General features: G+C 43.8%; 1 long non-coding RNA gene across 1 annotated transcript; it reads left to right on the top strand.

Moving 5' to 3' along the window:
• The first annotated feature begins 51,602 nt into the window (after window positions 1-51,602).
• Window positions 51,603-56,111, top strand: LOC128351086 (uncharacterized). Its single transcript, XR_008319581.1, has 3 exons — window positions 51,603-51,778; window positions 55,837-55,922; window positions 56,024-56,111. It is a non-coding gene; the product is annotated as an uncharacterized LOC128351086 (long non-coding RNA).
• Window positions 56,112-72,089: the final 15,978 nt, after the last annotated feature.

The raw sequence follows: 72,089 nt of genomic DNA, 5'->3' as shown, positions 1-72,089 counted from the left end.
TCTGATGAAAAGTATTTCATGCCACTGACATCATTCGTTGCATCCAAGTAAGTGTCCTAAAGAGGTTTACAATGCAACTAACCTACCTCAGAGGGTTGTTGTGAGGAGAAGCATGACTATGTACCCCGCTCTGGGCTCCTTGGAGGAAGAGCGGACTATAAATGTGAAAATAATAATTAATAATTAATTAATTAACTGAAATTTAACTGGGCTGAATTCCTGATTGACAGTAGAGTCACACATTCACAGTACTTAGGTCATCTTGGTTTCTGTAAGATGTAAGTGTATTTTGCTCTTTAATTTTCTCTCATAAGGAACTAGGTCTTTTCTAAAACTAACACCCCACAGGGCCTGCTACAATAGTTCCCAAGCTGTGTGCTAAGGGGCACTTCAGTGTGCCATGAGAGAAACTGCTACTGGATCATGAGGAATACATGAACGGAAGCCTCATGCAGGTCCAGAGTACTGACCTGCAAAGGAATCTCCTCACTGTGTCTCTGAATAGCACACTGTTCTAGCCTCACCTCCACTCTTCAGCCTTTGCTTGACATAGACATTTCTGCTGTATTTCTGCATTGGTTTGGATTAGATCATTCACTCCTGTAGAGATGCAACAACATTAATTTGCCCTTAGGAGAGGCTTCCCATTGTATCTCTTGATGAGTCTGTGCAGGGGTGTAGCAAGGTTGGAGTGTGCCCAGAGACAAGATTCTAAAATGCCCCCCCCCCCCGCTCACTGAAGCTCAGTTCATGAAGTAAAGAAATCTTAAATGAGGGCTAAATATTGGTAACAAAAAGCATATGTGCCACAATAAAACATCATCCTAAATTATTTGTTTAAAAGGTTTTGTAAATTGTGGACGATGCAAGTCATTTAATGGTACTAGAGAAAGACATGCTGTTCTGGTAGCTCCAGGTCTTAACACTCACATCAATTTCAGAGGATGAATACAACTGAAGGAAGCCTGGGCGGGTGCATGGCTGGGGGAGTCAGTCATGTGACTTACCTCTGGGGGGGGGCAAGGCAGTGGGCCCCCAGACAACTGTCTCCCCTTGCCCTATTATAGTTACGCCCCTGAGTCTGTGATCTGGGTTTCCCTTTTTCTAATCAGGAGGCACACCTTAAGCAGAAACAGAAAGAAATAGGCCCCTCCAGGTGGAATCATTCTTACAATGGGAAGAGTTACAATGGGGAGCCTCTCCTAAAGACAAATTAATGTTGTTGAATCTCTGCATGGGGAGTGAGTGGACGATCTAATCCCAACCAATGCAGAGATGCAGCAGAAATGCCCATGTCTAGCAGAGGCTGAAGAAAGGGGGGAAGGCTAAAAAGGTACATTATTCCGATTCCTTTGCAGGTCACACTCTCAAAGTAAATCTGTTGAAGAGTGTGCTTCCAATTTTAATTCCGAAAAAAGTGTCCCTCGGGGATCAGAATACTGGGGAACACTAGGGACTAGTAACTATTGCTATAAAGCAGAGAAGATGAAACTACTGCTTGTTGTTACTAAATCCTTATTGATGTAAGTAATCATATTGGCAATATTTTCTGTTTACAGGGATCCTTGTGCATTATACTTGGTTTAATTCAGCTTAACCCCTTCTCCCTTTGGCCCCCTCCCTCTGAGACAGTATACTATATGACACCTCTTGAAATCCTACCATAATTGTAGCACCTTTGATTTGACATGTAAATAAAAACAGCTCCATTTGCTACCAACGGGAGCCTTTGAAAGATAAATTAGAATTCCTTGTCCTAATTTTCCGTTGACAAGTCTTAAAGGCAAAGTTAAGACAAAATTCTTGAGCCAGCAAACTTGCTTCTACAAGTACAAAGGAATTTAAACAGTGGCCTGAGGAAGAAATGGATTTAACTGTCAGTCACATGAAAAGAATTTGGGAAAGGAATACTGATGCATTGTCAAATGGTGGGATTCAAATGTAGTGACATGTCATTGACCCTGGTGCCAAGCACCTCAAGATGAATAGGGAAGATGCTTACAGCCGGCACATCTGCTAAAAGGTGTTCACAGCACTGGTTTTAATTACATGTATTTATACAGTTAAAAAGTCCTAAGTGCATTATAGCCTGTAGTGCGCAACAATTTTGAGCATTTATGAGATTCAGGCAATTAAGAGTCTAAACTTTCAGATGTTTCCAGATGGCACACTGATTAACAATTGTATGAATTTAATATTTGTTTAAATGCACTGTGCTGTAAAAAAATATTTCTTAATAGTAGCTGAACGTATTCGCTGCAAATCTTCACAGACAGTAACTTGTCTCATTGCCTGGAGAGGTGGAAATCTCATTAGCTGATTATACAGATCAAAAGCAGTGGAGGAGCAGAGTAAAAAGATTTCTTAAAATGTCTCCTTTTTCTTCACAAATTATTCTGTCTTTTTATTGGCCTATGCCCTATCCCAATTTCAGGCTCACTGGTGCTGTTTCTATCTCTTCCTAGTAACCTCTAGTTTTACACAACTTGTCACATGATGCTATTGCATTGCACATTTCACCTCCCCTCAACACACCAGCCAATGGTCTGAGATGGGGCCAGCAGAATGACTTTGTATGCCACTTTGGCATAAAACTAGACATGACTAGGATTAAAGGGAAAGAGAGCTTGAAAGAGGGTGGCACTGGCTACCTTTTCCATCCTTCTTTTTTTAATTCCATGAAAGCACTTTATGAAAAGTTACTATTTTCCTGAATAGCATGCCTATAATAAGAATTCCAATATGGAATTAAAAGTATCAGTTCCTCTAAGTGCTTTGAGACAAATATGCCATTTCTTTTGACAATTGTTAGTCAAGATGATCTTGGCAATTGCTGTTAACTTTCATTAACAGTTGGATCAGAGGCTAACTCCCAATTACATGCCCAAATGCTTCTGAATGCAACCTGAAGGTTCTGCATTAAATTCACCATTACTTAAATCTTGGCTTCCAAAAGATTTGAAAACAAGGTTTTCACACACTACATTTTAAACAGCATGAGATGGCCTCATAGGAACATTGGAAACTGCCATATACTGAGTCAGACCATTGGTCTATCTACTTCAGTACTGTCTTCACAGACTGGCAGCGACTTCTCCAAAGTTGCAGGCAGGAATCTCTCTCAGCCCTATCTTGGAGAAGCTAGGGAGGGAACTTGGAACCTTCTGCTCTTCCCAGAGCGGCTCCATCCTCTAAGGGGAATATCTTACAGTGCTCACACTTCTAGTCTCCCATTCATATGCAACCAGGTGGATCCTGCTTAGCTATGGGAAAAAGTCATGCTTACTACCACAAGACCAGCTCTCCTCTCTTCACTGCAGGCAGTGAAGGGAGAAGTCCAGCTATGCAGCTCTGGGAGAAGGAACCAATCATGTGAACACTCTCCAATCCACAGATGCAACAGTTGTATAGGAAGCTCCCCCAGATAATTCTGGAAATGAATTGGATCCATTAGTTTCGAGTGGGTAGGCCATTTAAAGAGGCCCAGCATCCCTGGAGAGGCTCAGTGGAACCACAATCTGCATTTTTGAGATAATGATCTGTCTATGACAATAAGGCACTAGAATAGATACACCCTTTACATGCAGACTACAGAATCTTAGCAGATCCAATATGACAAGGCTGTAGCGTGACCTGCACATGCATGGGATCGATTAAACATTTGAAAAACCCATCATGGTCATGTATTTTGAAGCCCTGCTGAGGTATTGCTTTCAAAAACAGGGACAATAAGTTCTACAATGTCATTAGCCTAGAGGATATCTTCACCAGCTCTGAGACCATGTCAGTGAGCTCAGCTAGGAAGCCCATTAGGCAGAGGGGTGGATGGAACATAAACAGAATCCATTTTCTACCAAGCTTCTAAAATTGGGAACACATCCTCAGATTTTGAACACTTCTGCTGTGGGTGTTCAAAGGAGATGGTATGTTTACAGATAATGACAACCCGGCTTCCATATCCCTCATCCCTAGGATGATATTTGATGGATGATAACATCAAATATTTGGCTGCAATCCAGTGTACCAAAATTGCCATAATCATGTCATGCCTCATCAGCTTCATTCTGAATCAAATCATGGATGACAGAAGGTTTATTGTTTACCAACCTGACATTAATTAATAGAAAATGAAATGGATTAAGGCCACTGACTGTACATTGAACATTCCCTGAGCTGTGGGAAGGACCAAGGAAGACAAGCAATGGTATACAGATCTGTAGTGTTACTGCAATTTCTTGTTTCTTCAAGAGTCCATGCTCTGAATCAAGAAAAACTATGCACATTTAAAATAGTAATATTTATAAACCAATTAAACTCATTATTAATATATAGAGGAAAGAGAAAACAGAAGCAGAAACCACAGACCGTTCCAAAATAATCCCCCAAGTTCCACTAAGGGGAAAAGAGACACACATACATCACACTATCACCCTTCACAATACTTGTCCCACCCCCACTGCTGAATCTCTGTCTCACCAATGATACTTAAATACTATACTTTATGTAATCTATAAAATTACAACAATGAAACCCTTTAGAATGGTCAAAGGAACCTTGAGCAGGATGAAATATTAAAATTGATGCCAAGAAAAATCACAACTTTGTCACATCTAAACTCAGCTTTGAAAGAGTAACAACTGTACTTGTACAGCAGGAATGTGGAGGTCTCAAGAAACCTAGCTGATATTTGAATATTTCCTTTGTTATTTCCTAACCATTTCCTTTTCTTTCAGCTTGTTAGAGTTTTGCTTTTGGGGTAGTCAGCACAGAAGGGTGAGCTTGTTAGTTTTATTACCTTTCACTTAGGAAATAGCATAAAGATAGAATGATAGATCAGGGCCTCTTTTCCTGCAGTGTCAATTATTTATACAGAATAAAATCTACCTAGTAAAATGAAATTGCTTCATTCCTAAAGGGCACAAGATAAAGTTTTTCTTTTGTGGGGGAGGGGGGAAAGGGTGCCTTATGAAAAATGTCATAAATATTTAAATGTAAATAATAAAATCTTTTACATGCATTAAATAAACATGAGTTGGATATTACATGCACTACAGCCAGGGTGGTAGACCTGGCAGAGATGGTTTCAAAGATCAGTTCAGTTGCAGATTTAGTTTGGTTTAATTGGTCCCAGGGCTTTTCAGGGCTCAGCATCTATTTGCAGTACTGGTATTAGGGTTTTGAATATATGATGCAATAATTAAAAATAAGTTCCAAATATGTGCAGAGTGCATTTTTGGAAGTGATTCACTGATGCTGGAAAATGTGTAGTGTTACTGATCCTCCCTCCAAGACCCCAAGTGAGAAGTCGGTAAGGAGCACCTGGAGTTAACAATAACTATTGTTCAGGGCCAAACTAAACATTATACTTATTGCATGATTGGGACCTATGCGCCTAATTTTTCTAACATGTAAATAGTATGCATGGGATAGCAATCTGGATTGGGACTACGGCAGGGGAAAGTGTTTTAACCAGGGATGTAAAACACTTTGGAGTTCAGGCCAAATTGGGCAAATCCAGTTCAGGCTAAATTGGGCAAAATTTTGAGTTAGTAAGGGCTACTGAAGCTTTGCTTTGGCCCATCTCACCCCCAACCTGTAGTGGAGTGTAACAGAGAAGGAACGGAGGCTTGTTATGTTTATTGAACAAAGTTACTAAGGTTTATTACTTGCCTATTACCAAATGATAAACAACAGGCCTACTATGAGTGAAGGATCATCCGAACAGAAAAAACAGTCTCAAGCATCCAGTAAGATATACAAACTCGAGATGTGCAAGTTGATTCAAGTTGAATTGATTCAATCTCAAATTGGACTGAAATTGAATCAAATAGCCGAATTCAAGTTTGAATCAATCAATCGCTATTCAAGTTTGAATCAAATCACACCTGATTCAAGCTCGAATAGATTTTGGAGGGCTGCTTTCCCCTTGCTGTTTGGTTTACTGGTTTACTTCCAATAGGCTTGAAATCTCCATGCTTCTTGGTTGGCTTGTTATCATTCAAGTAAAATGTTGTCATGGGCAACTGTCATGGGTAGGCAGGTAGGATGGAAGGAAGGAAGGGTTTTCAATATGCTTGCTGTGCTATTACTTGCCATTAACTGTCTGGTTTTGCTATATCTCAGATTGACAAAGGCAGAACTTGAGTGCCTGACTGCTGTTCTTGAGTGGTGGTTTGGTCTGTTTGTGAAATGGTGTTGTGGCGAGAAATGAACAGTTGCAGCTCAACTCTCTCTCTCTCTCAGAATACCATGTGTGGCCTTGAGACTAGCTTGTGCTTCCCATCTACTGCTTTGGTCTGCTCTTCAATCTGCATTCTGCATTGCCAGGTGTACTCAGTCAAATGTGGTTGAAGACATTGCTCTGTTTGAGCTTATGGCTATGCTTGCTGGCTGCTAAGGGTGTTGCTGTGACAGCTGTTGTAAGGAATCAAAATTGTGTGTGAGAAAGCAATTCATGCCAATTCAGGCACTCTGACTGGCAGTTGATTTTGGGTCAGTGTTTTTTTGTTTGTTTGTTTTTTGCCATTTATGGACTGTGTTTTTGGCAACATATGGAAGCTATTCTGATGATCAGTGGAAAATGGGCTAAGAGTGCTTAGCCCGCTTCCCACCGATTCTGATACTCGCCGGGCTTGCAGCCACTTAAGTAGCCCTCCCCTAAGCCCGGGTTAGTGGAGTGAGTGCTCCGCTAACCTGGGATTTCTGATCGTGAGTTGCCGTGGCACGGCTCTACACTGCAGAAACTTATGAGTAGACCCCCAACCGGGAGACTGAAAAGCAGCCTCCCAGCTCTGGGGTCTCTCCAGTATCTCCTGCGCTCATGCCGGGCATGCTGGAGCTTCCGGGGCCCACGCAGCCCCCGATCATCCCAGCCCCTGCTGGCTCCGTAATGGAGCTGGCAGTCGTGTGGGCAGCCAGTTTGGCCGCCCAGAGCAGACTGCTCAGTTGTCTGCCGGGAGAGCGGGCTAAGCCCTCTCTCCCCGCTAACCCTCCTCAGGCTCTTCTCACTAATCATGAGAAGAGCCTCATGGTGTGTTTTGGGAGGGACTCTGCACTTCTCTCCTACAGTGGTTTTCAAGGCAGGGTTGCAAAATCTGTGCACTCTGCTTGTTTTGGCCATAGGGAAGAAGGGTAACTTGAATCACCCCATTGTTCCCATGGGTAGGTTCTAGGGACACCAAAGTGGGTTAGGTAGTAAGGCATGATGGGTGCTACCCACCATCAAACCCACAAAAGAAATAGACAAGTGGGTGATATTTCTAAAATTTCTAACCTTTTCCTATGTGGGGTTTGGGGAAAGGTTAAACAAATTAAACTTGCCACTTGCCCCTTTCTTTTTTGGGTTGGAGGTAGGTTGCACACATCATGCCTTACCATTCAATCTACTTTAGTGTCCCTAGGACCTACCCATGGAGAACAATTGGGTGATTCAAGTTCCCCATTGTTCCCTATGGCTGAATCACTCAAATTGATTTGAGTTTATTCATGCAAACATCTGGCAATGGCCACTGTTTCAACAAATTGATTCAAGTGTTTTGCAATTTGATTCAGGCTCAAATCAAATTGGAAAATATGATTCATGCACATATGATTTGTAGGGGTGTGCAAGCCGGCTTGAAATCGAGCCGGCTCGAGCTCAAACTGGATCAACTTGAAGGCCTGACCTCGAGCTAGGCCCAGTTTGGTATGACGTAGAGCCAAACTGGCTGAGCTGGTGCGGGAGCAATAAAATTGAGTGGTAAAAGTGATGACTTACTCCAGCAGTCTAGGGGGGTCTCCCCTGATGCCCCCCAGTTTCCCTGGGCCAGATTGGCCCATTTTCTCCATCTGTGTGCACACAGCAGCCATTTTTGGGCTGCTGCGCATGTGCACTGACTGCTTACATGACCTAGGTCTTGCAACTAGCCAGTGTGCATACACGGCAGCCCAAAAGTCAGCCATCACGTGCTTGCAGGGGCCTCAACCATCCCAGGGTGATTTGGGAGGGAGGCCAGCAGAGGACCCCCCCCCCCGCCATTGCCAACGCAGCATCCCACCCCCCGGCTGCCACAGCCATCAGCAGTTTATTACAAAGTTTATATTACTTTTTAAAACTCAATTTTAAAGTTACCCACTACCCTCAAACCAGGCCCAAACCAGCTCAAATTTGAACTGAACCTGGCCCAGCTCGAGGGGGGTACCAAAACTGAAATGCCCAATCCAGTTCAAATCTGGTTTGGATTCTAACAGTTTTGTGTACATCCCTAATGATTTGTGTACATTTCTACTACAAACTGACCAATCAGTCTATTGAACTGATGATTGACACAAACATTCTAAATTCTACCACAAGCCTATGGAAAGATATACATACATCAGTGGCAAAAACAAAGACAGTGTATATATACATAAATTCCAACATGCCCCTTCTCATAGTCGTGCTCCTTAATTTATAATCCCAATTGCCATCTGCAGATTTTGAAACTGTTCTCTGGCTAATGGGTCTGTCAGTATTTCTGCAACCATTTCTTCTGAAGCAGGATATTTTTCTTTTGTAATTCTCTTACAAAATATTTCACATCAATATGTTTACTTCTCTGTGTAACTTTCTGACTTTGTGACAGCAAACACACCTTTTATAGTAGGCTTCAACGCAATTACTCCCTAACTCACTTAGCATCTCTACAGCTGGATGCATCTTTGTAGACCCGAAAGTAGCCATTTCTTGTTCATGAACGTCTTGTTGCCTATTTTATTATTTCCAGCACTCTAGGCCCATAACCCATAACAGTTCTACTCTGAGAGAAAGATCATCCTAATAGGAAAATAATGGTCTCCAGTGTCCAGTAAGAAATGCAAACCGACCAGTCATTCTACAGAACTGATGACTGACATGAACATTGTAAACTGTACCACAAGCCTATACATACACCAGTGACAAGAACAAATACAATGATGACATAAATCCCACCACCACCCACCACACCCCTGAACTTTGAAGGTAATTACTGGATTGGCAGGGAGCAGGAGACAGGCTGAAGATAGTTTGTCTTGCTGCTGGCAGGGAAGGATGAGAAGTGGCAGCAGAGCTTAAAAATAACTTCCAGCTGGGTTTCCTCTGTGACCTTGGAATGGTGCAGGTGCTTCTGTGTGGGTGCTTCTGGGATCTAGACTCTGCCTCAGGGCTGCATAAACATGGCTTCAAATTGGGCCAGGGGTCATCCCATGAAATTGATTGCCAGGAAATCTAGGACCAACAAAAGGAAGTACTTTTTCACGCAATGTATAATCAACTTGTGGAATTCTCTGCCACAAGATGTGGTGACAGCCAACAACCTGGATGGCTTTAAGAGGGGCTTAGATAACTTCATGGAGGAGAGGTCTATCAACGTCTACTGGTTGGAGGGCTAAAGGCCACCTCCAGCCTGAAAGGCAGGATGCCTCTGAGTACCAGTTGCAAGGGAGTAACAGCAGGAGAGAGGGCATGCCCTCAACTCCTGCCTGTAGGCTTCCAGTGGCATCTGGTGGGCCACTGTGTGAAATAGGATTCTGGACTAGATGGGCCTTGGGCCTGATCCAGCAGGGCTGTTCTTATGTTCTTATGGCCAAAGCAAAACGCAAACCACCACCCGAAAGCCCCAAATCAAATGGTGTGGTGGTCCTGAAATGCTGACATAGTCCCCAGATCAAAGAGGTCCTGCTTCCCACAGCCCTCATTTTAACCCTTTTGCCCCCACTATGGTCCTAATCTGGCACCCAGCCACCCCTTCATGTTACTGAGGCCAATCTCTGCTACTTGAGCAGAGAGGAACATTTTACAGTCATGGCTCTCTCATCTTTAGCAGAGCGTTAGCAACTGCCCCTGTTCATCCCAGCATGGAGTCTGCTGGCCTGTGTTTACCTTGTGTTTCTTTTTAGATTCTGAACCCTTTGGGGACAGGGCGTCATCTTGCTCTTACTTTATTCTGTGTACGCTGCTTAGAGAATTCTTTTTGCTGAATAGCAAAGTAATCATCCTCATCATCATAAAAAGAGTATCAATAATGGCTGGCATACTGTGCAACGTTATGTCGTAAGCACTGATCATGTACCTCTCATCCTCACTCAACCTCCTGCATGGGAATAATAAAGCCTTATGGCTTTACGGACTCAGCGACATGAAAATAGGGTTAAAGTGCTCTTAAAAATATCCCTATTGCTAATAATACAGCCATGAATTCAAACAACCAGCACGTCTTGCTGTTCTTTAATTTCTTTGACTCTATGATGTTCAAGAAAGTTTCAGTTGGAAACTGGACTATACGTTTCTTATCGGGCTTCTATTACCTGCCCAGTTTGCTAGCACTTGTCCACTGCACAAGTGGGGGTCTGAGGGCCACTGGATGCTGTGTATTCCTCGAATGTGTCATAATGAAACACCTGTGCTAAATAACGTTTTGCTGGTCCTCGGTGAAAATCTGCAGAGTGCTCAATAGCCCTTAACATTTTCCATCTCTTTCTTGGGCAGGTGGTCTCATGCCTGAACTCAGATCTGTCGTTAAAAAAAGAAATAAAGAAAGGAGACAGCCCTTTAGGATTCCTTTAAGGGCTTTCTCGAAACTGTGCTTTAAACAGTTTGACACTGGACATCTTCACCAGCCGAGAGCATTATTTACCACCACAGGTGCTTATATTAATAGCATTGCGATTTTGCAATCCAGAGAGGTTTGAATAAAACTGCTAATTGAGCGGAACTTTTCTTGGGGGGAAAATTGGTGTCTGCACTTTCTTTTTTAAAAATGCATGTGTTAAAAATTGATAGAAATGTCCAGTCATCATATAACATTTTGAAAATTTATAGGGTATATTTACTGGTTGAAATATACAGATTTGTGTTCAGATTCTAAAATATTACCAAGAAACCTGCATACCAGTGCTGTCTTTTCATCTTCCTGAGAAAGGATTCCACACTGTCATTTGTGAACCTCCTGTTTTGCAGAAAACTTTTAAAAGAGTCATGTTTAACCTCCTGTTTTTAGACTGTGACCTCCTTTAGGAAGTCTTCCCATTCCTTTTGCTATATAGGCCACTTTGTGAACTTTTTTTTTTTAATGAAAAGCAGTATATAAATATCCTAATTCTACTACTACTAATAGTCATGCCTACCTCTTAAAAAGTTTGTACCCTCAGGCAGAATTCCAAGCACATGTTGGGGGAGCTTGGCAAAGAGGGGAGGTGACCAGTATAGTCAACCATAGACACTCAGGGAAGGGTGTGATGGTAACTTGGAAAGGAAAGATTGTGCCGTCGAGTCAGTGTCAACTCCTGGGCCATGTGGTTTTCTTGGTAATTTTCATTAGTGGTTTACCATTGCCTTCTCCCATGCAATATGAGGTGATGCCTTTCAGAACCTTCCTATATTGCTGTTTTCTGATATAGAAGTTGCCCGTATTCTGGGAAACAGAGGGATTTGAAGCAACAGCCTCCTGCTCTCTAGGCAGGTTGCCTACCCATTGTGCTATTAGGTGGCTACTTACTGGCAGTAAATTAGTAGCCATATTACACCTTGTAATGTTGGCCAGCAGGTAGGATATCATTCTTAAGAGGGCAGTAACTTAACGGTGTAATTACGGTGTAATTTCCTGCAGGTGAGACATGGTTAGGGAGGCTGAAAAATATACTGCTCTCTCTGGTTGTCCCAGAATTATGTAGGAGAGCGTTCCCATGGTAAATGTCTGTTTTGGGAAGTTGTTCATAACTGAATTTTTGTTCCTGTGAAATCCAAATGCTTGAAAATGTGGCTTGTCCAATCCACATAGAATGCCACCTAATGGCGCAGTGGGAAACAACCTGCCTAGAAAGCAGCAGGCTATTGGTCTGAATCCCTGCTGGTGTGTTTCCCAGAATATGGGGAACTCCTATATCAGGAAACAGCAATATAGGAAGGTGCTGAAAGGCATCATCTCATACTGCATAGGAGAAGGCAATGGTAAACCACTCCTGTATTCTACCAAGAAAACCACATGGCTCTGTGGTTGCCAGGAGTCGACACCAACTCGACAGCACAAGCTTTCAAATCCAAATACTTTTCTCCCCTCCCCACAATCCACATGTGAAAGCACCTTTCCTTTGAAATTAGCTTCTGAATTACAAATGTGTTTCCCCCCCTCATCTAATGCCATACAGCTGTTACAATCAGTCTGTCTTTTCCCACCAGGAGGTTGAGACAATGCATGTCAGAACCTCACCCATCACTTAACGTGTGCCACAGACCAAGAGCTTACATTTGACTTTTGCACCTTGGCGGAAAGCAACTTGATCTTCCAATGTGTTCCTCTGTTTACTAATAATGGCACTTGCCTGCATGTGTACACAATAACTTCTGAGTCCATTGGTAGATTCTGATAATTCCCCTTTAAGAAAGAAATGTCCACCTCTATGCGAAGTCTTCCTTTTAAATATCTCTCTGGGCTAATGTTTAATGACGATTTTTGCTACCTGGCACTCATCTTGACAATAATTAACCTGAAATAAGTGTAAGTTGCCTTTAATATTGGGACATGTTTACTCTGACATTTTTATTGTGTTGTGTAAATAATAGTGAAATACTCAGCACCTTAGCAATGCTAAGCTTGTACAGGATAGAGAGGGAAAGGGGTCATGGACTTCTCCCCATTAAAATGGCTCCCAGTCTGTTCCAGGGCCCTATTCAAAGTGCTGGTTTTAACCTTTAAAGCCCTAAACAATTTGGGACCAGGTTACCCGAGAGAGCACCTTGCACCATATGTCCCGACTCAGGCCTTAAGATCTTCTTCAGAGGCCCTGCTCTGAGTGCCCCTGTCAAATGAGGAGAGGTGGGTGGCTTCTAGGGAGAGGGTCTTTTTGGTGGGGGCACCCCACCAATGGAATAGCCTCCTCAGTGAGGCTTGCCGGGTGTCATCACTTTGTTCTTTTAGATGGCAGATGAAGATCTTTCTGTTCATTCAAGCTTTTAAAAAATGATTTCTAAAAAAGTTTTAAAAATGTTTTGTATTTTATCTTATTTTATGTTTTAAATGTTGTGTTGTAATTTGTCTTGTTTTATGTGTGGGGGTTTTTTTGAGGGGGGGGGGTGATTTTTGACTGTTGTGTTGTTTTGAGCTGCCCAGAGAACAATTTGGAGTGGCTAACGAATGATGATGATGATGATGATTACAAAGGCCTTATTATTGATCTCTCTTCTTCCTGGGGTGATTGGCTATAGTTAGGATGCTGTTTCCTGGAGTGGAAGGCTAGAAGGCTATTCTCACAAGCAGCAGAAACCACGCTAAGGGAGCCCAGCCTGGTTTCTGCTGCTCATGTGCTGCAATGGGAGCTGAGTGGCTCCCGGCAGCCAGCCCTTGCAAATGCCCCCCTTTAAAGGAGGTTAGCAGAGCACATGACATTTCTTGGCCATGTGTTGCTGTGGCAAGGCTCATGAGTAGATCCCCGACAGAGAGGCTACAACAAGCCTCCTGGCATTGGGGAGCTCCCCAGAATGCCGCACACACTTGTGCAGGGCATTCTGGGACTTCCGGGGGCCAGGAGGCCAGCAATCCCCGCTGCCCCAACTGGCTCCCTGATGGAGCTGGTAATTGTGTGGGCGGGTGATCCGGCTGCCCAAGTCAAGCTGCCTAGTTGTGTGTGGTCAAGCCTGCACTCCCCACAAACCTCCTGCTGACTCTCCACACTGTTCATGTGGAGAGCCTCTGGGGGTTCTAATTTTGGTGCTCCTCCTTTTTCTCTCTACAGTCACTATTGCTGGTAGTTGCCAGCTGGTGAGTGTTGCCTTCTAGAGGCTACCTTTGCAGCAACCAAGGGTGTAATTCAAATCCACACCTCATGCTCCCTCCACATAGTCATTTCCATTGCATTGCCACAGCATTCCTCCCTGTGAGTGCATTGTTTGAGTCTCCATTTTTCCTTAGCCTTGTGTCTCTGACGAGGGCTTCCCTTTCTGGGTTTATGCCTATGCTTTGTTGCGTATGAGAGGAGTGCGTGCGGACTGGGCATGCTATGACTTTGCTATGGCATGACTGCGGTTGCCATATGTTGGCTGCTGCCTTTCAAGCACAGCTAGTGTAGGGCCATCAAAAGTGAGCTACATCGTGACTGGCAGAAGTGCCAAGGATATTGTGGGAATGACAGTTAGTGTTGCTGCACTAGCTTTTATTTGTAATGGTGCTGTTGACTTTGCTACTGAGTGTGCGCAGGATCATAACTGTGTTACATGACTGGCGTGGACTCTGGTGAAGCTGTTTCACGACATCGTTGGGCAACCGGATCATGGGTTTCCTAAGCAGTTTGTCTTAATGAAGTCATGAATTAGAAGCTGGGAAATAACACATTGTGCTGAATGTGAAATGAGGAAAAGCATGAATAATGCTTCCTATTATTTGTACTATTACATTTGCTATTGTCATGAACAGGATTAACCATCCCTCTTGGGTTATGCGTTCCAAAATGCTTAATCTATTCTCCCCTTGACACAACAGACTAACTCCCATTCATTCACTTCTACATGGGGGGAAAAGAGAGAGAACCAATGCTGGTTTCTTGACTTTTATTAATTACAGTATGATCCTTTTTTCCACATTGGTAAACCCCTGGTGCTGTTACTAGATTGGCAATCCTGCAGGCAAGGACTGTCAAATGATTTTACTTTTGCACGATGCCTAAGATGCTTAATAATACATAGGATCTGTATAGAATTTTTGAAGGTTCACAGCACTTCACATGTATTATCTTGTTGCATTCCTTACAATAAACCTGTAAGATACATATTATTAGCCCCATATTGCAGATGGGCGGGTCTGAAGCAAAGAGGGAGTGGCTTGCCTAAAGCCAACTAGTGAGTTTATGGCAGAGGCAAGATTCAAACTGGAGATGTCCTAATTTGCAGGCTCTTAGCCACTGCACTACAGCAGCTTAAGTTATGGATTGGACATCAAAGATTGTAACCTTGATTGACATGCTTGAGTTCTAGACACATCAATGAGGTTTCTAACTAAATATTTTGACAGGTAAACCTCAGCTATTGGATGACCCTCAAAGAGCACAGCATACTGGCTTAAGCCAGTACTTCTCCTGCTTATTGAACCCAAAGGAGATGCTGGACTTCCACTGAGAATAAGGCTATGACCAGCTTACTAGTGCCTCCAATCTTTTTCTATATGGGCAGATCTTGAAGCAGTAGGAAATTCTGTACAATATAGGGAGCATGAGACACAATTGTGTACAATATAGGGAGCATGAGACACAGCAGGGAATTTTATACTCTCAGGAAATCTGGACTGACCACCCTGCGAACATACAGTAGATCAAAGCCCCAATCAAGTTTCAAACACAATCAAGCATTGTACCACATGCACATCTGCAAACAGAATATTTCATCCTCTTTGCACCATTATATTTCATACACTAAAGTTTTCTGAGGATTTCTCTGTATCACTATGTAGGCTGTGTCCAAGATTGTCTGCTTTAGCTTTTCCGGCCTGGCTTTTGACCCTGATCTGCCACAAATGTGGCTGATCAGACTTCTTGCAACCTTAGGACTTATTCACATTTGTATAAGGTTGGCAGTCCTGAGGTGCACAAGTATGGTGAAATTCCAGGCATACTCCAAAGGTTGAGATACTGTTGAGTGCACTCTGTATCTCATAAACCAAAGCTTCCCTTTAAGGGAAGGCTCTTCTGGGATGAAAGGAGAGTAACACAGCCATAAGGGCTATGCCAAGACTGGGCAGAGGGGCTGTGCTGGACTTTTACCATGACTCCTTCAAGGCTTATGAAGCAGGGTCAGGGAGGCAAGCCCTTCTCCCTTCATGCACTGGAGGCCTCCTTATGTTTCTGGAGCAGACTTGGAACACATTGGAAAGTAGTGGGTCTTGAGTCTGCTCCGGAAATTCCTCCACAGTCCCTGGAAGCCAGCACTCTGGTCTAGATGCTAGAAGAGACAGAATGCCACCTCTTTCCCCGGACCTATATATAGTAGATTGGATTGTGGAATACTATGAGTGAGGGAAAATGAACACTAAGAACTTACAACCCAATAACCAGGAAGGCTTTTCACTGTTAAGTCAGCAGACTTTTATGTCAAGCTTGGCTGACTAATTATTGCTTATAATTTGCATTAGGATTAATTAACTAATTAGAGAGGAATGTCTGAAGGCAAAGTTATGGCTCTGCTTGTCAAACTGAGGACTTTAATTATTCTGATATTTTTAATTATAATCAGTTGCTGAACGAGCATTACATTGTCAGCGACTAAGCAGTAGGCACGGAGGTTGAGGAACTGTGGGTATTTCACTACCACTTCACCTAGAACTAGCGGAAAGGTGAGCTGACAACGTGAACATAATAGGAAAGCCTTCTGGCTGCTGTAATCATTAAAAACCATGTACACAGCACTATGGAAAGTGTGACAAGGCTGCATATCATTTTGAAAGAGGTGGGGGCAGAATTTTCCATCAGAAGCACCAAGATGTCTTGTTTTATTGAGGCATAGTTTGAATTTCATGATCCCAGCCATGACTCTCAATTCTAGGAGAAATGGCTTTCTCTGGAAGCAGGGCCTTACCAGTGTTGGTGCTTTCCCTATAGAAAGGTTGGCAGTTGGAGCCCTAAATTAACAGAAAAGGAATTTAACAGAAAATTCTCAGCAGCCTCACCAAAGTATAATTCCTAGGAATCATTGTGAGAAGCCATGAGATTTAAAGTGGCATAAAACATAAGTTTGTAGTATAGATATGCCCTGACCATGTGACTGGGAAAACATTCGTGATTCTATGACTGTGCACAAAAAAGTTTGTGGGAGAAAATTCCCACACTCCCCCATACTGTTTTGTGCAGTTTTACATTTTCAGATTTAGTTTTCCTTGCTTCTGCTTCAGATTTCTCCTTCCCTTTTTTCACAATATTTTGTCGCAAGTGGCTAGGCCTGCTATCTGCTGGTCACTATTCTGAAGTAGGTGGCATCCCATGTTTTGGTCATTTGATGTAAAAAAAAGTCTCTTTCTGAGACTTTATTAGTAACAGAATCTTGGAGTATATGTGTACCCCACTTCATTGTTCTAATTTTTGCAGAAGTACTTTAACCGTTTTGATATCCCCATCAACGTGAATCAAAATATTTATTCCTTTGTTTATCACTCTTCCTCCATGGAGGAAATTTCCTTGGATGCATATCCCATCTTGAACCCCTTTGTGGCTGCAAGGCAACTTTATTCTAGGTCATTGGTTCCCCATCAAAAACATGAGGAGAGCAACTTCCTGGAAAGAAACATAGTAAGCAGAAATGTGCTGATGGCTTGAAGCGCTCAACAACAACGGAGTTCATGGAAGTGCACCAAACACAGCCAACATGCAAACTGAAATTCTGAAGGGAAATATGTTCTTTAGATTTTCTTATAATACTCTCCCAAACTCTCACATGATACACAACATTCACTGTTAACATGATTCGAAAATCTTTTCCTCTTTTGTGTCTTCTGCTTCAGATACTGAAATCTTTTTTTCAAGTTAAAAAAAAATCAATTTTAATTTTTTTTAATTGAGTGGTAAGCCCATGAGATATCATGGACTCTTTCAACAAGGCTTTTTGTTGAGTCAAGGCTCTTTCTGCAGCTTACATAACCTTGTACCACAATCACCATGTGGCAAATTACTCACAGGCTCATCATTCCCGGGGAAAATCAGTTAATATAAGTTCCTGCCACTCTCTACAGGACACACTCTCAGTTTGGTGTTTGCTGTTGTATAGGATGATGATGATTTTATTTATTTATTTAATTTGTCATATTTCTATACCACCAGATATCTATATCTCTAGGCAGAGTGTACAATTTAAAACAGCAAATTAAAAACAAAGTAAAAACAAAACAGTTTCATAGAATAAAAAAGTTAAAACTATTTCATGAGATAAAAACAATTAAACACTTAATTAATTTCAGTTAAAAGCCTGAGAGAAGTTCTGAGGGCCTTCCTAAAAGCAAACAGAGACAGAGATGCTCTTATTTTGACAGGAAGCATATTCCAAAGCTCCAAGACAGCCACAGAGAAGGCCCAGTCCCGAGTTACCACCAAATGAGCTGGTGGCAACTGTAACTGGACCTCTCTAGATGATCTCAGTAGGTGACAGGATTCATGAAAAAGAAGGTACTATCTTAAGTACCCTGGGCCCAAGCCATTAGGGGCTTTATAGGTAATGAGCAGAACTTTGTATTTCACTCAGAAACATATTGGCAGCCAGTGCAATTCTTTTAGAATTGGTGTTATATGGTCCCTTCAGATTGTCCCAAAGACCAGTCTGGTGGCCACATTCGGTACCAATTGTAGTTTCTGGACTATGTATAAAGGCAGCCCCATGTAGAGTGCATTAAAGTAGTCAGGCCTGGAGGCTACCAGCATATGCACCACGGTTTTAAGGTCATTTACGTCCAGAAAAAGGTGTAGCTAATGTATCAGCCAAATCAGATAAAAAGCAGTCCTAGCCACTGCCTCAACCTAAGAAACCAGAGATAATTTTTTATCTAGGAGCATTTCCAAGTTACAAACCTGATATTTCAGGGGGAGTGTAACCCCATCCAGAACAGGCAGATCTAAACCAACTCTTGGGTCCCAACCCCCCCACAATCAGTACCTCTGTCTTATTTGGATTCAACTTCAGTTTGTTATCCCTCATCTAGCACATTATCACCTCCAGGCAGGCATTTAGGGAAGTTATGCCATTTCTTGATGAGGTCAATATGGAGAAATGCATCTGAGGGTCATCAGCATATTGATTACACCCTGCACCAACCCTCCTGATGATCTCTCCCAGCGATTTCATGTAGATGTTAAAGAGCATTGGAGATTGTATGGAGCCTTGTGGAACACCATACTTTAGTTCTCACTTTGCAGAGCAACAGTCTCCACCAGCTGGAATCTATCGGAGAGGTAGAAATGAAACCACTGTAAAACAGTGCTACCCAATCCCACCTCCCTCAAGTGACTCAGAAAGATACCACAGTCAATTGTATTGAATGCTGCCAAGAGATCCAAACGGTTACCCTCCATCTGTTGTTAGCCAATTGGAGATCATCCATCAGGCTGACCAAGGCAGTCTCAACTCCATAGCTCACTCAAAAGCCGGTTTGAAATGGGTCTAGATAATCTGTATCATACAAAACTGCCTGGAGCTGAGGAGCCACCAACCGCCCAATCACCTTGCCCAACCATGGAATCCTGGAAACAGGTCTGTGATTAGCTAACTCAGAGGGATCCAATGCAGGTTTCTTCAAGAGTGGTGTAATGAGTCGGGGACAGATCACTACCAGAGTTCAGATTCTCTGGGACTTTTAACCTTGGCAGGTGTGGAGGCAGCGGGGGCCCTTTTGAGAGGCACGGTGAGGCAGATTATTGGGGCGCCTGTGGAGCAACAAGATGCCACATGCTGCTGCCATTGGAGCAACTCTTTGAGACTGATCTGACCTTTGTAAACTTGGCAAGGAGCAACTCTCCTCACACTCTTTGCAAAACTGGCAAGGGAGGGAGGAGAGGTTGCCAGCAACCTTCCCTTCACTTTACTCCCCATGCACTTTCAAAGCTTGCAAGGTTTGGTTTTGTAAAGGGCCTGGTCCCCACCAAGGACATGGGGCAGAGAAGCATTTTACAGCTCACCTTAGATCCCACGATACCTTGAGCCACCCGCTTGGTGGGCTTATGAAGATACTTTGACCTCAGAGGCCACTGGATCAGATAGATTTCCTGACTATCCCCGGAGAACGTCCTGTTGCCACAGTTGGCAGTTCTGTCAAAGCCCTGATTAACCTTTGGAACAGGGAAATTGTCCTGGGTCTAGGACCATAGGAAGCTGCCTTATATTGAGTCGGACCACCGGTCCATTTAGCTCCCTATTGACTACACAGACTGGCAGTGGTTTCCCCAGGGTCAGACCAAAGTCTCTCCCAGCCCTGTCTGGAAATGCCTGGAACTGAATTGCAAAGCAGATGCTCTACTAATAATAAGTAGATCATAATGTGAAGTAACTGGCGATGTCTCTGCCACTTTCTCTTTCAGTGATTACAGAACCTTTATCCTGAAGTCTTCACCTATCGGTCTCCTCTTGCATTTCCGCTTAGAGCTCTTCAGATTTCCCCAGCTAAGCACAAATTAAGGCTATGCACATGTCTGGGCAGCCCTGTCTGGGTCTGGCTGTCTGTGTGCACCACCCGGATTGATCCCGATCCAGGCACTGCCCTCACAGGCAGCCCAACTTTTAACCCCGACTTTAGCTAGGGTTAAGGGTACAAGCGTGCCCTTAACCCCGATGCTGGGATCATGTGTATGCTTCGGTTGCATGCAGACAGAGTTGGGCACCTACATTCCCAGGGGAATCCCCCAATGCCCTGTGCTCATTGTGTGGTACATTTTGGGGTTCCCAGAGGCCAGGGCTTATTGTCCCAGCCTCCAGTGATCCATGCTTCCAGGAACAGCATGAACCATGTGGGTGTGCGGTGTTGTGCCCAGAGAGAATCGACCATTGTCTGGAGGGAAGGTAGGTCCATCCCTGCCTGCCCAGCGGTCCACCCTGTCAGTCGTGTGCATACCCTTATAGTATTGCATCTCTTTGGGCAAGAATTATGACTACTTACAAGGTGATCACTACCAAAAAACAAAACCCCAAACCAATATTAACAGCTCTAATTGAATAGGGTAGGGATTGTCCAACCACCAAGTGAAATTAGTGTGACCCTGCCATACTTCTCTGATTGCAACAATATATTCAACAACTGACTTACAACATGGTTGGAATGAGAGATAACTGTTTCCTCACAGAAAGTTATCACCACATGGGATGTTTTTAAGCAGTGACCAGGGGCGGATTACGCTTTTTGCCGCCCGTAGGCAGAAAGGCTTTTGCCGCACATTCACCTTCTTTAAAAAAATGCCACAGTGTGGCGGGATGGGGTGCGGCGGCAGCTGCAGTGGCTGCGGGGAGAGGGGGTGATGTGGAACGTCCCCCCTTTTGCCCTCTAAAATATGCTGCTGGCAGTGGCGGGAGGCTGCATGGCAGTGGCGGCTGTGGGGAGGAGGGGAGAGTTCCCCCCTTTACCTTTTAAAACATTGCTGGGTGGAGGGATGAGGGCGTTTGCCCACATTTCCTCCTCTCAAGTGACTGCGTGGCCTCTCTGCAGCCCATTTTGGGCCTTTCTCCATACGTGTGGAGGAAGGCCCCAAGCAGGCTGCAGAGAGGCCCGTGCAGTCATTTAGCGGGGTGGGGGGGGAGAGCTGGAAGGAGCTCGCCACCCTCATCCCTCCATGCAACAGCATTTTAAAAGGTAAAAGGGGAAACTCTCCCCTCCTCACCCCCACACCCTCACTGCTGTGCCCCATTCAACCACCACCACTGCTGTGCCCCCATTCCACCGGCAGCATTTATTAGAGGCGGCAGCATTTATTAGAGGGTAAAAGAGAGACTTTTCCCCTTGTCCCCACTCCCTACAGCCACTGCGGCCGTGGCCATGTCCCATCCCACTGCACTGCGGCCTTTTTTAAAGGTGAAAGGGGGAGCTCTCCCCTTGTATTCCCCTCTGCAGCTGCCGCCATCCCAGAGAGCGCAAATTTTGCCACTCCTCAAATTTTGCCATCATAGGCAAATGCCTACTCTGCTTCTTCGTTAATCCACTACTGGCAGTGACCATGGGCCGTTCTCACACTTTGTCCCTTTTCTCATGCCTGATCCCTATATCTGAAACAGCCTTCTCATTATTATCTGCTAAAGCACATCCCTTTCCTTCTTTGGCTGGGTCACACATTCTTGTGTATCACTTGATAACTGCAGCAACTTCCCATTATCAATGCTCAGCAACCACATGATGGCTTGAATGTCTGAATAGGCCATCACAGATCAACCTCCACAGATGGAACTTCCGTAAAACACACATCATTCTAAAGAGATGCATATGCATACCTGAACCAGACTGTCTCCAGGAAGGTCCATCTCATTAGCAAAGCCTTTCCTGCACTACCCTGATCTCACATTGCTTGCTCCTCCACTGACACCTGATTCCCACTTCCTCTTGACCCACAATGCCCCTAGCCTTCCCCCCAATCTGCCATCGTCCATAATTTATATTTAATTTTGTGCTCGGTCTCTGGCTCTGAACTATGTAAAACTTTCCTGTAATATTATTTTTAACCATGGGGAAGGGGGGAAGTGGAATCTTGACTCCTCCTAGTCATCAAGGAACAAAGCAGCCTGACTTGTGTTCCCATTACTACTGTGGGAGGAGTGCAGAAATGGTATTTTGAAAGGCATTCTTCCTGAGGGATGCATAGCTTTTGTTTCTTTGTGGTCCACCCATAATTTACAGCAAGCAAATGGGTGTTTCCTCTCAGAATAAAATAGCTTTTGGCAATGTTTTCTGATATGATCCTTCAAAAGCATGAAAAGCTGTCATGTTAATTACTCCTTTTCCCTTTTATCCTGCTACAAAAAAGATTACTTTAATGAAGCTAGGCTGATACATGAAGTTAATATATATAGGTGCTGGTTAATAGCAACCAACTTAAACAAGTACGGCCAACTGGCATCCCATGGATGGCCTGCAGGGAGGCTAAAGTAGCACATAGGAATTATGGGTTAAGTAGACAAGCTGACGCCTTTTCAGAAGAGCCCATGATGGAATGAACCATCATCTAGACTAGAAAGTGCTGTGCATTAGGGGTGTCTGTGTGCAGGCTGTCTTTCGCAGTTGGGCCACGGGTCTGCAAACTGGTTCGGTTGAACTGACTGGCGGGCCAGTCAATTCGATCAAACTAGCACAATTGGAGCAGCTTTGAGGTACTTACTGGCAACAGCGCTTCCCCCAGCAGCCTGTGCGAAGGATTCTCCTATCCCCTTTACAAGCAAAGGGGAATCCTCACCAAATTCCACTTGATATAACAGCACAAACCATTGAACTGGTTCAAAGTGAGCTGGGCTTGATTTCGTTTGATCATAGACCGGGCCCCTTCCCTGAAAGTGAGAACTGTGATGCTGGAGTTCTCCTCAGATTATATCCCAAGCAAGGGAAGAAGAACTCTATCCTTTCCTCCAGCTCATTCAACCTTTCACCTCTTACCCACAGCCAATAGATAGTTATCACAGGAAAAATTACATTTATCAGGAAACATGGATTTTGGATTGCTGTTACAGCAGCAACCCACAAATCATGTGTGAGGGAAGGAGGCAGGAAGGGACCTATCCACCTGTTGCCACCATAACAGCTGCAGCAGCCATCTAGATAAGGGGAGAGAGGAGAGACCTGTTTCTGCTGCTACAGCAGCCACAACCACCACAACTAGAAAGGGGGCTGGGAGGATGGCTTTGGATCCAGTTGCACTCTTCATGACATCTTGCAAGTGGGTTCAGAAATACTGAAACGAAGCTACTTTCACCGAAGACTTAGATCCTTCTCACAATGGCACTAAAAAGCACATTTGAGCCTTGTGGATCATTTGCTCCATGTGTGAATATTGTCAAGGTGGGATAGAATCTGTATGGCATAAAAGAGCATTCTAATCAAAGCAGCCTTCCATTTGCATTAAGGAGTAAATTTGAGTACAAAGTGATTTAAACCTCATCATGTATGCAAATATCTTTAGACATGAAGGAGCAAGCATTTTTAATTGGTGTTAGCTGCTGCTTCTTCATCACTTTTTGGTTTCCCCTTTGCTTTGAAACCCCCCTCTGGTTTTCATTGTGCTTTGCTTTTATTTATTTCCCTTTTTTATATTGTTTTTTAAAAGTTATCTTGAGTCTATGGTGATGAGGTTTATAAACATTCTATATACAAACAATAATATATTATTTATAAGAGAAAATTTGAAAGGCTTTGGTTGAAAAAGGTCATTAGAGAATGAAAAAAGTATCATTTGCATTGGACAAAGGAGCCGAGAGTTCAAATGAAAGCATCCCCATGTCAAATCGTTCCCCCTGTAGACAACACTAGATGCCTGGGAAAACCTTGGCTAGAATCCCTTCTCCATGATACAGTAGGTTGCTTAGGAGGAACAAAATTAATGTGAGAGACCTTTAAAATGAGAGATCTCCAATATGCCCTTCTGAAGTAATACACAGAGCTACAGAAGCTGAATCACATACACACCGGGGATTAATTCAAGAGGGCTGAGTATATATAATATACACAATACACAGTATACAATATTAAAAGTGATGCTTAAGAAGATTCCACTGCTTAAATGTTGGAGAACACGAACCGTATGAAATATTGAAATGGAGGTTAAAATCCACTGACTCATCAAGATACCCCCCCCCAATGTAGCTGTTTTTTTTGGGGGGGGGGATGCTTTCAGACATCGATAATAATAAAACAACAACAACAATATGATAATTAATTAATTAATTAATTAATTAATTAATTAATAATGCATCTGAAGGCTCTGCAGAGATGGCTCAATGCCTTTCATCAATGAAGGTGAAGAGTTGCCCGTCCCTGCCCCTGTCTTGCTGGACCTACTCCCTGATGCTGCCCCTCTTCCCACCTCTTTCCCCTCACTAACCTCACCCGTCCAGTGCATGACTAACCTAACTACCCTAACCACCCACACTGTTGCTTGCTGTAGCAGGAGATGCATCTGGCTGCTCCACCTTCCTGTTTGTCCTTTGTCGCCACTTCTGTTCCCAAACCAGCTGACCCGCTCACTCCTGCTGTCTCTCTAGCACTGATCTTGTCTGCTCTGTCTCCTCCCAAAATGGAGCAGATGAAGTGAGTAAATGAAGTGCTGGGGAGACTGCAGGAATGAGCAAGTGATGGATGGGCAGATCAGTGGCTGTTCCTGAAGTAATAGCAGCAGTGGGATGATAAATGGATGAGGGGGCAAAGCTAGCTGGTCTTGTGGTAGCAAGCATGACTTGTCCCCTTAGCTAAGCAGGGTCCATTCTGGTTCATATGAATGGGAGACTTGATGTGTGAGCACTGTAAAATATTCCCTTCAGGGGATGGAGCCACTCTGAGCAGAGCAGAAGGTTCCAAGTTCCCTCCCTGGCATCTCCAAAATAGGACTGAGAGATATTCCTGCCTACAGCCTTGGAGAAGCTGCTGCCAGTCTGTGTAGACAATACTGAGCTAGATGGACCTATGGTCTGACTCAGTGTATGGCAGCTTCCTATATTGCTATGTTCCTAGATTCATGCTGCCTGCAACAGCAATGGAAGGGTTATGCCAACAAGGGCAAAGAGCCCTATGCCAACAAGGGGAAAGAGGAGGGAAGCGGGCAGCATCAGTGAGCTCAGGCAGGGTCCGTGAGGCAGGGCACGGGGGGGGGGGGAGAGAGGTCCTCATTGCCTATGGGAGGGGGCAGAGGCAAAATAACCAGGAGAGGAAGAGAGGCGTGAGGAGGTAGGGCAGCAACACAGCCACAGCAGGCAAGTGGGATGATGCCCACAACAGGGGTAGGGGTGGAGTTCCCACGCTCACCACCCCATGGTGCACTTGGCACCTGAAGCCACTCCCTCATTTTATCACATGTGAGAGCTGCCCCAAGACTCTGTGATGTCTGAAAGCACCCTGTCACCAGCCAGGCCTATAGCTCAGTGCACATGTCCCATCACGCTCTAGCAGGAGTTTGACAGCTCAGGAGGGACACTATCCATTCAAATTCCAGATGGGGTAGCCATGTTAGCCTGCTGCAAGACAACTATGAGAATATCTTACAGTGCTCACACATCAAGTCTCCCATTCACATACAATCAGGAAGGACCCTGCTTAGCTAAGGGGCCAAGTCATTCTTGCTACCACAAGAACAGCTAGCTTAAAGACAGTAAAGACTAATTTATTTCTGCATAGCCTTTCATGAACTGCAGCTGATATCATCAGTTGCATCAAGTGCCATTTGCAGCTGGCAGGTATATAACAACAACAACAACAACAACAACATTGACAATAAAATTCAACCATCCCAGGTCCTTCGGAAGGACTCGATGTCTGTATAAAACAAACCAGTCAATAACACCTGATTGTGTAAATAAATAATAATAATTAATAAAAATAATAAAGAAAGCCTTCGACTCATTGCCTCACACATGGATACTAAAATGTTTAGAAACAACTGGTGTCAGCAAAAACATTCAGATTTTTTTTTAAAAGCAGTGAGCAAGTGGAGTACACAGTTAACAATCAATGGTGAGACACTTGGACAGGTTAGCATTAGAAGAGGTATTTTCCAAGGGGACTCACTATCCCCTCTGTTGTTTGTAATCGCCATAACTCCACATTCACAAAAACTAAGCAAAACAGGCCTCGGATACCAAACATCTAAAACATCAAGTCAAATCAACCATCTGCTGTACATGGACGATCTGAAGTTGTATGGAAAGTACCAGTCAGAAATCGAATCCCTGCAAAACACTGTCCGTATATTCAGTAGCGATATAGCAATGGAGTTTGGACTAGAAAAGTGTGTTGCATCAATAATGAACAGAGGAAAAATAAGAAAAACAGAAGGAATAGAACTGCCCAATGGAAGCAAGATCAAGAACCTGGAAGAGAAAGAACATTACAAATACTTGGGCATTCTCCAGGCTGATAACTTCGCACACGCTGAAGTTAAAAGAAAAATTGGAAGTGAATACATCAGGAGAGTTAGAAAAATCCTCAAGTCCAAACTCAATGGCGGGAACACCATACAAGCCATCAACACCTGGACTATACCTGTTATCAGATACACTGCAGGAATAATAGACTGGACCCAGGCAGAGCTAGAGACGCTAGATCGTAAGACCAGGAAAATAATGACCATCGATCATGCTCTGCACCCCCGCAGTGATGTAGATAGGTTATACCTCCCTTGCAGCTCAGGTGGAAGAGAAATGCTGCAAGTCCATCAAACAGTAGAGGAGGAGAAAAGAGTCCTTGAAGAATATATAAATGACAGTGAAGAAGATGCACTTCAAATGGTAAACAATGCGAAATCATTAAACACCAATGAAACAACGCAGGCCTACAAGAAAGAACAAGTCAAGAACCAAGCAGAAAAATGGAAAAATAAGCCCCGGCATGGTCAATATTTGCACAATATAAGTGGAAAATCAAACATCATCAAGACCTGGCAATGGCTTAAGAATGTCAACTTGAAGAAAGAAACAGAGGGTTTAATACTGGCTGCACAAGAACAGGCACTAAGAACAAATGCAATAAGATCAAGTCAAAAAATCCACAACAAACAGCAAGTGCCGCCTTTGTAAAGAAGCAGATGAAACCGTGGACCACCTAATCAGCTGTTGTAAAAAGATCGCACAGACTGACTACAAACAAAGGCATGACAAGGTAGCAGGGATGATACACTGGAACATCTGCAAAAAATACAAGCTACCTGTAGCCAAAAATTGGTGGGACCATAAAATTGAAAAAGTTGTAGAAAACGAAGATGCAAAAATATTATGGGACTTCCAACTACAAATGGACAAACATCTGCTACATAATACACCAGATATAACTGTAGTTGAGAAGAAAGAAAAAGAAGTTAAAATAATCGACATAGCAATACCAGGGGATAGCAAAATAGAAGCAAAAGAAATAGAAAAAATCACCAAATACAAAGATCTACAAATTGAAATTGAAAGGCTGTGGCAGAAAAAGACCAAAATAATCCCAGTGGTAATTGGCACCCTAGATGCAGTTCCAAAACAACCTGAAGAGCACCTCAACACCATAGGAGCCACAGAAATAGCCATCCGCCAATTACAAAAAGCAGCTTTACTGGGAACAGCCTATATTCTGCTACGATATCTATAACAACAGCAACAACATTGACAATAAAATTCAGCCATCCCAAGTCCTTGGGAAGGACTCGATGTCTGGATAAAACAAACCAGTCAATAACACCTGTCTGACTGTAAATAATAATAATAATAATAATAATAATAATAATAATAATAATAATAAAAAAGAATCATTAATAAACTCTATTTGTTAGCTGCCCCTAAACAAATTGTTCTCTGGGTGGCTTACAACATAATGTTAAAACAGAAGATAAAAACACTGACATAACACATTAAATCATAACAGACCAAGAATCGGGGGTGGGGGGAGAAAATACAAAATGCAATACAAAACAATTTAAAATACATGTTTTAAAAATCAGTTAAAATCAGATCAAAAATTAAATTAAAATTAGGTATAGATGAGTTTGAAGCCAACTTTGGTGAGAGTAGAAGCAGACCTGAGAAGGTAGCAAATGTTTCTTTTAAATGTATATTTTTCTTCAAACAAACAGGAGGCGGGGGAGATTTTGAGGGATAGCAGCTCTTTAGGCGAGAAGTTCCAGTGTATGTGTCTGTTTTGTTTGTTTTTGCCAGGGCTTGTTTTGGTGGCTCTGTGGCTGTCAGTTTTAGTTTCTCTTTTGCTTGGAGACAGTGGGAGGAGCCAGCTAGGGCTGAGGTGAGTCACACCTGGTGGGAGGGGACACATTCCTGTTGATCCTGGTTGCCTCAGTTTGAAGCCTGCTCTCTACTCTCTACATAAGGGGAGGTGGCCAGGGAAATAAGCAACTAGAACTAAGTGAACTGGAATTAGCAAACAGATACCATGGGAGTTTTGCATGGGGTTTATCAGGGAAGTGTGCAGGAGAACATGAAGGGAGCCCCTCGATTATATGGAGCCCAGCGGGAAGAGAAAGTAAGTACTACTCCCTATTTTTTATTCTTGGAAAAAATGGTTTAAACTGCTGAATAGCTGACAACTTCAGCTAAGACTTAACTTTCAGACAATTTCCAAATACTCTACCCTAAAAGCCAACAAAACCATGCATGGAGGTTGAAATCCAGCGGGGAGGGGACACTTCCCAGTGTTTTGTATGAAGTGTTGCATGTATGATTATCTGATCAATGGACAAAAGGCTTGGGTGTGTGCTTGGTGCAAGGAGCTCCTAGCTCTCAGGGAACAAGTTCGTTCCCTTGAAGCCAAGGTGGCTGATTTGGAGAAGCTCAGAGAGGTATGTAGACGAGAAGTGTGATAGAGGCATCACATTCCCATGTTTGGAATCACTAGGAAGAGGATTGAAAATAAAACTACTAAGTGCACTTATACAAATCTATGGTGAAGCCAAGTTCTGTTTGCCTTACCTCAAAAAGGACATTATAGAACTGTAGAAGATGCAGAAGAGAGCAACCAAGATGATCAGAGGCCTAAAAGTACCTTCCTTATGAGGCAAAGTTACATCATCTGGGGCTTCTTAGTTTAGAAAAAAAACAACTGAGGGGAAACATGATAGAAGTCTATAAAATTATGCATGGTGTAGAGACAGTGGATAGAGAGAAATATTTCTCCCTTTCTCATAACACTCGAACCGGGGGATATCCTGTGAAACCGATTGCCAAGAAATTTAGGACCGACAAAATGAGGTACATTTTCACACAATGTATAATTAACCTATGGAGTTCTCTGCCACAAGCTGTGGTGATAGCCACCAGCCTGGATGACTTTAAGAAGGGCTTAGATAAATTCATGGAGGACACTTCTATCAATGGCTACTAGTTTGAGGGCTATAGGTCACCTCCAGCCTCAGAGGTAAGATGCCTCTAAATATCAATTGCAGGTAAGCAACAGTAGGAGAGTCGGCATGCCCTCAGCTCTCTCTTCCCAGAGGCACCTAGTGGGCCACTGTGTGAAACAGGATGCTGAACTAGCTGGGTCTTGGTTCCAATCCAGCAAGATGTTCTTATGTACTTATGTGCACAAGGGAACACAGAAGGTTGGGGAGTATAATGTGGAGGCAGATGGCTATGGGATGGGTGTAGTACGTTTTTGTGTAAAAAAAAGTTCAGCATAATGCTAGTGGCCAACATCCAGTGCAGCATTATGTGTCCTGTTCACTGTGCTGTGCCATGGGGCTGTTGCACCCTTCAAAGGCAGAATTGGGGTTGCACAAAATGGATAGTTGCACAAGCAGCGCTTCCACAAATTTCCCCATTCGAGATAATTGGCCAGATTTGTGGAAGCGCTGCTTGTGCCACTTCCTATTTTGGGCAGCCCCAGCTCTGCCTTTGAAGGGCACAGCAGCTCTGCAGCACAGCATTATGGACATGCAATGCTGCGCTGGATGTCAACCACTATTAATTTCCAGCTGAGACATTCACTGATGTCGATATTAAAGTGATTTTCTCATTTTTATGTTGAAATAAACAGGATATAAACCGCCCCCCCTGCATCAACCTTGAATTTCCTCATTTCCATTTTCGTATTCTTAAAGGGCACAGCCCTTAAAATAATAAAATACTACTGTGTTCAGGACGGCTGCTGTCAAGGGAAGGGTGGTTGGTGGAAAGAGGCTTAGCCAAGCATATCAGCCACTGTCAAGTTGTCAAATACCAGCTTCAAAGTTGCATGAATACTCAGCCAAGTTAAGCATGACTACTCTGAAATCTTGAATCACACTTGTAAATAAAAACTTTAGTATTGTTGTTTTTACATAAAGGGTGGTGAAGTCTCTCTTCCACCTATACCTACATGCCTAGCCCGAGCGATGCTACCAAGAATGATACCTGGTGAACCTGTGTGGTGGCAGCATAGCCAGAAGTCCAGGACAACATTTTAAGAATTTGCTATTATTTTGTGTTGGGGGGAAGCCATAAAGAAGGGCACTGAAGTCACAAGGGATCAAGGTAACATCACTGATGGAGAGTAAATAATACAGTGAGGGACTGTATCCTTTTCCTATGCACTCCACACAAATGTCCCAGGCATTAAGAACATCTTATAATGCAGCACAATCCAGCGTGTACCAAGGTTGGAGTGGGTCCTGGGAGTGGAGCTGAGCCCCTGCCCCATCTTCTTCTTCAGAGAGGTGTGAGGGGGAGAGCAAAGAGAAAGCTTTCACCCAGCCAGTGCACCCCCCCACTCCCTCGGGGGTCCACAGACATTTGTCAACCCCCTTGTTCAATTGCAACTATGCCCTGAGCACAATATTGTTATTGCCATGTTTTTGGTGGAAAATTGAGGGTAGTGGTTTGCTGAAGCCCACTTAGTGAATTCATGGCTGTGGTAGGATTTGAACTGAGAAGTCCACAGTTCATTTTCTTAACCAGTGCGCCATACTAGTATCCCCTAAAGGTGCCTAAGATCTTGCATGTTTTTCATGAGCTATACCCATGTGCCTATCATTCTTCTTTAAGACAAGTCCACACACCTGTTTCTTTTAGCAATTGGAGTGCAAAACTCAAAAGCGAAGCAGGAAGAGGTACCTGTTATAGAAGAGGTACCTGTTCTTGTATAGATTTTGAGTAACCACCTCAAGAGAAATGCAATGGTTTGCCTTGCGCTGATTCTGCAAATACAGGGGTTGTATCGTTTTAATTATTTATTATAGGAACATAGGAAGCTGCCATATACTCAGACCATTGGTCTATCCAGCCCAGTATTGTCTTCACAGACTGGCAGCGGCTTCTCCAAGGTTTCAGGCAGGAATCTCTCTCAGCCCTATCTTGGAGATGCTGCCAGGGAGGGAACTTGGAACCTTCTGCTCTTCCCAGAGCGGCTCCATCCCCTGAGGGGAATGTCTTACAGTGCTCACACTTCTAGTCTCCCATTCATATGCAACCAGGGTGGACCCTGCTTACCTAAGGGGACAAGTCATGCTTGCTACCACAAGACCAGCTCTCCTATGTTCCCCGCCTTGAGTCTCCAGATGTTGGAATACAACTCCCCAGCGACAATGGCCTTTGGCCTTGACAGCCATTGTCTGGCAGCACCATTAATATATGTCATAAATACTTACCCAAAGTCTGCTTAACTATCGCTAGAAGGCAACAAAGATAATCTCTAGACTCTGAGAACTCATTAGGTGGAAGGTAATGCACATTCAGAGTAGGTAAGCATATTCCTTTTCTCTACTTTCTCCTCTTTTAGAGTTATGAATTTTTCTGCTAATGGCTGAATCCAGTTTACTGGATATAGAGAAGGAAAGCAGAAATAATTGAACCTAGATCGGATCATACATTTTGCTGGTTTTATTTTATCTCCTTTGCATAAACAACATTAAGTGTGTGTGTGTGTGTGTGTGTGTGTGTGTGTGAAGATCGGTAGATGGGACCCTTTTCTATGGTATTCTACACACTGTGGGGTTTTGGCCATCATTCAATGCACTGAGCAAGCATAAGGTATTAGGCTATGGAAGGCATATGCCACACAATAGATTTTCTATATTTCCAGAGGGCATGGGCATTGATGGCTCTCAATCCTTCTCATCTTCTTTTTTCTATTAAAAGTTGCTTTCAAAGTATTTGGACGGTCCTTTGGGATACTCCGACTGCCGTCCAGATGAAGACAACAGTGGCGCAGGCACGTATGACTGACACTTTATATTCTTCTCAACAAATCATTCACTCCCATATAAGTCTTTAAAAAAAAGGAGGACGATATATCTTTTTCTTCCCCTTCTCCTCTGCAAATGTGATACGTAAAAAAAATTCTGTTGCTTATATTCATTGCCCAGATGAAATATTTTTGCACTTTTGTCCATGTAAACACAGAATTAGTCTCCTGCAAGTTTAGGTGGTGGCAGTTCCAGAACAGTTATATTTCTGCAGATAACAGGATTAGCTTGGATGTGGGTAATAAGTTGGTGAATCTCCCCCTGGCCATTTCTCAACACTGTGAGAGCACTAATCCTTTATGCTTTGATGTCTTCTAGTTTTCCATCAGGTGCAGCTCGGCACATTTGTCCCGGGGCAGTCAGCGCTCTTATAAGATCTCGTAGTGTCCTCATTAGCTGCGCCTATTTACCCAGCCAGCCTGTTGAACCCAATTTATAGTTTATGTGATTAATTCCCAAAGTACAGTAAACCCTAGCTTTGAGGCGCTGTATTATAAGGCTGCATCTCACATAAAGGCAAGCACTGGCTAGCACTCTTTTGTTATATGGCTGCACCATATATTAAAACTGTAATAATTTTGCTCCCAACTACACATTGAACATCATTATATATACCTCCTTTCACACACATAGCCCATAAAAAGTGTTACACTGTGGATCATAAAGAAGGCATCTAGCTCTCTCCTGGGTTTTTTTTGTTTTTTTTTACAGGTTTGCTTAGTTCTTATGCTCCATATCGCAATTATTGGCATTGTTCAGCAAGCCTAACAAACTCCATAACTTACTGCTTTTTATCCTGAGGATTCAGCTTTAAAAGGCTCAGCCATCAGTCCATACATATTCGCTGGCATTTATTTCTTTTTTAAAAGATGCCGGATTTGTAGATAGCAAGGTGTACATCGTGAATTTTTATTCTATCACTTAGAGTAACAATGAAACCTGTCAGCCTCCTGCATATGGTGGCAATTTGCATTTAACATGAGTTTTACTTTTCATTACTGTGATATTATTGTGATACTGTTTCTAGTTGTATATTCATTACATGTGCAACTAGTAATATGGAAGTGATGGAGGAGGTCATATTAGTTAGCAATAATTGTAATAGTAGAATTTGTGGTGAATGGCACTTTCCATTCTCTGCAACTGCCCAAGAAGAATTTGCTTGGGATACAATTGGGGTTCATAAAAAGAAAAGACCAGCCTATGCCATCTCTGTGTCCAAGGACAGCACCTCAGGGAACTCAAGTTAGTTTTTCCTCTATCAAAGAACAGCGGGTGGTGGGGACGTCAGAACATGTAGGGATCATTGTCAGGAACCCTATAGTTATTTGAAGCTAAAGGTATTTGTTAGACCCACTTTCCTTTTTTAAGAAGGAACTCATAAGCTGTGTACATGTGTTCTTTGCACTGGAGCTAAGCAACAGCCCATATGATGGAGTGTAAGGGATGTTCCCCTACCCGGCCTGCTTTACTGAGGCCCTACATGGCACATTTCAGACCCAGAGAAAGGAAAAAGTTGGCACCACCACCACCAATAGGTGCTTCATGCAGCATTTGAGCCAGGGCCAAATCCCAGGGCAAAGCAGGGATCCAGTTGTCACTTTCTGGTGATGTTTAGAACGGTGGTGGTTCCTCCTAGAATTGAACCACAAGAAGGCACAAACATGATTAGAACACATTGTAATCTAAGCTTGCAGTATAAGCAAGCTAACAATTGGAAACTGCCCTAAGGGCATGTTTAAATTGCTCAGGTAAGAAACCAAAATGATGACTTATTGGCCACATTCCCTTGCAATTTCATCCCGATCATATTATCTTTCAATTGCTGTATCGTGTTTTATTGTGCTCACCAACTAACTCCATATCCAATCGCTCAAACCCTTGTGGAAGAGTTACAGTCAGTAAAAGGAAGCACTCGTCATACATGGTCTTGTGACTTGTGACATTTTATGGTCACCACATGGAAGCTGTTTTTAAAATTGCTACCCTGTGGCAGTGATCACAATTTGACAAGTTGCTTGTGCACAGTAGCCCACAGCATAGGATGGGAAATTTTCTCCATGCCACCACAAAAAAAGTATAAAGAAAAGATATGGAGCAGCATTCAAGAACCACCCAAGCTTCACGATAAGACATTATACGTTGTGTCTAGTTCTCTGTGAGGTAACAGCTTCCAAGAAGAGTGAATTAAAGTACCCATTACATGGTGGCTATAGGCCGCCTCCAGCCTCAGAGGCAAGATGCCTCTGAATACCATTTGCAGGGGAGCAACAGCAAGAGAGAGGGCATGCCCTCACCTATAGGAGTGTACCCGAACTGGTCCGGGGCCATGCGAGAGGCCTCCGAAATGGTTCAGCGGGGTGGGGGGAGTGTGGTTTTAAGGGCGGGGGGTACCCATCGTTGTCTGCAACAAGTAGAAGTTGGCGCTATGCATTTGCCCATCACGATGCGCACGCTGCATATGTGATGTATGTGGCACGTGCGCCGGTGACAGGCGCACGCCGCGACGGGTGCATGCGTAACACCAACTTCTACTTGTTGCAGACAACGATGGGGGCAGGGGCGGCAGGGAAGAACTCTGCCGCCCCCAAAACCTTTCAGCAAAGTTGAGCGCTGGAGGGGGAAGAGCGGCGGGAGGGGTAAGTACTACCCCCCACCCTTAAAACCACACTCCCAGTGCCGGACCATGCCTCTGTGGTTCCGTGCACATCCCTACTCAACTGGTGGGCCATTGTGTGAGAGAGGATGCTGGACTAGATAGGCCTTGGACCTGATCCAGCAGGGCTGTTCTTAGGTTCTTATGGTGGCCCTTATGTGTTTGGCAGAGCTATCCCGGGTCGTGAGGAGTATAATATCTGCTCCTTCTGCTTCAAATCAGCTCCTGGATGCAGTTCTGCTGTGATGCTTTTAGTGGGTTCTTTGCAGATAAAATCTCCTGTATTCAGGCTGACTTGGACACCACTATCTCTGCAGGGTCTATGAAGGAGGTGTCCAGAGATCCCTCTTGCAGTGTTAGGTTGGATCAGTTTCAAATCTGCGACTCCTGAGGATGTGGACAAGCTGCTTGAAGTGGTGCGGCCAACCACTTATTCTCTGGACCCTTGCCCGACTTGGCTGCTTCGATCTAGCAGGGAGATTGTTGGAGGTGGCCTAGTTATTATTATTTATCATTATTATTAATTTGATTTCTATACCGCCCTTCCAAAAATGGCTCAGGGCGGTTTACACAGAGAAATAATAAATAAATAAGATGGTCCACTGTCCCCAAAGGGCTCACATTCTAAAAAGGAAACATAAGATAGACACCAGCAACAGTCACTGGAGCTACTGTGCTGGGGGTGGATAGGGCCTCTCCCCCTGCTAAATAAAGAGATACACCACGGTAAAAGTTGCCTCTTTGCCCAGTTAGCAGGGGGTTAGTTAATATCATAAATGCATCACTGAGGGAAGCTAGGGTGCCTCCATATTTGAAGGATGCAATAGTTCGACATCTTCTTAAGAAGCCTTCCCTGGATCCTTCAGTGATGGATAGTTATAGGCCAATTTCCCTTGGTTGGGAAAGGTGATCAAGAGGGTGGTAGTCAACCAGCAGCAGGTGGTTTTGGAGGGAACTGATTATCTAGACCCATTTCAAACTGGCTTTTGAATGGGCTATGGGGTTGAGACAACCTTGGTAGGCCTGTGAATGACCTTTACTGGGGAATCGACAGAGGGAGTGTGACTCTTTTGGTTCTCTTGGATCTCTCGGCGGCGTTCAATACCATTGATCATGGTATATTTCTGGGTCACCTGGGGGAGTTGGGGATAGGAGGCACTGCTTTGCAGTGGTTCCGCTCCTATCTCTCAGGTAGATCCCAGATGGTGGAGCTTGGTGACAGTTGCTCCTCAAAACAGGAGCTGTTATATGGAGTCCCCCAGGGCTCCATTCTTTCACCAATGCTTTTTAATATCTACATGAAACCACTGGGTGAGGTCATCAGGAGATTTGGTGCTGGGTCTTAGCAGTATGCTGATGACACCCAAATCTACTCTGCTTTTTCATCTGAATCATCAGGAAATGCTGTTCATTCCCTAAATGCCTGCCTACAGACAGTAATGGGCTGGATGAGGGATAACAAATTGAAGCTGAATCCAAGCATGACGGAGGTGCTCATTGCAGGGGCTCAGAATCTGAGGGATGAGTTAGATCTCCCTGTGCTGGATGGGGTTACACTCCCCCGGAAGGAGCAGGTGCACAGCTTGGGTGTACTGCTGGACCCAAGCCTCACCCTGGTACCTCAAGTGGAGGCTAGGGCCAGGAGTGCTTTCCATCAGCTTTGGCTGATTCGACAGCTGTATCCATTCCTTGAAGATGATGACCTCAAAACAGTGGTGCATCAGCTGGTAACCTCAAGGCTTGACTACTGCAATGCGCTTTACGTGGGGCTGCCTTTGTACATAGTTCAGAAACTTCAGTTAGTTCAAAATGTGGCAGCCAGACTGGTCTCTGTGGCAACTGTTTTGAAACAGTTGCACTGGCTGCCAACATGTTTCCGGGCAAAATACAAAGCACTAATTATTACCTTATTACGGCTTAGGTCCAGGTTACCTTAGAGAGTGCCTTCTTCTGCATGATCCTCACCACACATTAAGGTCAATTGAGGAGGTCTGTCTCCAGTTGCCACCGGGTCATCTGGTGGCGACTCAGAGGCAGGCCTTCTCTGTAGCTGCTCCTGGACTGTGGAATGCGCTCCCTGCAGAAATCCGTAATTTGAACTCTTTACTGGCTTTTCGGAGAGTCCTCAAAACCTCTCTATTTGGCCTGGCCTTCCAGGGTTCTTAAATTGTTTTAAAGGGTTTTAATGTACCTAGTTTTTCAGGATTTTTGAACTGTTTTTATTGTTTAAGTGTTGTTTTACGGTATTTCAAAATCTCTGTTTTAATTGTTGGTTGATTTTAACTGTTTTTGTTTTATCTGTAAACTGCCCTGAGCCATTTTGGAAGCGTGGTATAGAAACTGAATGAATGAATGAATGAATGAATAATATTCTGGTCATTCCTTTCTCAAATGGCATTGCATCCATGGCTCTTGGTAAAGTCAGCTGACATGGTAGGAATTTATCCAGCTCCCAGGCACACTGGAACATAAATGTTGGTCAAATGATGAAGGAATAGTAAGGTGATTCTATCATGATTTATATGAGGTGTAGGAAACTTCTCTGCAGCAGCTCTAGCACTGTCACTGGAAGAGGACAAAGACAAACATGATAATATTATTCCACCTACAGAGCATGCCTTTTTCCTTATGGAGTGCAAAAATAATGTGGTGAATCATAAGCAGTGAAGTGTAATATGAAACACAATGCTATAGTATGGGCTGCATAGACTAAACAGCTGCATTGGAATAATTTACCTCTGCCTGACAAACTTACTGCTTTTCATTTTTTAGTTAGGCTTCTAATCCTTTTCATGGAATAGCCACTTCCAACAGGAAGAATAATAATATGGCCAGTCACGGAGGCCATAAGTTTAAGGCACTCACCAATATAAAATACATGATTCAGCAGTAGAATCAGGAATCAAATGAAGCTTGCAGTTTTCTCACTTCTGCTCTCTATCCACTCTCTACTCACTAGCTGATTTGGCAGAAGAAATTACCTTACTTTGTCCAGAGTGATATACAACGATGACAGTCTCTCAAGGATCCATGTATTGAAAACTCCTAAAAACTGTCTTTAGTCATGAAAGGTTAATGTTTTGCATTTTCTTTCCTATATACCACTGCAAAAATGGAATCGGTTGTGATGGAGAGTAATTAGGATACAGTAGATATAAATGGGACCTGTATGAAAAGGTTGCATCTCCACAACCCTAATGTTGGCCTCTAGAATATTATAAGCTGTCTTATACAGACTCAGACAGGCAAATGCCCATCCCTTTCCCCTCTGGTATTCAGCTGTTGTTGTTTTTCAAATTGAAACTTCAATATTTAACAGCTCTTGCAAACAACTGAGCATGTTCAGTCTCAACAGTATGTTTTGTGGGGAGGTTTTCTTTTGTATATGCCCACTGTATATGTATATGCCAACTTTGGAGAACACATTACCTTATGGGGTGGCTCCTTTTTATAGCTCAGTATATATTAGTATATACAAGAGAGACCTGCAACAAAATGTTTCATTTTCTCAGGCTCAAACTATCATACTCGGGACACATTATGCAAAGATCCAGCTCCCCTGAGAAGTCCATAATGCTGGGAACATAAGAACAGCCCTGTTGGATCAGGCCCAAGGCCTATCTAGTCAAGCATCCTGTTTCGCACAGTGGCCCACCAGATGCCGCTGGAAGCCACAGGCAGGAGTTGAGGGCATGCCCTCTTTCCTGCTGTAACCCCCCACCCACCCACCCACCCTGCTAACTGGGCAAAGAGGCACCTTTTACCATGGTGATTCTCTTTATTTTTATCAGGGGGAGAGTAACTGGCCCTATCCACCCCCAGCACAGTACTTCCAGTGACTGTTGCTGGTGTGTGTCCTATGTTTCTTTTTAGAATGTGAGCCCTTTGGGGACAGGGTGCCATCTTATTTGCTTTATTTCTCTTTGTAAACTGCCCTGAGCCATTTTTGGAAGGGCGGTATAGAAATTGAATTAATAAATAATAATAATAATAATAATAATAAAATAACTGGTACTCAGAGGCATCCTACCTTTGAGGCTAGAGGTGGCCTATAGTCCTCCGACTAGTAGCCGTTAATAGACCTGTCCTGCATGAAGTTATCCAAACCCCTCTTAAAGCCATCCAGGTTGTTGGCTATCATCACATCTTTTGGCAGAAAATTCCTCAAGTTGATTATGTGTTGTGTGAAAAAGTACTTCCGTTTTTTGCTCCTAGATTTCCTGGCAATCAGTTTCATGGGATGACCCCTGGTTCTAGTGTTATGTGAGAGGGAGAAGAATTTCCCTCTATCCACTTTCTCCACACCATGCATGATTTTATAGATCTCTACCATGTCTCCCTGCAGTCATCTTTTTTCTAAACTAAACAGCCCCAGGTGTTGTAGCCTTGCCTCATAAGAAAGATGCTCTAGGCCCCTGATCATCTTGGTTGCCCTCTTCTGCACCTTTTTCAGTTCTACAATGTCCTTTTTTAGATGTGGTGACCAGAATTGTACGCAGTACTCCAAATGTGGCTGCACCATAGTTTTGTATAAGGGCATTATAATATTAGCTGTTTTATTATCAGTCCCCTTCCTAATGATCCCTAGCATGGAATTGGCCTTTTTCACAGCTGCCGCACATTGGGTCAACACTTTCAACAAGCTGTCGACCACGGATAAGGAAAAGTTGAAGGAAAGAGAAGAAGAGGACGACCAGCAACAAGGTGGATGGACTAGAGCAATGAATGCACCACTGAGAGACCTTAAAGGCCAAGCTGAAGACAGATCATCCTGGAGGGAATCTATCTATGTGGTTGCTAAGAGTACACACCGACTTGACGGCACTTAATCAATCAATCAATGCCCACCTCCAGGATAAGGGCACAAGTACACTGATTCCCCCTCTTTCTCACAGATGCAACACCAGGAAAAAAATTAGAAGGGAGCACAGAAGGTGCAAAGTGTATTTATGGGTGGGTGAGCTGTGTTCCACATATCAGATTTCTGAAACAGAAATAGGAGGTAGGTGGAGGCAAACTACTTGTCTGGGGGTGCTTGCCTCCTTTTGCCCCACTCTGGAGCTGCTCTTGTTTCCTTCCCACCCCACTATTCTGTTCTTTCCCACCACCTCATGATATTTATATGCTCAGTCTTCACTGGGCTGCCCCCCGCCCCCGCATTTCATTTCATTTTACAAATGTATGTACTTCTGCATACTTAGGAATTCCCTGAGTATATAGAAGTGATTACCTTATTTTCAGATGGCAGCATTTTGCTTCCAAACAGATAGGCATTCAACTACCTGAGTTTGCTATTAGTATATGCAATTTCCCCCATATACATTCCCATCACTTCACCAAAAGAATGTCTTTCTGTATTTATAAAATCCCATGCCATTTAGACTTTAAGAATCAAATTCATCCAGGCTATGTAAAATACATCAACTGTTTGTTAGTATTTTAAATGCCCTACATCTGCATTCAGTGCAAAAGGAAGCTATTTCCCCCCATGGCTGCAAATGGTGGTTTGTTGCTTGAGTTTTGACACATTGGCTTGTGCATTATGCATAGTGGCCTCTGTGTTTGCTCTGGTATTCATCTGCATCTCCCTCCCCAATTCTACAATTTTAATGGCATATTTCAGTTTAAGGATCTGCTCAGCTGTGAGCCAGGGACTCCTTTAATACCTTATGCACACATTCTGCATTCTAATCCATGTTTTCAGGCATCATTCAAAACCATCCCCGTCAGCGGTCTGACAGTTTCTTTGTATCCACAACATTGGAGGAAATGGATTCTGCCTCATGCTGATTCCTTTTATAAAATCAGAACATTTTCTCCATAACTAGGAGCTAGCATATAGCATAAAGTGACCTTAGCATATTTCTGTATCTCTCTGCTTTTGTAAATATTGCATTTAATGAATAGATCTGTTCTCTACCCAGAAAATTAACAGATAAGGAAGAAGAACTAGAGGAATAGGGAAAGGATGGTTCGTACATAAGTCTATGCTCTTTCATGCCCCTCCCCAAACTCCAGTTATGCTTTTTTCTCAATGAAATCACACTGAGAGTGGATACAGATAACTATTTATCATCCATTGGTACCCAATGTGTGGTAAAATCATTCTTATTGCAGGACACAGTTATGGGCAGTCAAGCTAGCCTGGGGTGAGGGGGTTCATCCAGGTAGTTTGGAAATTGGAATTGGCTTTTTGTGGGGACCAGGGTCATCATAATCAGTTAGATTTGGATAATGTTCACTTGATTTGATAACTAGTTAAAGGAGAACTCTGTTTGATGCTCATGACAGAGATTGTACATGACAGAGGAGGAGGACAAAAGATGACAAAGACAGAATTTCCCCATCTTGTCTTTCCAAGGGTCATCAACGCACACTACAATGCAGCTTGATCTATACTACTAGATTAACATGAACCAAGAGAAAAGTGAGTTTAGGCCATTAAAGAGTGCCGTCAAGTCGATTTCAACTTCTGGCACCCACAGAGCCCTGTGGTTTTCTTTGGTAGAATACAGGAGGGATTTACCATTGCCTCCTCCCATGCAGTATGAGATGATGCCTTTCAACATGTTCCTATATTTCTGCTGCTCAATATAGTACCAGCAGAGATTCAAACCAGCAACCTTCTGCTTGTTAGTCAAGCATTTTCCCGCTGCACCACTTATGTCTTGTATAAAGTTTTACTTGTGCATCCATTCCAATGCTCCCATGTTAAACAACATTCCATGGAAGTCAATCCGACTGATTTCAATTCAGTTTACATTCAGGTAAAATATGCTTAGGACAGTAAATTGATTCAATATCTAAATCTTCAGCTGAACATCCCTATCCTGGTTTTTATTCCTACATTATTACAGACATTATGCGAGGTTAATCCTTTGTTTTATTCCTCTTTGTGTCTGTTATATAATTGCACTTCCATATTAAAAAGAGTTCTTGTGCATATTCAGTATCAACACATCTTTGAGAATGGCCAAGAAATAGGTCTAGTTCTTGCCCATTTCAAAGTAGGGCATTGGCCTGTTGTCACTGAATTCTGGGTTTTTCCATAGCTCAATACATGCATTTTATACCATTAGAATATATGGAATATAATAATTTGCCCTTTATAGGCTGTTTGTATATTTGGAGAATGCCTTTTTTTTTTTTTTTTTGCCAACGTCTTCAAATCTGTCCTCTAAACTAAGTCCAGGGGAATTGCAAAACATAATAGACAGTGTCTGTGCCTATAGGGAAGAGCTTGCTTTGTAGCCTAGGTTTCCATGTCTTCCTAGGGCATGTCTTCTTCCACCTCAGAAAACTTCACTCGACTCTTCCAGTTTTCTCCCCCTTACATTTCTGTTTAATTTACTTCTCGTCTACATTGCACCCCTATGGCACTTGCATTGCCTCCTTCTCGGAGGTTCACAAGTCACAGTCTTTAAGTAAATGTTTTCCTAAGCCATGCCCATGCAACTGACATGCCTTGCTTGGGGGAGGATTGTAGTTCCTGCTTACATGTTTCATAATGTTTCATGTGCACATTTTTGCCATTTTGCCAAGTGCGATGTCTTTTCAATATGTGTCACCTATACCATGCGTCATTACTGTTCAGGGGGGAAAGGGAAGACTCTAAGCTGTTGTCCTGGATTGTATTATGCCCCTTGACTTGCAGCATGACTGCTAAATGTTAGTTGTTCTTCATAAGGCCTGGTTCGATGCTTATCTCAGGGTTTCCCAAACTTCTGATAATGCAGGCACATGCGTTTTTTTCTTCTGTGAATTAAAATTGGAGGTACATTTCAATCTCACAATGGAAACTTTTTTATTTTTAGAGCCAACCTAGCCATGATGGGATGAGCCATATTTGTTTATTTATGCAACTTCCCCACTCATGTCTAAAAGTAACTGTCCCTATCCAACCCCAGCACAGCATCCATCCAGTGGCTGTTGCTGGTGTCTGCATAGTGTGTGTGTGTGGTTGTGAGCCTTTTTGGCACAGGGAAAAACCATATTCCTTTTTTCTGTGAAAACTACTTTGAGAATGTCTTTTTTGAAAAGAGTAATTATTAACAACAACAACGACATCTAGCATAGCCTCTGGCAAATGAAGGTGGGCCCCAAGTCTGCAAGAAATCTTCAGCATCCCTGCATTGAATGTTGAGGAGACATTACTTACGCTTTATAAGTAATTAAACAGGAAGCCAACTTTAAATAAATGAGAAACAAGAGTTTATTACTAACTAAAACATAGGATAAGAAACCAATAAACAGACTAATGCAGAGAGAGGGAGAACCTCTCAGTTTGCATTCAAGACAGCAAGTGAGGAGACAAACTCTGACTCCACCCCTAAACCAGTACCTAGATATATACACACAGAGAGACAAGCATGCCCCACACAAAGAACTGGGACAATGTCCTTGCAAAATCCCAACATTTCCCTTCTCATTGTCTCATTCTTGAATTCCGAGTCCCACATTTTATGGTGTGATGCAATCTTTTCTTTTCCTGATTGTAGCAATCAATCAGTCTCTGAAACTGACATTCCTTCAATTTTGTGCCAGCCTGTAGGTTCTGGCATTTTCTCTTATCTGGCTGCCAGTGACAATGCATATCAAAATACACAACCTTGCACAATTGAACAGTCTCTGTGATAGGATCAAGTATTCTATAGCTCTTGCTACTCAGTACATAACCAATGAATATTCCTTCTTCACTTCTACAATTATTTATCTATCATTATTTATTTATTTATCATTATTTATTTATTCAACATTATTTATTTATTTGTTTGTTTGTTTATCTAACAGATTTTTATACTGCCCGAAACGTACGTCTCTGGGCGGTTTACAACAAAACCAGAAAAATTAAAACATTAATTAAAACAGATAAATGACAACAGAGAAATTAAAAAACTGTAGATGGACCTCTCTTGATGATCTCAATAGGCAGTGGGGTTCATGATGAAGAAGATGTTCTCTTCCCAGGGCCAAAGCCATTTAGGGCTTTATAGGTTATAACCAGCACCTTTTATTTTGCCCGGAAACTTATCGGCAGTCAGTATAGCTCTTTCAATACAGGAGTAATATGGTCTCTCTGAGATGACCCAGAGACCAACCTGGCTGCCACATTCTGAACTAGCTGTAGTTTCCAGACTGCATACAGAGGCAGCACCACATAGAGCACATTACAGTAATCCAGGCTGGAGGTTACCAGCATATGTACAACTGCTCTGAGGTTGTTTATCTCAAGAAATGGATGCAGCTGGCATATCAGTTGAAGCTGATAAAAGGCACCTCTGGCCACTGCCTCAACCTGCGACAACAGGGAAAGGCTCGGATCCAGAAGCACCCCCAGACTGTGCACCTGTTCTTTTGGGGGAAGTGTGACCCCATCTGGAACAGGCAGATCAAACTCATCTCCCGAGTTTCGACCCCGCACAATAAGTAGCTCCATCTTATCTGGATTCAGTCTCAGTTTGTTATCCCTCATCCAGGCCATCACTGCCTCCAGGCAGGCATTTAGGGAGGTTATGCCTTCTAGGGATGTGCAAACTGGCTCAGCGTCGAGCTGGTTCGGTTCGATGGTTTGGGGTTGAATCGAACCACCCCCTGTTCGGTCTGACCCCAGACCGAACACCCCCCAACTATTCAGGCGTTTGTAGACCTTTGTATGTGTGTTTTAGAGAAATTCTTTTTTTAACATTAAAAAATCAAGGTTTAATTTTAATTCTGTTCTGTTAAACAGAATTTAATTCTGTTAAAAAAAAACTGGGGGGGGGATGAACTGAGCTGGTGGGGTTCGGGGGGGGGGAGGTGCCGGACCGAACTGGTCCAGTTGGGTTAGTGTCTGGTCCGGACTTGAATAGAACCTGGCCAGTCGGTTCTGTGCACATCCCTAATGCCTTCTCCCAATGAAGTTGACATGGAAAAATAGATTTGGGTGTCATCAGCATACTGATAGTACCCTGCACCAAATTGCCTGATGAAATCTCCCAGCGGTTTCATGTAGATGTTAAACAGCATCGGAGACAATATGGAGCTCTGAAGGACACCATACAAAAGTTCAGGTTTTGAAGAACAACAAGGGACATCATCTGGAACCTGCAAAGCAGTGCCCCCCACTTCCAATCCCCTCAGATGCTCCAGAAGGATACTATGGTCGATAGTATCAAAAGCCTCCAAGAGGTCCAAAAGCACAAACAGAGTCACACTCCCTCTGTAAATTTCCAATTGCAGATCATCCATCAGGCTGACCAAGGCCATCTCCACCCCATAGCCCACCCAAAAGCCAGTTTGAAATGGGTCTAGATATTCCGTTTCCTCCAAGACAGTCTGGAGCTGGGAGGCCACCGCCCTCTCGATTACCTTGCCCAGCCACGAAGGTTGGAGACAGGCCTATAGTTACTCAACTCTGAGGGAACCAAGGTAGGCTTTTTCAGAAGTTGTCTAATAATTGCCTCCTTAAGACAAGGAGGCATCCTGCCCTCCCTCAGAGAAGCATTTATGATCTCTACTAGGCCTCCTACAACAATCCCTCTGCCAGATAGTATAAGCCATGTTGAGCAAGGGTCAAGAGAAAAGGTGGTAGGCTGCACTGCTCCAAGCAGCTTGTCCACATCCTCAGGAGTCACAAACTGGAACTCATACAACCTAACCACACAAGAGTTGCTGAACAACTCCACCGGAAGTGAACTTGTGGATGCAATAAGGGCAGAAAAGAATCTAATTTTTGCCACACCTCGGGGCGTAGCAAGGTTGGAGTGGGCCCAGAGACAAGATTTTAAAATGCCCCCCGCCCCCGAAGCTCTGCTCATAAAGTAAATAAATCTTAAATGAGGCTGAATAGTGGTAACAAAAAGCATAGTAATATTTATAACCTATGTATCACAATAGAACATCACCCTAAATTGTTTTTTAAAAGGTTTTGTAAATTGTGGACAATGTAAGTCATTTAATGGTACTAGAGAAATACATGCTGTTCTGGTAGCTCTAGGTCTTAACATTCACATCAACTTTGGAGGATGAATACAACTGAAGGAAGCCTAGGTGGGTGCGCGACTGGGGGAGTCAGTCATGTGACTTGCCTCTGGGGGCCCCCCAAGGCAGTGGGCCTCCAGACAACTGTCTCCCCTTGCCCTATTATAGTTACGCCCCTGCACACGTATCACCTGAACGTAGATCTTCAAATGGGCTCTATGTTGCAAACTGTTGGATTCGAGTTGAGTCTTTCTCTACTTGCACTCCAGTCATCTACCTTGCCATTTCAGCCCTTGTAGTTCTTCTGTATACCAAGGGCCTCTTACAATCTCATTTTCCAATTAGTTGTTTAGGAATATATTTTTATGCTTTGCATCCAGATATTCTAACACAGTTGTCCCTCACCAACTGCGAGAATTAAGTTCTGCAAAAACCTTGCGGTTGGCAGATTCACAATTGATGAGGCATTATAGTCAATGGGAAAGAGGGGGGGGGAGGGGAACTGCGACCACAACATCACACACACAAAAAGAAAATGCTAAAAAAAACCCACCCACCCTAATATCACCCAAACTCAACAGGAATGAGCAGATTGGAAATCCCTGAAACCCTCCCCCCCCACCCCGCCCAACCTTTCCAATGCATTTTAAATTACCAGGAGTCAGCAGAACACAAGAAAGAAACTTTCCCTACCTGACAACCATGCAGATGATCAGGATGCTAAGGAAGAGGGGTAGGAGGGATGTGGTGGGAGGAATGGAGCTGTGGGGGTATGGGGTGGGATGGGTAGGGGTGGCTCAGGGGGGATTTTAAAGGTGAGGTAGCAACCTCCTCTTCCGATGATGATGATGCACCCTCTGAGGCAGGCATTTCACAGGTGCTCCCTGAAGTGCCAGGCTGCTCCAAACTGCCAGGCTGCACTCTCTTGAAGAAGCTCAGGAGGGTTGGCTGTGCCATTTTCTTCTGGAGGTCTTTTTTGATCTCTGCGTAGGGCCAGACCAGGCCATTCAGTCCCCGCCTGAATGCCAGGCTGCGCTGCATGAAGGGGTCCATGTCCACTGCCTCATCTGCCAGCTCCAAGGCATGCTTCAGGAACTGGTTGCTCTCCAGTGTCAATTTGGTGATGGCCCTGCTGTCTTCCTCCTCTTCACCCGCTTCCTGCTAATCACTGGAGGATTTGATCAGGGCTTGAGGTCTTGCTCTGTGAGCTCCTTAGAGTATGGCTCCAGGAGCTCATCAACTACCTCTGGCTCAGTGTCCTCAAACCCCTTGCTGCCAAGTTGCCTGGCACAAGCCACAATCCTCCCGACCTCTTCCTCCACAGATGGCACAGCAGTGTTGTCCCTCATAGCCTCCTTCCACACCTTCCTCCAGCAGGCATTCAGGGTGCTGCTCTGACCTCATCCATCACCTCCTTGATGATGGTCAAGGCATGGGCAATCTTGTAGCCCTTCCAGGCTTCCTTAAGAGTCAGGTTCAGGTCCACATCCATCAGGTCAGCTATGTGCTTGAAGTTCCACCTGGCGTAATAACTCTTGAAAGCCTAGATTATGCCTTGGTCCATCGGCTGGATGTGGTGTCAGGAACACCACTTCCACGTGGGGGTGGACAAGCAGCAAGTCTGGAGGATGCCCTGGGACATTATCCAAGAGCAGCAGCTCCTTGAAGGCCAGGTTCTTCTATCTCAGGTAGCACTCCACCTCATGCACAAAGCAGTCATTGAACCACAACATGAAAATGGAGCGCTTTACCCAGACCTTCTGGTTCACAGCCCAGAACACAGGGAGGTGGTCCTGCTGTTGCTCTTCAGTGCCCGTGGATTTTTGGACTGGTACACCAGCATGGGCTTAACCATGAGGCCACCTGAGACATTGGCAAATAAGAGAAGTGTCAGCCTGTCCTTGGCAGTCTCGAATCCTCCAGCTTTCCTCTCCTCCTTGGTGAGGAAAGTGAGGTTAGGTATCCTCTTCCAGAAGAGTCCGGTCTTGTCCACGTTGAACACCTGGTCTGGCACATAGCCCTTCTCCTCTATCAGCCTCTTCAGCTCAGCAGGAAAAGTGGCTGCAGCCTCCTGGTCCACAGAGGCAATCTCCCCAACAAGCTTCACATTGTGCAGGCTGAAGCACTTCTTGAAGTTTTCAAACCAGCCCTTGTTGGCTTGAAACTTCTTGGGGTCTCCCTTTTCAGAACTCTCCACCAGGTGCCAGTAGATCTGCCATGCCTTGGTCATGATCATGTGCATTGACCCTGAACAATCTCCCAACCACACTGCTGCTCTGGCCCTCCCCCAGGCACTCCAAGACTTTGATCTTGTTCTCCAGGGACATCACATTCCTTGCCTGCTTGGCCACAGCTTCCTCTTTTCCCTTGCATGCATGCTTTGGATGCATTTTTCAACATTGCACCCCCCCCCACCACCTCTGCTTCTTTATCTCTCCCTAAAAAGCAGTGCAAAAGCAGCAGTGAAGAAATAGCAGTCGTGCAGCTCTTACAACTAACAACTCTTTAGTGTGTTATGACTTTTTATCATAATGAATCCCTATGAAGATTCATTACACACCAAAGAATCTTAAAACTCAAAAATTCCAAAAAACCCAACAACAACTTAGTACCCCACTGGCTTGAAGGTTAGGGGGAATTAGTGGCACCCTATGTGCCAACAACCCCCCAACCCACTTTAGACCACTTTGGCACTACCCATGAGGTGTAATGGGGTCACTTTGAATTCCCATTATTCCCTATGGCAGAAAAACTAAAACCATTTCAAACTCAAAAAATCCTTTAAAAATCACCCATTTGCCCAGTTCCTTTGGGATTTGGGTGGTAGTGGGTACCCATGGGATATGTAGCAATGACAAAGGGAAAATCAAATCTTAAATCAATGTGAATCAAATCTGGGGAGATTTTATTCCAATGTAGTTCAGAAACTACAGTTGGTTCAGAATGTGGCAGCCAGATTGGTCTCGGGGACAACACGAAGGGACCACATAACACCGACTCCAAAAGAACTGCACTGGCTGCCAATATGTTTCCGAACGAAATACAAAGTACTGGTTATTACCTATAGAGCCCTTAACAGCTTAGGTCCAGGGTACTTAAGAAAGCACCTTCTCTTGCCTATTACGATCATCTGGAGAGGTCTGGTAATGGTTGCCGCCAACTCGTTTGGTGGCAACTCGGGACCAGGCCTTCTCTGTGGCTGCCCCAAGCTTTGGAACTCGCTCCCTGCTGAAATAAGAGCATGTCCTTCTCTGTTTGTTTTTAGGAGGACCCTGAACACGTACCTATTTTCCCAAGCCTTCAGTTGATACCAAAAGTTTTGAATTTTAATGCGTTTTTATCTATTATTATTTTTATCTTTTTAAGAATTTTAAATGTTTTATATTTTATATTATGTTTGAATTCTGCACACTCCCTCGATATTGGGTGGTATCTAAATTCAGTAAGTAAGTAAGTTAGTTAGTTAGTTAGTTCAATCAGGGGCGTAACTATAATAGGGCAAGGGGAGACAGTTGTCTGGGGGCCCACTGCCTTGGGGGGGCCCCCAGAGGCAAGTCACATGACTGACTCCCCCAGCAAAGCACCCGCCCAGGCTTCCTTCAGTTTTATTCATCCTCTGAAACTGATGTGAGTGTTAAGACCTGGAGCTACCAGAACAGCATGTCTTTCTCTAGTACCATTAAATGACTTGCATCGTCCACAATGTACAAAACCTTTTTTTTAAAAATAGGATGATGTTCTATATATAAATTTTACTATGCTTTTTGTTACCACTATTCAGCCTCATTTAAGATTTCTTTACTTCATGAGCTGAGCTTCAGTGAGGTGGGGGGGGGATTTTAAAATCTTGTCTCTGGGCCCACTCCAACCTTGCTACACTCCTGAGTTCAATCTTGGCCAGGGATAACAGGGTAGATTTGTTTTGAGCTCAAATCACTTGAATCAACCAGATTCAAGTTGAATCTATTCAACCACAAAACAATTTGCACATCCCTACCTCATAATGCTAATGTGAAATGGTGGGGCAATCAGATTTAGAGAGTAGGAGGGGATGCTTAACACCTCACAACTCACATATTCTCTCATGTAACTTCTCAACTAGCTCGAAGTAATAGCCTTGGTGTAAAACATTGCAAGGGGTTAACTGAGCAGAGAAAAACACTCTTCCATTCTGCCCAATGAGTTTTCCTGAAATGTGCATATGTAACCTCTGTAATCACTGCTTTGGGACCATATATTTGCTAAGACAATGAAACCAAGCCTGGGGTAGGCTGAATAAGGAACAAATGTCTGGGGCAGGGAGGCAAAGTTTGGGAAGCCTTTCCCCTGCCCACCCACCCAGTAGGTCATGTGAATGGCCTTCATGTGTTGTTCCAACTTTAGCAATGCTCATTTCTAATTACTAGTATGGCTGTGGGTAATTTCGAGGAGAAGCTGGAGCACCTGACACTAGCCTATTAAAACAAGGAAAGAAGATAGCATTATCCCTGATGCAAGGTAGAATAGAACCTCACTTTATGAGGGAAACATTGGATTCCTAAGCCCACCTGCACCCTGCCTTCCAAATCTCATGAAGCAGTTTCTCAGCATGCCCCACAGTCAAACAGTAGAATGTGTGTTTAGGTGAGATATAGATGGCCCATCTCATAACTTCCCAGGACTACAAGGTCTGCCATGTCCAAGGGGATGCAAATGTGAAACTGCCTCCTCTCTTGAAATGCAAGGTGAAACTCACTCATACTGGTGGTCTGTGAGTAGCTCATCAGAGCACATTCAGAGTTCTCAAACAGAACCAATGAGCTGTCCAGTGAGCATCAGGACTGAACAGGAATTTGATTCTGGAATGACTGGATCAAAACTCAGTCTTCTTGGCCATTGTTCCCATTCCCAATTCCTTTTCTTTAGTTGTTAACTCAGTATTTAACCCTGAAAGAATCAGAACCATGGTTGACTATTTTGAGGGACACCTTCCAAGGAGCCAGCTGTAGTCATGACAACCATTCAATGTGTGTGGAATGGAGGAGGGGGAGAGAAATACATGAAGAAAATATGAACAAATGGAAGCAAACGAAAGTTCCCTGCATGAGATGAAGAATCTCAAGCTCCATCTTCTAGAGGCCTCCTGACACCAGTAGTGGAATTTTAAATAAGGAAAAAAATACAGCGTGTGGTTCCTTAATAGGCCTTCACTGCCAAAGGGCCTGACATGTTTCCCATAATGAGAGAGAAAGAAAAGAAAGGGAGCACCCCTCCTTTCTTGCTATTTCCAGCATATTTTGTAATTAATTTGATGCTGTTACAGAAAATTAATTGGGTTTTGATAATGAAATTGAAGGAACTATCCAGGCTCTGACAAATTAACTAAAAATAATAATAATAAAAGAAAACCTCCCTAATAAGTCTTCCTAAGCTACACTGATAATGGGTGTCCCTCAGGTGCCGGAGAAAAAGTATGAGGAGACCTCATGGAGGATATGTTAGACTAATGGTTAATCAGGCTCCTCCCCTTACAACTAAAGAGATTAATTAAAACTTTAAAATGCTCTGATTGTTGAGAATACACGGCAAAAACTGCTTAGTTCTCCTCCCATAATGCACCACTTCAGAATGACTCTCAGAGTGGCCCAAGTTATAATGAGCTTTTGATGTTAAGAAGAAGTTACCTGCCACTTTCCCAAGAAACTGCAGCTCCAGCTTCTCAATTATTTTTTTAATTTGTTTTTCTTTTAAACCAGAGGTACAATTTAAACACTGTAAACATTAATTTATAGGGTGAGATGACAGCCCTGGGTCAAGCTGAAGGTTGATTTATCGGCTCTGTAACTTCCACAGGTACTGGTTGTGTGTCATTCATCATCTCTAAGTGAAACAAAAAAAGTCACTCTACAATATTCCTGGTTAATATTTCATTTCCCGCCCCTACAATAAATTTGCTTGCCAAAAAGCAGAGAGAGGGGGATGGGAGAGAAAGCAGAAACTAGGGTTGTGGGACTGAATAGAGCTTTCAGCCTTGCTAGTCACTCGGCTTCAAAATTAATAGAATGAATTTGTGATGCTATTCTACTTTCCAGATAGCAAACTTAGATTTTAATGCTATCAGCTACTCCATAACACAATGTTTATGATGAAGGATAACAGAGCTGCTTTTGAGGAAATATTCCTTCACATGGGGAGATTAGTTTTGGATCATGATAGGGCTTAGGTATTGTGTATGTCTTATTTTGGCACCACTCACAAAACTCCTGTGTGCCTAGATGTAAAAAAGGTGCTAATTCATAAATGTGACAAAAGATGACACAATAGAGATGTGTATTAAAACACCATCCAACAGCAAACTCTCACCCAACACCATCAGACTTCTGTCAATTGGTATCAGTTTTAGCTATTCACTCATGTTTGGTCAAAGCAATGTTTTAAGGTATTTTTTTTTTCAATTTGGCCAAATAATGGAGATTCCAGATTGGTCAGTTATGGATTCTCCAGCAGCACTGAAACTTCTGCCTTGTTTCTAATGTGGAGTTGACACACACATCACCACCACCACAAGGATAACTCCCACAGAATGCATTTAGTGGTCCAGCAGAATAATCTCACAAAGGCCTGTCTCACATACAATATGCACATACATCTTTTGATTTCTTAAGCATTTTCATATCATCATCCAACCATGTTCAATACATGAGTAGAAACAGAGAAAAGCTATGTCCACAGCCCTCATCCATAACCACCACAAGCAGACTGTTCCTGTATATGTAGAGCCTATGTGTACAACTTGTGTGTGCATTGGCTTTAAAAGTGCAATTTGGAAACCTGAAGGGTGCCCAATTGTGTAGAGTGCCTACACATGTACAACTGCCTACACAAAGGCCCTGAACACACAGATACAACCAATGCAATCAATGGATCAAAGTCAGGAATGAGGACATTGACCATGTTCTCATTCCATAACATATGGAAGATACCATCAAAGACCTGCCCAAAGAACAATCTGTTACGGGGCGGCCGACAAATAATGTTTATTATTTATTTATAACAATTATTATTATTATTATTGAACTGACTCCATTGAAAATCATTGCATCACTTATGTCCAAAGTCAGAAAGGTAAGCATGCGGGGCGGGGGGAGCAGAACTGAAGGTTCATTGGACCCTTGGTTCCATAATATTTCTGAAAAGGCCAGGAAGTGTACGTCTGTACCTGTGTTCAACATAACATGTGAATGACTGTACCTTTGTATAGATCTGTACAGTGATTGTATGAGCATAGCGTAGTAGTAGTGTTGGACTAGGACCAGGAAGACCCGGGTTCAAATCTGCATTCAACCATGAAACTCACTGGGTGACTCTGGGCCAGTCATGTATCTCTCAGCCTAACCTACTTCACAGGGTTGTTGTGGGGATAAGCATTACCATTACTCTGAGCTCCTTGGAGGAAAAGTGGGATATAAACGTTTTAAAAATGTGTGTGAATGGGCCTGTTTAATCAAATACATTGAACATATTACTGTATGTGTGATTCCATTAAATCCTGAAGCTATATTGCTTATTGGTTATATTAAATAATATATTGAAAACTTGAATTAAAAATGAAACTTAGTTTTTTTTGGTTGCTAAGAGTCGACACCGACTTGATGGCACTTAATCAATCAATCATTTGTAAAGGGAAATCAGACGAGGTACCTTCAAAATCGGAGTGCCCTCAGTTAACTGTAAAATACAGACAAATTAATAAAATGAACACTAAAGACACAAGGCCAGTTCAAACTAACATGACTGCTATCAGCCCCCTACATGGGATGAAGTCAGGGATGCACCAAGAATGTGCCCTCCCCAGCATCATTCAATGATATGCTAGCCTTCTTGAGCTTGGCACATCCTTTAATTGCATGTGAAGAGTGTTCTTTGGATTCACTCCTCTCTAAAACTCTGTTTAAACAAAGTTAATCATCATGATGTGTTTCCCAGCCCCCATATCATACCATTGGCTGGTGCTCATGAGAACAGGGAACCTAGCAATACGATGATACTGCGTGATTTAGAAAATATTCCTAGACAATATGGCAAGGAGGAGGACAGACATTGTAAGGTCCTTCTCACAACCTACCACAGCAGGGAAGGAGTGGGAAAACCCAGGTACTAGAGAAGCTTGTGTGGAGCCAAGGGATCCACTCCTATCTTGCTTCTCCAGAGCGGGGCTACCCTATTTTTAAACCTTGGGTTTTGCCAAGGTTAGAGGGGAAAACCCCATCTTCCTTCACAGCCCTGATTGTGTGCACGACTGGAGCTGTTCACAGCAACTCCTGGCAGCCCAGCTCACTTTCAACAACAGAGTGCCACCTATAGAGTGGCCAGGAGCTGCTCCATTGATGCAGGCAGCCTCTCCACTGTCCACACAATGCACTGCGGGATACTGGAGGACTTCCTCCTCCAGATACCTGCTGCAGAGATCTCCACCCTTCCAGTCATGTGGGCACGCAGAGTAGTGAAGTTCAGGTGAGCCTTTACTCGTGTGGCAGAAGGTAGGTATAATCCTGCCTTCAACCTAGCCCTCCCTAGCCCCAGGGATTTCAGTTGTGTGAATGACCTTGGTGAGTTTTAGCACATCAAACATGTTAGTACAAATTGGCCCTTAGATGTAATTGTCCACCAAAATGAATAAGAGTTGTGACATTCATTGGCCTTTGTTGGATGAGGACTACACCATCTGAAATAAGCACTGATCTCTCTTTCTCCCCCTACAGGTGAAACTCGAAAAATTAGAATATTGTGCAAAAGTCCATTAATTTCAGTAATGCAAATTAAAAGGTGAAACTGATATATGAGACAGACGCATTACATGCAAAGCGAGATAAGTCAAGCCTTAATTTGTTATAATTGTGATGATCATGGCGTACAGCTCATGAAAACCCCAAATCCACAATCCCAGAAAATTAGAATATTACATGGAACCAAGAAGACAAGGATTGTAGAATAGAACAATATCGGACCTCTGAAAAGTATAAGCATGCATATGTATTCAGTACTTGGTTTGGGCCCCTTTTGCAGCAATTACTGCCTCAGTGCGGCGTGGCATGGATGCTATCAGCCTGTGGCACTGATGAGGTGTTATGGAAGACCAGGATGCTTCATTAGCGGCCTTCAGCAATTCTGCATTGTTTGGTCTCATGTCTCTCATCCTTCTCTTGGCAATGCCCCATAGATTCTCTATGGGGTCAGGTCAGGCGAGTTTGCTGGCCAATCAAGCACAGTACACTGTATACTTTTCGGAGGTCCGATATTGTTCTATTCTACAATCCTTGTCTTCTTGGTTCCATGTAATATTCTAATTTTCTGAGATTGTGGATTTGGGGTTTTCATGAGCTGTACGCCATGATCATCACAATTATAACAAATTAAGGCTTGACTTATCTTGCTTTGCATGTAATGCGTCTGTCTCATATATCAGTTTCACCTTTTAATTTGCATTACTGAAATTAATGGACTTTTGCACAATATTCTAATTTTCCGAGTTTCACCTGTATATTCGTGTGTGTGTGTGTGTGTGTGTGTGTGAGAGAGAGAGAGAGAGAGAGAGAGAGAGAGAGAGAGAGAGAGAGAGAGAGAGAGAGATTTCCCACTGTTTTGTTCTTTATAGAATAGTCATGTATAAAGCAGTATGAATGCTTTTTAGCTCTACATCTTGTAAGAATTGTAAAACTGAATTTAAGGAATGGTACCTCCTTGAGCAACTTCAGTTCAATTTAAGCTGTGGTTTAAAAAAAACTACTTATTTACTATAAAGTTTATGTTTCTGTTACTTCTTTTGATACTCTCCAACCTGATAGAAGATAAACAATAGGTTCTGCTAATGATGATGCTTTTAATGTCTGATAAATTTTCTTTCATGAAAGAAGGACACAGCTCTTTCAAACTCAGCAGCTGATTGGATCCACACACCCTCCGGGCAGAACTTTGCCAGGATAATGACACAGCTAATGTAATTAATTAACCCTTTTGAAGTCTTAATGTTTCAGAGAAATTTCAGGTAATGGTATTTAGGTAGCAATAACGGTAACTTATTTATTTATTTATTTATAGTGTTATGCAACTTCAGCATGAAGGAAATGGTGTGAACAGAAGGTTTTAAGTGAAAATAATCTTTAAGAAAACATCAAATAAAAATGCCACAACTTTTAGAATACATTTTCTATTTCTTTCTTGAAATAGTTTTTGTGAGCTGACTTGACCACATAATGGAGGAAGGGTGTATTTTACAGATAAGGTTTCTGGATCTAGCTTAATTTCCATGCAATCAATAGAATTTTTCCCAATCACTCTGCATAATGCATGCCTAGCCCACAATTCAGCAGAGCTGAGTGTGTTTAAATTGCATTGATTTTAATGGGAGTTAAGCATGTGTAACTGCGCTCAATTTTGGTCATGTTTCAGTATTCCTCTTGAAAGCTACATGGGTACTACCCAAACCCTTTTGGCAAGATACAGGCCTGGTTCACACACTGTTCAAATCTAGGTTAATTGTGGCAAATCTAGGTTACTGACATCACCATAATTGTGTGAACCCATGTCAAGGTGGTTTACAGCCCAAGATAAATCTGAGATATATCAAATGTGAACCTTGGCATGGGCTCACACTCTCACACTAATGTTGGTAACCCACATTAAAGCAAGATTTGAAGGATGGTGTGAACTAGGCCACAGTCTATAAGGGGTTCTGAGCAATGAAGGCTGCTGCTACATGTGGGTTGCCCTTGGATTGGGACAATGGAATTCTCTGCCAACTATCTTCTCCGACCACGCAATTCACATGAAGGAAACAGTTCTCTTCATTTATCTGTGCATATGCTCATGCTCTCCATGAAAGTGAACGGGGGAAGCCATGGGAGTTGGGTGAATTCTGTGTGGGCCCCTCAAGTCTCTTTACCCCCAGTTGTGCTAACTACAACTCCTTGTTTTGCCTTGACTGTTGAGACAGTCAACATCCTGTAACTATATGTAACAGCAACTGAATTTAAGAGCCAGTGGCTCACATACTGTGTAAGCACACCCAGGTGGTAGGAGCCATGCCTGTGCCACTGCGGGCATGTAAAGAGCCATAGGACGGCTCTACTGTGGCATAATATTGTCTATTTACAGTTGGGCAGCAGGATGCCCATTATTTCCAGTGAGCACCCTGTTGCACAACTGAGGCTCCACAACCTTATGCTAAAGCATAACTGCCTTGTGGTGTAACTTCATTGACGTTCTTTACATGCAAGCAGAAGTGCGGGCAGGGCTTCTACCACCTGCATTGTCTTGTGCAATATGTGAGCTGATATTAGCTCCTGACATGAAACATACCATGCCTCTTCTCTCACTCTCTTCGTTTAAAACCTCTCTCTTCCCTGTGCTATGCTTTAGAAATGCTTAAAACAAATAGACAAAACAAAATAATGGTGCAGGAGTAACCCATCTGAGGTTGGGGTGCGGCCCACAGGTTGAAGACCAAAAGTCTACATGCTATGTATGTGTGCACTGTACCTTTATTTATTTATTGAATTTATATACTGCCTAGTATAAAAATCTCTAGGCGGTATACAGAATTAAACATACAATACCACACATTTAAAATTCACAAAAAGATAAAAACGCACACGTTAAAACACATTAAAATTAAAAATTTAAAAATTTAAAAAATCAGTATGGTCTCTTGTTTGTCAGGGCTTAAGTGCACTGAATGAACGCAACCAAAAACCCCAGACTACATGCAACTGTTTCAATTCCTGCTCTGCTCCCCACTAGTCCAAATAAGGGAGAGTTGAAGGGTCACTAGCAATGGCACAGCTTAAACACAAATGTGTCGTAAAAATCTTCTTCACCATAAGCCCTATTCACAAATTATGTTCAATGCAAGCACAATATGTGTACACTGTACTCACGTAAAAAAATTGTACAACTATGCACACATTTATATATTTATTATTTAATTTCTATACTGTTTTCATTAAAATAACCCCAAAACGGTTTACAGTGTAATTAAAACAATGCACAATTAAAATACAAATGAAAAGTACAAATATGGAATATAAATATAAGTAATCTCTACTAGCTGACTGGGTGCATAGCGTCTGTGCCCCTAGTTCGACTCTACCCCCCCCCTTCTCCCTGTCTGTCTTCTGGCAGATGTCTGATGCCCTCCCGGCCTGCTTCTCTCCCCCTTCACCGCGGTTTCTCTTGCCTCCTGCCGGTTTGTCCATCCCCTCTGGCCGCTGCCTCCTCTTCCTGGCAGCCCATCTGCCTCCTGACCCTGGCGGATGTGCAGGCCACTGCGGCTGGGGCCACCGCCACCACTATTTCCCCCAGCAACAGCTCAACGGCCTCCTGCCACGTGTGAGCTCCCGCCACCTAGCCAATCCAGCACCTCTGCCACCCAGCCAATCCGCTGGGTGCCGGGACGCATCCTCAAGGATTAATTATAAAGATTTAAAAGTTTAAAAACCTATATAAAATACAACAGTAACACACAAAAGACAAAGTAGCAACAGCAAAAAACAAACAAAAAAAAACCACACCCCAAACAGTTCTCTTATATAAAAGCCATGTTTTATTTGTTTTCTAAAAACTGTGATGGAGATTGAGGAGCGGATGAAGCTGGGAGAGCATTCCAAAGCCTGGGGGCAATGACTGAGAAGGCCCTGTCCTGCATGCTCAACATCTGAGCCTCCCTCACTGTCGGCATGTGGAGAAGACCTTGTCAAGTGGGCAGAAGCCCTTGGAAGCAGGCAAGCCTTTCAATATCCAGGGCCCAAACTGTTATGTGTTTTAAAGGTCCTTGAATTGGACCTGGAAACAAATTGGTAGCCAGTGCAGCTCTTTCAGAATGGGTGTAGTACGATCCCAACAGGCAACTCTGGATAAAATCCTAGATGCCGTATTTTTGCATTTTGCATTTTTCCAAATATTATTCAAGGGCAGCCCCACATAGAGTGTGTAACAGTAATCCAGCCATGATGTGACAAAGACATGTGTAACTGTGGCCGGATGTGCCTTTTTGAGAAAGGTTCACAGCCGGTGCACTAGCTGAAACTGTGCAAAGTCACCTTTGGCCACCACCTCCACCTGAGCATCCAAATCAGAACTGGGTCCAGCAGAACTCACAAGCGACACACTTGCTCTTTCAAGGGGAGTGCAACTCCATCCAGAACCATTCGAATCCCTTCATCCCAATTGGCTCTTCTACTGACCAACAGTAGAAGAATCCAGCCTTGTCTGGATTCAGTCTCAATTTACTAGCCCATCGTGGCTTCTAGCCCCCGATTCTGGTCATCCACTGCCTCCCTAGGATCCAGGTGATAAGGAGAGATAGAGCTAAGGGTCATCTGCATATTGCTGACAACTCAGTCCAAGTCCTCAGATGACCTCTCCCAGTGGTTTCATGTATTGTATATGTTAAATAGCTCGGGGGACGAAACCAACCCCCTAAAACTGAACAAACACATAGTGAGGCTATTCACATGAGCAGCAGAAACTGGGCTAAGAGAGCCCAGCCCGGTTTCTGCTGTGCATGTGAACCACTGGGTAGCAGTGAGCCCACGTATGTAGCCTGCCGCTTAACCCAGGTTTTGGGCACGATGACAACAGCCAACAGCCAAGTAAAGTGATTGTGTGGCAGCCGCAGCAGTTTGCAGCCACAGCTGGCACACTTGGGAGGGGGGCTCTCCGTAATGCACCGTGCACTCCCACAGTGCATTATTGGGGCTCTGGTGGCAGGGTGCTACATGGCAGCGCTTCCCTGTGCCCGACCCCCAGAGCGGTTGGGCGAGGCATGATGAAGCAAGACACAGGTGGCCCACAGGAGAGCCACCACTTGTCTGGGTGGGCGATCGTCCCTCCCAGAGGCTTCTCTGTGATTGTCTGCAGGGAGGTAAACGCTTTTGGGTTTCCTCCCCACAAACGAGGGCAGTTCTTCTCACTGATTATGAGAAGAGCTTCAATGTTTATTTCCCGAACTCCCTATCTATATCTTGCAATTGAGAGGCTGTACTCACACTTTTAAAGTGAACACATGTACAGTCATTCACACAAAACGGGTACATGTGTACAGACACCTGTCCACATGTACAACATAATAAACCTGGGTTATCTGCCTCTAACCCAGGGTTGCATGCACATGTCAACCAGGGTAAATGCCCCAAGCCCTGGCAGTCTGATTCTTGGTAGCCCTTCTAACCTTCACTCTTAACTCAAGTTAGAGAAGAGCAGGGGCTCCAGTACCTAGACTTGTCGATCGTGTGTTTGCTTTCCCCTTTTTTTTTCAGGTCCCAGCAGCTGTTTGTGAGAGAGCACTGTGGTGTGAGGGCCGGCTAGCTGTGAATATGCCACTCTGTACAGCACACTCTATGGTCCCATGTTAGCAATTGCTTGAATAGGCTTGGGATGGCCTTTTGCCCCCTTTTGGCCAATCAGAGCATGGCTGCGGGTATCAAGGGGTTTCCTGCCTCCTGGCCAGGTGGGGCATTGTGGTAAGGTTCTCCCGATTCTTGGCAGACTTCCTGGCTCTGAGCTCTGACCACTGAGGCTCTCATGTGTGCGCTGGGCTTCCAGAGTCCAATGGAGGCGTTGCTTGTCTGTTCAGTATGGGGTAAGAACTCTTCCAAGCCCCTTCCAATCATGTGCTAGAGCCCAATGCCAGAATAAGGGGTTCTCTGCTTCTATTTTCAGGTTCTGCTACCTACCCCTTGGCAGTTAATACCGCAATGATAGTGTAGGATGCTCTGTGGGGGCATGAACTGCATCTGAATTTCCTGTGTTGTGATGACAGTGGCATAATAAAACCGTCTGAGGACAGTCTGTGAGCAATTCCATAGTCTTCTTGTGCCAGCATGGAGCTATGACACTAATCCCTCCTGGCTTCTGGTTAGAAGCTATCAGAATATTAACAGAGGCTTGTTAATTGTGAGCCTTTAAATATCCATATTAAAAAAAAGATCTGCAGTATAATCTTGCTCAAATGCTATTTCAATGCTAATAAAAACCAATGAATAGACTGAAGACCTTAGTAAATAAAAATCCTGTTATTTTACTTCAGGGATTGCAATTCTTGGCCAGCTTGGCATTTTTCCCTCCACTGAAAATGAGATTGGTGCTTTCATTTCAGCCTTTAGTAGATAATTCACACTGAAAAATACTTCAATAATTATTCTCATTAGTAAGCTGGGAGAGAACAAGAAATAATAGATTTAAGCAGCAGTCAGATTCAAATACTATTTAAAAGGAGAAAGATGGAAGAAAAACATTATAAGAACAATACATGGAATAGAATTCAACTGTGAAAGAAGATTGTACAATTTTTCTCCTCCCAATAGAGAGTAGCAACCATATGCCCTGGAAATGGCAATTAAACCAGAATGTCACAATTCTATAGAAGACCAATTGAGAAAATTTCAAGGTAAAACAGAAATTGTAAAAATAAATTAAATCAAATCCAGTTCTGCAATGCTTAATAGACAAAAGGCTTGTTCACACAATTGTTTGAATGAAGGTTTAATGTGGGTTATCAACATTGAAGTGATTGTGTGAACCCATGCCAATGTGGTTTATGGCACAAGATCCCCACATTGGAATGGGTTCACACAATTACACTAATGTTGGTAATCCACATTAAACCTACATTCAAACAATTGTGAGGTCATTCTCATGACCAGCCAAAGCTGTGTAGGAGCAGGAAAAGCAGCATACAGAGACTTGTTTGGAGCCACAGGACCCACTCCCACCCAGTCCTTGCCAAATCGGGCAGCCTAGCTTCGGAGCTCAGGTTTTAACCAAGGCAGGACAGAAACCTCCCCTTGTCCTACCTTGGCAGGCTATTGTGTGCATGATCGCTCTGGGTGATCTGGAGCTCCTGGAAGGCTGGCCACCATTTCTAGGAACAAGTTGGAGGGGAAGAGAGGCCCTGCAGAGTAGCAGCAATGCTGGAAGCAGTCTCTATGCTGTCCACCCATTCCATTGTGGGATTATTTATTTATTTAATTTATATACCACCAAAGGCTCTAGGCGATTCACAAAAATAAACACAAGAAAAACAAAATAAAACAAACTGTTAAAAATAGCAATTAAAACATTTAAAATATCTAGAGAGTACTAAAAGCCTGGCTGAAAAAATATGTCTTAAAGGCTCTTTGAAGGCTGGCAAAGATGTTAAACTATGAATGTCTATAGGCATCACATTCTACAGCCCAAGAGCGACTACAGAGAAGGCCTGCTCCCAAGTCACTGCCAGATGAGCTGGCGGCATACAGAAATGGACCTCTCTCGATGATCTCGATGTGTGGTGTGGATCATGCAGAATAAGGTGCTCCCCTAGGTAACCCGGTCCTCAGCCATTTAGGGATTTAAAGGTAATCATCAGCACTTTGTATTTTGCCTGGAAACCTATTGGTAGCCAATGAAATTGCTTTAAAACAGGCATAATATAGTCTCTCCGTGACACCTCAGAGACCAATCTAGCCACTGCATTTTGAACCAAATGAAGTTTCTGAACTACATACAAAAGCAGTCCCATGTAGAGCACATTGCAGTAGTCAAGCTTAGAGGTTACCAGAGTGCACCACAGTTCTGAGAACACTATCTTTAAGGAATGGACACAGCTCTCATATCAACCGGATTTGATAGAAAGTGCTCCTGGCCATAGCCTCAACCTGAGAAATAAGAGTGACGTCTGGGTCCAGAAGCACTCTCAAGCTATGTACCTGTTCCTTCGGGGGGAGTGCAACCCCATCCAGAATAGGTAAATCTTTTGTGCCCCTCAAAGTATTACCCCTTACCATGAGTATCTCCATCTTGCTTGGATTCAGCTTCAATTTATTATCCCTCATCCAATCCATTACTGCTTGTACACAGGCATTTAGGGGAGCTATGCTGTTTCCTGATGATTATGTCATGAAGAAATAGATTTGGGTGTCATCGGCATATTGATAACAACCTGCTCCAAATCTCCTGGTTATCTCACCCAGCAGTTTCATGTAGATGTTAAAAAGCATCAGAGATAGGATGGAACCATGAGGAACACCATACAATAGCTCTTGTTTCAGAGAGCAGCTATCTCCCAGCGACACCATCTGTAATCTACCGGTGAGATAGAAATGCCACCTGTTCCCAAATCCCCCAGACGATCCAGAAGGATACCACAGTTGATAGTATCAAACACCGCAGAAAAGTCCAAAAGAGCCAACAAAGAACCAACAAAGAACTCCCTCTGTCCATTCCCTGGTAGAGATCATCCATCAGGCTGACCAAGGCTGTTTTCACCCCATAGCCTGCTCCAGTGGCATCTGGTGGGCCACTTTGTGAAACAAGATTCTGGACTAGATGGGCCTTGGGCCCAATCCAGCTGGGCTGTTTTTAAAGCCAGTTTGAAATGGATCTTGATAATCAGTATCTTCCAAAACTGCCTGTTGTTGATCAGCCACCACCCTCTAGGGCAGGCTTCTTGAGCAAAGGAATCACAATTACTTCCTTCAAACATGGAGGCATCCTGCCCTCCCTCAGCAACGCATTTATGATGTCAACTAGGCCATCTCTATCAGCCTCCCTGCTAGATGTTATAAGCATGGCATGTTGGGCTTTTCATAGAAGCAGATTAAAAACTCTGTACCCCACAGCATGTCTTCCAGTTACCTTTTGAGCTGTGGGAAGACTTACCACCACCTAATCCCACTGGGCTCTGCTGCCATGCTGATCGTGTGGGCATGTGAGCACCACGGTGGAGTCCCAAAGAGGTGGCAATCATGTGGGGGAAGTCAGGTAGGTGCCTGCCTTTCCCCCTCCCAAGCCCCAGTGATTTTGGTAATGAGAACAACCTCTGTGTGAACAAGCCTAAAATGTTACAGGCCATGGTGTGACATGTAGTAGTGTCCTTTATTTTTGCATTTTATCTAAATTGACATTGGCTTGTATGCCACAGGATCTGGCATAAGCCCCTGGTACCAGTGGATCTTGGAGGAACATCTCTGCTGAGGACCCTACATTGATCTCACATCAGGTTTCTGCCAGTGCCCTGTTATAAGGGCTGCACAACTTTGGCCCTCCAGCTGCTTTTGAAGTGCAACTCCCATAATCCCTAGACACAGTGGCCAAAAGACAGGGATGGTGAGAGTTGTAATACAACATCTGCAGGAGGGACAGAGTTCTGTAGCCCTGTAGTACACAGATGGATCCCTGCTGCTTGTGCAATTCCACCAGGGGAGTTGTCAAGACAGGGCAGGATCAAGGCTATGTCCAGATGGAGCAGGATTAGTTTGAATCTTAACTTCCTTCAGACTCTACCCCCACCCCTACCCCTATGCCAACATAATGTTGCACCAACAAAATAGGTGGTGTAAGCCAAACACTCCAACTGAACTCAATGGAGAGTCAAAATACATAGTCAGCAACCTCTTCCTGCTCCACCCATATCGTCATGATGTAGTATAGGATTCAAGGTAATTCTTCTTTTAGTCACAGCTCACCCACAATAGATAGATAGATAGATAGATAGATAGATAGATAGATAGATAGATAGATAGATAGCACAATATACACATCTCTTGGTGGTGTACACAATCCAAATTACAATATAAAAGCAAACACAATTAAAACACTTCCACAGAAGTGAAACAAAATACAGTAATTTCACAGGATAAAGACGATTAAATGGTTTAAAATTAAATACTTTTAATTAAAAGCTTGGGAAAATAGGTGTTTGTTAAGGGTCCCGGAGTTGCCACCAGATGAACCGGTGGCAACTGTATCCAGACACCCCAAGATGATCTTTATAGGTGACTGCATTCATGACAAAGGAGGCGCTCTTTTAAGTACCCTGGACCTAAGCCATTCAGGGCCGTATAGGTAATGATCAGCACTTTGTATTTTGCTCGTAAACATATAGACAGCCAGTGCAGTTCTTTCGGAATCAGTATGAACAGGGGTCAAGGAATGTTAACTCCACCAGCCGATCAAAAATCTTACTGGTCAGGTGGTTCCTCAAGCTATGTTGGTACATGTGTGCTGTTGGGAAGAAGCTACACTAGCCTGCCACCAGAGGTGCACCTAGGTAATTTTGGAGCCTGGACCTAAAAGCCTTTGGAGGCACCCCCCCCCCGCAAATTAATCGTCATCATACTTGGCTGGGCGACCACACCACCCGGGACAGACTGAAGAGGATTGGGGGGGGGGGGGCTATGGAGGCCCTGGACTTCGGCCCCAAATTCCAGGGGCAAGAGTACCTCTGCCTGCCACATTGCATAAACATACTTGTTTACCAGGGAGTAAGCCCCATTAAATTCAATGAAACTTACTTCTGAGTAGACATGCATAAGATTGCACTGTAATTTAAGCACTATTCTTTCAGTGGGTCTGCTGTAAACATGACACACACGTGCCCCACTTTGAAGCAATCCTCCAATCATTGGTGTTTTTGTTGTTGGTTGGTTGGTGGGGGGAGCTTTTTTGTGTGTGCAGATGATGCATGTGGTCATAGAGGAAAGCAGAGGGAGAGAGGGGCTGCTTCTGCAACAAGGCTCTGCCTAAGAGAAGAGCCCGATCGCCAAGGCAAACAAGGCCAACATCTCCAAATTCCTTTTTGTCGTGTTCAGCTGCTGTGGAGGAAAGCAGGTCAGATGCACTTGCCCTGGTGACTGGGCTCTCTCTGTAGGCAGACCTCAGTCACAGAGGCAGCTTCTCCCCACCCCCCGCCATTTTCTTATGCGCCTGGGTCTAAGCTTCAAAAGAGAAAGGTTGAGGGGAATGGGCTGCCTCCACGGTTGAGCTCTGCCTACAGGGAGAGCTCAGTCATGGAGGCAAGCATCTCTGACCTGCTTTCCTCCACGGCAGCTAAACACAAGAAAAGTAGTTTGGAGGCCTTGGCAACTGGGCTCTCCCCTTAGGCAGAGTTCAGTAATGGAGGCAGCCCCTCCTTCCCCTCTGCTTTTCTCTCTCGTGGCTTGGATTCCTCTGTTGTGGCATGAAAGAAAGCGGGGGGGGGGGCTGCCTCCGGGAGTGACTAGGCTCTCCCGTGCTGCCCGCCCCCCATGACAGCATGAGGATTGAGGCTTCAAGGTAGGGAACAGAGGGAGGCATTTACACTCCTCTGCCTTCATTTAGCTTTTTTCACTGACGGGTAGACGGGTGCATTTCCTGAGCCCTGGCTATGAGCCTCTGACAAGGAGCCCATAACAGACACTATATGGGGGTACATGTCTCTGGCCTCATGCTATGCACCCTTGAAGCACTTAAGGGGGGTCTTTGGTAATGGAGAAAGGGCACTTTCCTCAAACCAGCCTGGCCTCCAAACATACACAGGAAGAGCACATTGTTATCATCTTTCTTCTCAGAACCCTTCTTTGTAAACATGTCCTAGCAGATCTGGATCCCTCTCACTGGTCATCTTTCATTTCAGCTGACCTGTTGATGGGAGGGCATCCCAGAGACTTCTCTGCTAACATGGCTCAGTCTTCAGCTTTCCCACAATATGATCACTTGAGCTCCAAGTGGCTAGAGCTCCAGTGGGGGCTGGCTCCTCAGTGTTCAGAAGCAGGGGATCCATCTGGTCACTGCTGCTATGATAAATGAGACAGTCAGTTGGCAAGGAGGGGATAGGTAATATGGCTATCAAGGTCTGATGGAGCAAAAGTCAGATAATGCCCAGGCAATCAAGCAAAAGGACATGAGGGGTCAAGTCTGGCTAAATGGAACAGCTGCTGCCAAAAGTAACTTGTGTCATGCAAGAGTCAGGTGATTGGTCGATGCAATGCTCCCTCTGATTGGTTCTGATTCTGCACTCTCTCAGGCACTCCTCCCAGCTTCTTCTAGTAGGAGATACCAGCCAAGGTCTGAACCTGCAAACTTTTGAGGTTGGTATCTGTGCTGTTCCACAGGGTCAAAGCTCCTCATTCAACCTTCTTGGTTATGGCAAAGTTTCACTTGTTTGTGGATGGGTGGTTAAAGAGCTGCTCTGTGGGATACAGAGTGTGGGCTCTAATCCTGCTTGCTTCTGACATGAATGTTGATGGCTAGATTCACTGCTGCAAAAGGCAAGACCAGACTAGCATTCTTTTGGTAGTGCTCAATCCTGCCTCACTGTTCTCCCATCACTATAAAATGCCTATCCTTCTTTCTCTGAATGTTGTACAGTCAAAAGGGTGGTTATTCACAGTTAGTGTGAGTAGTATAAGGGAATTTGAACCCCTATGTATCCCTAGAGACTCTGCTATCTTTTTGCCCAGCAGCAGTATCTGCTGCTGTGAAAAGGACTCCATCCTTCTGTTTGGCAGGTTGTGCTCTACATGTATTGTGGGGTAGGGTGACATGGGGGTGTTCCTTGTCACCATGAATGGATTGGTTTCATCCATGCCTAGCTGATGTGGGAGCATTATCTGCACATGATTGGTGTGTGCCAGTGGGGTTGTTGTTATTATTATTATTATTTATTCGATTTCTATACTGCCCTTCCAAATATGGCTCAGGGTGGTTTATACAGAGAAATAATAAATAAGATAAGATGGATCCCTGTCCCCAAAGGGCTCACAATCTAAAAAGAAACACAAGATAGACACCAGCAACAGTCACTGGAGGTACTGTGCTGGGGGTGCATAGGGCCAGTTACTCTCCCCCTGCTAAATAAAGAGAATCACCACATTAAAAGGTACCTCTTTGCCAAGTTAGCAGGGGTTGCAATGGATGCTGGAGGAATGGCTAGTAGAGCTGCTTTGTTCTCTGTAGCATGTACTGCTGTTGTATTCTTCAGTTGTGCAGCTGGGAGCCCATATCATCCCAACAAAATTATGCTGAACTTTCAACAGTGTAAGCAGCCTACTTGGTTGGGACTGTACAATTTGCCTGGAATTGCCAGGCAATTCTGGCCTTGCTTTTCACATTTGTCAACACACATGGCCATATTCCCAAGGACTGGGGGCTAGCAGTGGTTGTCCTCTTCAAAAAAGAAAAAGAAAAGAAAAGGCAGAGAGCAAATGATGGGATCCAGCAAATGATGGACCTACAGCCCGCTCAGCATAGTCGGTAAGCTCTACTCTAGTCTAGACATCTATACTGGAAGCTTAGGCTGGACAATAAAACCTCTTCACGGAGGAGCAGGCTGGCTTCAGGGAGGTCCAATCCACCATTGGTCAGTGTTCTACAACATCTAATTGAGAAATTTTCCACCCATACTGCAACCTTTACACAGCTTTTATAGACCTCAAGGGTGCATTTGATTCAATCACATGAACCAAACTGTGGAAGGAACTGGAAGCCTCCTCAATTGAATGGTGTCTGCTATACCTCATATGTATCCTACACTATCACACATCCCTCAAAGTAAGGTGCAACCCCTAGGTCATGTTTCAAGTGCCATTCCAGCCCGTAAGGGTGTCAAACAAAGTTGCATTCTTGCCCTGCACCTGTTCAACTTCTACATTAACTCCATAGTGGGTCACCTTAATAAGTCAGAGTTTCACCCTCCCAAGCTCTCAGAGAGACACATCTCTATTCTGCTCTATGCAAACGATGCAACAATTATCTCTTGAACCCCCATAGGCCTCAGAAGAGCTATGAGGGCTCTTGCCCAGTACTGCAAGGAAGACCAGCTGGAAATTAACTATCACAAACCAAAATCATGGCCTTCACTAAGAGACCCAAGACACACACTTGGCCTATAAATGGCACAAAATTGAGCAGGTCTCATGCTTTATATACCTGGGGGTGGCACCGGAAAAGTTCACAGCTCTGATGCTGCTCAAAATGCACAGAGAAGCACCATTGCCATCCTGAAATTCTTCCAATCAAGAGGAAGCCTCAACACACCTGCAGCCCTTAAACTGTTTGAAGCCAAGCTACTGGCGCAACTCCTCTATGGTGCCCAACTGGATCCCTTCTTCAACTTTGCCCCACTGGAGCTTGTCCAGTCCAAATTCCTAAGAACACTTATCCAAGTACCATGGTGTGTCTTTAACGCTCGCCTACATCTGGAGACAGGTCTGGTGAAAGTGGAGGCCAGAGTTTGGAAGGCCATATTCAACAACTGGCTAAGATTATCCCTCATCCCACTGGGCCTAGCCCCCCTAACACTACATGACAACTACCAGCCCAATTGGAAATGGACACTTCTGGCAAAAGTGTCTTCTCTGGGACTCTCCCCTCCCCTCCTACTTGTCATGGGCTACGAACAGGCAGAAACACTCACCAAGCAACGCATAATAGACATAGGGTACCAAACCAATATAGGCACGGTCCCAAACTTCCTCATCAATGAAAGACTAAGTTACACTGCATCTCCCACTGTATACCAATGCTGCTGGAAGCCCCAAAACACAGAAGGGCCTTCACCCTGGCCCACTGTGGTGCCCTCCTCTCAGCTGTGCTAGAAGGCAGATACAGGAAGGCTCACTTCTCAGAACGCCTGTGCCCCTGCAACTCTGGGCAAGTTGAAACAACAGACATGCCCACTCCATTTCCCACTGTACAGAGACATTATATCACCACTTTTTATCAGGTCCTCCCCAGGTCACTCAAACCAAATCTATGCCTCTCTCCTGCTCTCTGACTCAAACCCTGTTATCACACATAATGTTGCTAAGTTCTGCATGGCAGCATGTAAAATTTATCTGGTCCTGACAGATAGCAAGATCTAAGCAGACCTGACACAACGCATGGTCTTACAGTACAGCTTTAGCAGTTTCTATAGCATTTTATAGCTATATAGCATTTTATAGTATTTACAGCTTTACAGATTCTAAGATTAAAGATGTCAAGATCTACTTAAAGCTTCTATATAGTGTCACCCATTTTTCTCTTATTACACTAATAATATCCATTTTAACTGCAGTTTTACCTTAGTTTTATGCAATCACCTTTATCCTTCCATATTTTTTAACATGTAACTTTTAATTCGTGTTTACTATTAGTCCTTTTAGTACTAATATGTAATCACCCTCATTTAACATGTAATTTTATACTGGTCTCTGACCGTAATAAAGGTTGATTGATACGAAAAGGTTGATTGATACCATAGTTTAACAGTAGCTGTCAGTATAAAGCTTTTAGTCTTTTTAGTTTAAAGCATCTGAGGAGGTTGGGGGTGGGAGGCACTGCTTTGCTGTGGTTCCACTCTTACCTCTCGGGAAGATTCCAGATGGTGTCTCTCAGGGACTGTTCTTCAAAAACTGAACTTCGGTATGGTGTGCCTTAGGGCTCCGCATTGTCTCCAATGTTGTTTAACATCTATATGAAACTGCTGGGAGAGATCATCAGGAGATTTGGTGCAGGGTGCTATCAGTATGCTGATGACACCCAAATCTGTTTCTCCATGTCAGCATCATCAGGAGAAGGCATAACCTCCCTAAATGCCTGCCTGGAGGCCGTGATGGGCTGGATGAGAGGTAACAAACTGAGACTGAATCCAGATAAGATGGAGGTGCTTATTGTGCAGGGTTGGAACTCGGGAGATGATTTTGATCTGCCTGTTCTGGATAGGGTCACACTTCCCCAGAAGGAACAGGTACACAGTCTGGGAGTGCTTCTGGACACAAAACTCTCCCTGGTGTTTCAGGTTGAGGCAGTGGCCAGAGGTGCCTTTTATCAGCTTCAGCTGATATGCCAACTGCATCCATTTCTTGAGATAAATGACCTCAGAACAGTATAACATCTTCTGGTCACCTCCAGATTTGACTACTGCAATGTGCTCTATGTGGGACTGCCTTTGTACATAGTCCAGAAACTGCAGTTAGTCCAGAATGCGGCAGCCAGTTTGGTCTCTGGGTCATCTCAGAGAGATCATATCACTCCTATCTTAAAAGATCTGCACTGGCTGCCGATAAGTTTCCGGGCAAAGTACAAGGTTTTGGTTATAACTTATAAAGCCCTAAACAACTTGGGCCCTGGGTATTTAAGAGAATGTCTTCTTTGCTATGAACCACACCTCACATTGAGATCATCTGGAGAGGTCTGTCTGCAGCTGCTCGTCTGGTGGCTACTCAGGGATGGGCCTTCTCCATTGCTACCCTGAGGCTTTGGAAAACACTTCCTGCTGAAATAAGAGCCTCCCCATCTCTTACAACTTTTAAAAGAGCAGTCAAGATGCATTTGTTCACCTAGGCTTTTAGATATTGTTTTAATTGTGTTTTAATAGTTTTAACTTTTTAAATTTTAATTGTTGAAATGTGTCAGTCTTTTTATTGGTTGTTTTTATTGTTTTGTAAACCACCCAGAGAACTTCTGTTTGGGGCGGTATAAAAATATGTTAAATAAATAAATATGTTAAATAAAATAAATTTACTCACAGTTCCAGATATAGCCTGTTTTAATGCTATTTTAATGCTGCTCTAATGTAACCTACTTTATGCTGGTCAGAGGCCATAATAAAAGATTGATGTGATTCACTACATGACCTTGTGTCAATCATTAAGGTCATTCATATGATTGCTCACCCTCACGCTGGGAAGGGCAGGAGGGGAGACAGGCTCCTCCCTGCCTCCCTGCAGATGATCAGAAATGTCCATGAACTTTGCCGATCATGCACCCACATACGCGCTGGGGCAGCGATCAGCAGAGTGCTGGAGGGAGGGGGACCCTCGCACTGGGTCCTCCATGGACACAGAACACAGCACACAAGCAGCAGAGTGGCTATTCTGCATGGCTGCTCCTTCTCCCAGGCTCACTGCCTTAAATGGCAGGGGGCTGGTTGGGAGTGCCAAAAAATTGTGGCGAACATGCACATGATCACCTGTGATCACCATTCCAAGGTAGAATGAACCATAGGTTCTGTTTACATCAGTAAAGACCTGGGTAACCCTGGCAGCTTGTGTCATGTGAATCTTTCGGTCTAACCTGCCTCATGGGATTATTGTGAGAATATAAAGGGTAGGGGCAAAATCATGTACACTGTCAAGAGTTCCCTAGAGATAGGGCAGGATTAAAATGCAATAAATTCCAGATAAAAAATGAATTCCAGAGTCATGCATAGAGTCAATTCCAGAGTCAAGTAGAGAAAAAAAGCCACCACAAACAGGTATTATCCACTGATGTCAAAACAGGGCATCTTTCCATCCTGGTCTTATCTAGCTATGACACCATGCTATATCACCATACTATGACACCAAAGAGTATCTTTGATTCAAATCCAAAGACCAAGATAATG

This window comes from Hemicordylus capensis, chromosome 1 (assembly GCF_027244095.1).
Source record: "Hemicordylus capensis ecotype Gifberg chromosome 1, rHemCap1.1.pri, whole genome shotgun sequence".
Lineage (NCBI taxonomy): Eukaryota > Metazoa > Chordata > Lepidosauria > Squamata > Cordylidae > Hemicordylus > Hemicordylus capensis.
This window is presented reverse-complemented; position numbering and strand designations above follow the sequence as displayed.